Source organism: Anastrepha ludens, chromosome 3 (genome assembly GCF_028408465.1).
Source record: "Anastrepha ludens isolate Willacy chromosome 3, idAnaLude1.1, whole genome shotgun sequence".
NCBI classification, from domain to species: Eukaryota; Metazoa; Arthropoda; class Insecta; order Diptera; family Tephritidae; genus Anastrepha; species Anastrepha ludens.
The window spans coordinates 17,991,096-18,063,184 of NC_071499.1; positions in this window are offsets into that span (position 1 = coordinate 17,991,096).

A 72,089-nucleotide genomic window follows, 5' to 3' on the forward strand; every position below is an offset into this window, starting at 1 on the left:
CATGTTTAACATGCAGATGAACATGCGAAATGCATCAAGGCAGGAGGCACTGCACTCGCTAGCCTGTGACTTTCTGCCGCTGCCGCTGCCTTTGCTACTCCTTTAGTCTGCTGGTGGACCAAAGCAAATCAATAGGAATTTGTGAGTTGTTAAAAATGCAAAACTTGATTTCACGCGTAGACAAATACTCATACAAAAGCGCATTCGACAAACAAACACAAAAAGAAGAAAAAAATGCACACGAAAAGAAAAAAAATACACACAAAAAGACAAAAAAAATACACAAAAAAGGAAAAAAATACTCAAAAAATTAAAAAAAAGAAAATCAAAAAACAAAACTTTGCGGTTTGCAGTAAAAGCGCCGAGTTAGCAACAACTGACAGTGGCGGTGGCGGTGGCGGCTGCTGCAACTTCAAAAGCTGCACTGGCCGTGGCAAAATTTTTGCATTTTAACTCTTTAACGTTCAGCTTTGTCGTGATTGCCATCGTTGCAGTCGCTGTCGCGGGTGCAGATGCCGGTAGATGCTGTGCAAAACCAGTTCTTGTCTAAACATCAATAAACGCGTTTTTTTTTGCAATATTTGTATTTTTAGTGTACGCACACACACACACACACGTATGTAAATTTAACTTTTTAATAGCTTTTTTAATTATTCTTCTGTAAATGGAATAAAAATAAATAAGAAATGTACAAAAAAGACATTTTTTCTTGTGCTTTAGCGCATTTGCATTTTTGAACAAAAGTATTCACACTGCTATTGGGTGCCATGCTAGCCTTTGCCTCGATTTGAAAGTTTGGAAAATTCAGAGGAGCTTGAAGCTTGAATGTGGTCTCCCACATCCTTTCCATTCAAATTCATCTGCTTCCTTATAACCCTAGTAAAGTAAGGATTAATGTTTTTTATATAATATTTTTTCTGCCAGTAACATTTGCTTTGTAATATTTTCTCTGGCATTCAACCAGCTCTGACGTGCTTAGTCTCATGCGTGAATAACACCAAGTCTCTTACTGATTACCGCAGATCTCTAAATAAGATGACCGAGTATTGTAGTATCCCCCACGTATATGGCCGTTTTGGTTGTGGGATATTGAGAATTACCCTCAACTATGATTCATCCTCAACCTTTCAAGAAAGGCATATCAGTTTGTACTTTTAAAATAAATGCTAAGAATTACCCAAAACTGCCAGCTGGAGAGCGCCGAATCAGCTTTTCTTGAGCAACTGCTGGGCATTCCTAAGGCAAAATACGAAAATGCGTACCTACTTTTGGGCTTAAAGAGAAATGATTACAGGAACTCTTATCGGTGACTGTCTAATTGAAGTATATTCCACGAAATTATTAGTTAGTCCACGAATCTATATTTCTTCTTGTAGAAGAAGAGCAAAATGTACAATACTTTATTTATACCTGTTCGCCACGACAATTATTTAGTAGAAGTAGACTGCAATTGGTACAATAGGAGATATGAAATGGATGAAGTTTGAACGGGGCCAGGGAACTTAGGAAATCTGGCGAAAATATTGAAGATAGACACAGGTGCATTTTGGATTGATTCCAAGCAATTTTATAACGTCATAAGGGAACGAATACTCCATTTTGTATATCATAACAACGAGTCTTTTCTGGCCTAGGCGTAGCGGAAAGTTAGCGGTTCCAAGTCAAGTATTTATATCGGACAGCGGCGTCAATTCTTCTAAAAATTGGTGTATTAGTAGGCTTGAGTATTTTTCCCTCTCAGTTGGAAGCGTCCATTCATCACCCTGGAACCGCATTTGCATTACTTCAGAGGTGCATTCCATCTTCTGTGCTGGTTTGTGCTTGTGTTCCTGCGTTCAGGTCCCGCTTTTTCATCCGAAAAAAATTAATAACAATTTTTGTAATAAATTTGAGTTTTGGCATAGTGTTTTTTGACTCTTGCCGGTTCATTTTAACATTTTTACACAACAAAACTTCTTTTATATATTTTTTTAGCATCGGTTAACACTTTTATAAATTTCTTTTTTTAATTTTGTAGTGCAACATATAATATATGATACTTTAGAATTTGTTTATAATTTTCAGAGTTATTCAATGTTGAAAATTTTGGTATAGAGTTTTTTACTTAACAATTTTTTTTTATTTTTTCAGCATTAAGTAATCTTCAGTCCCTTACTTGTTTATACATTTTTTCTTTAATTTTAATTTTATTTTATCTTTTTCAGGGCAAAATGTACTCTTAACAAAAAATTTATAATTTTTATAATTTTAAGATTTATTTAATTTTTTTATCATTTTCAGATTTATTCAACGTCGAAAATTATGGTAAGTGTTTTTTGACTCTTGCCGGTTCATTTTAACATCTTTACATAACAAAACTTCTTTTATATGTTTTTTAGCATCGGTTCCATTTAACACTTTTATAAATTTCTTTTTTTTTTTAATTTTGTAGGGCAAAATGTGCTTCATATTTTTTTTTTCAGATTTATTCAATGTTGAAAATTATGGTACAGAGTTTCTTGAAGTAAAATATCTTCGGTCTTCGTGAACATTCTGCTCCTATTTTTAAGATAAAATATACTTTACACAATTCCTTAAAAATTTATTTACCATTAAGTATGCTTAAAAAAAAATGTGGAAAAACTATTGTATATTTTTTTGTTGCAAATTTTGGAAAAAAACATTTTTTTTGTTTTTGTATTTTTTGAAAAACACCCCCTCTCAGACTTTTTTTATTTTGTGTTAATATAGCTTAGACTAAGCAGTGATCACTGCAAGTTTCACAATGGGATTCCCATAACTTCTCGAGTTCTATTCAAATACGTATAGCCAATCACTGCAAATTATTGTTCGTTTTCTGTTTATTTCAAGCCTAAAAATTAACTAACTTTTAGAAGAATTTATGGATGGAATTTATAGATGGCTCTTGGACGAGCTGAATTGGAGTTTTTCTTTTCAACCTTAAAAAGACACACGATGGTGACATGAGGGTAGAGGCCAGTTTATTTGGGGTGCGATTGAAGTCGATTTCGGTATTTACTGGTTACATTTTGTATTTCCTCTTTTATTGAAGGGATGTATAAGTCCCGATGAATTTGGGCATTTGTCACGTACCACGGAGCGTTAACTAGGGTGCGTAGAATCTTGGACTGGAAACGCTGCAGGATTTCCAAGTTTGAATTTGACGCAGTACCCCACAGTTGGATTCCCTAAGTCCAGACTGGTTTTATCACAGATTTGTAGAGTATTAAGTTTGTTGTCCATTGAGAGGGTGGATTTGCGGTTTAGAGCTTTCCTTTCTGCAAAGGTATGCGTTTTCCACGTAAGCTGTTTATCCAAATGAATTCACCAGAAACAAAATTGAGTGAAATATAAAATAAGCAAATATAAAAATTATAAAAAAATGCGATTGAAATAAAAAATGAAATAAATTTAAAAAATTAATAAAAAAATTTCAAAATAAAAGTAAGTGATTATGAAATAAATTAAAACAAACAATTAATAAATAATTAATTAAATTTCCGGATCGCAATTTTGCAAACCAGTTCTGGCACTGGCGTATTGTCAACAAATCTTCTCCATACACATCGGGTAATTTCCTTCTGGCTTCAACAACATTTTTATAGTAAAAAAGTAAAATATGACGAAAATGCTGCTTATTGCTCTCCATATTTAAAAGGGCACCGACCAAAAATTACTGCGTAAAGTCACTTGAACTTATTCACACACAAGCCTTGCTATATCAGCGTCAAAACATATAATGAGAATGCGACTTAAGTGTGAAGTTAGTTGTAAAAAAATACAATTAAATCCTCTGTCGGGAAAAAACGAAATTACTTTCCGAACAATCCAATAGTAAATTAAAAAAAAATATATTAAATTAGAATGAAACATTTAAAAATAAAAAATTGTACATAAAAATAAAATTTAATAAATTATAAATGAAACAAAAAACTAAACATAATGCAAGATATAAAATAGTAAAAAAGAAAACATAAAAAGGAATAAAATACAATAAAATAAATTAAATTAAATTAGGAGAATTAAATGAGACAAATAAAAATAAAGGTTAAAAAAGTATAAGAAAAAGTAATAGTACAAAAAGTATACGTATAAGTAACAAAGTTAAGTGAAATAAATTTAATTTGACAGAAAAAACAAAATTCTAAGTAAAAAATAACATAAAATTATTTAAAGTAATTTAAAATTAAATAGAATAAAAAATATGAAAATAGTAAATAATAAAAGAGTACATTTCACATATAAAAATAAAGATAAAGAGGTAAGAAACAAGCAATTCTGAAAATGTTAAATGATAAAGAAATATATTAAAACTAAAAAAATGAATAAAATATTTAAAGAGAGCCAAAAAGAAAATATTAAATAATAAAAAACTAAATTAAAATACAAAGTAGAAAATAAAAAATATGTTGATGTACATATAAGACAAAATAAAAAATAAACCATTATACAAAATCGTCCCCTTAGTATAACAATAGCCTATGTGCTCATAGGCTATTATTTTTTTATTGAATTTTTGGGTTCTCCATCGTCGATTTTATATGTGGTCAAAATTTTGTCAAATTCTAGTTCCACAAAGTGGGTCAAAACGTCAGTCAAAAAATAATAAATATTTACAGACATAACGAGATTTGAGTGAGAACTACTTTCGACAAAAAGTTTGAAATTCATTTTCTCAAAACATCAAAAAATGTATAGGCTATTTTAATACTAAGGGGACGAAATATAAAAATTATGAAGAAAAAAAATATTAAAAAATAGATTTAATTATGTCAAAAAATTAAAATGTATTGAAGTCATATAAAATAAGAATTAAGAAAAGCTTAAAAAAATATTTATAGGATTAGTGAAGCAAACTAAACAACAATAAATTAATAAACTAAAACAAATAAAACATGAAAGCCATAAGTACTGAAAATAATACATTAAAAAGTAAGGTACGATATATACCTATGAAATGAGACTTTTTTCAATTTCAAACGTTTATTAACAAAAATTGTATCTTCAAAATACATAATAGCCATCGCTAGCGACACATTTTTCCCATCTCTCTGGCAATTTGTGGATGCCGCGCCAAAAAAATTGGCCGCCTTTGGCCGCAAACCAATCATCGAGCCATTTTTTGGCTTCTTGTGAGAATTGAAGCGCTGCTCGGAAAGTGCGTGGCCCATCGATGCAAACAAATGATAATCAGAAGGCGCCAAGTCTGGTGAGTAAGCCGCATGCACCAGCGGTTCTCAATCGTACTTCTCCATCAATTCCCGGGTCGCTTTTGTTCGATGTGGCGGTGCATTGTCATCAAGAAAAATTACTTTGTGACGCCGATCGGCATATTCTGGGCGTTTTCGGTGTACAGCGCTGTTCAAATCGGCCAATTGTCTTTGGTAGCGTGCATCGTCAACTGTTCCATCTGGTTTTAATAGCTCGTACCAAAGCATACCTCGCTGATCCCAGAAAATACACAGCATCGCCTTGCGGCGACAAGACGAAGGAAACGTGGGAAATCATCAGTGGTTTCGTGGAAAAAATTCTCCGGATAAAAAAGCGGTACCTGGGTGCAGGCACACAAGCATAGACCTTGTAATGAGGAAGATGCAAGACACCCAGCCTTGATGATGCAACCGCAATGATGCATCCGCAAAAAAACAAAAAAAAAAACTAGGGTCTGTCAGACTCACGCACGGTAGAAGTGAAACTTCTAAGTTGGTTGTACCATGCATGGGAGCCCCGGTTTAGATCTCTCCCCCCTCTCTCGTATTAAACTCAGGTTTTCATATTTTTTTTTCTACATCACTCCGCATAAATTTGTACTATTTATTTTTGTCCTTATTAGCTTCAAATTTGACACTTGGGTGCAGTGTTGCACTTGACGCTGACATTTCTTTGCACTTCCAATAGTATTTTTTGCCTACTTTTGGCGCGTTAATCAATTTGCTTTGATCACCGAAACGGTTGAAATGTCATTTTACAACATTCTACTTCAACTATCGTCACTCGTTTGGCAAACGCACTCATTGTATCGCTTCGTCTCCTCCATACCTACCATCTATTTACTTCACAGCAGTTTCTTATTGCTTTCCCGCTTACACTGCGCTTTCCCGCAATCGGCGCTTTATCTGATACTCACACACAGCACTCATTTGCACGGGCTATGGCTATCTATAATACCCGTTGTCGGTTGTCGATTGTCGGTTGCCTGCATGTCGCCAGTCTACTTCAATGCTTACTTGTGTGCTATATACATTTCGGCGTGTCTCGGTGGCTCCCTCACATCGTTCAGCGCTTGCGATGCGAGAGAGCGAATAGGCGAGAGTGGGAAGGAGCAGCTGCTCCTTGGCCCCGCCCATTTGACGGATTTCGGTAACGCTCCGAACTTACCGTTTCACTCGCCTATTTTCAATCTGCCTTGGGGCCCCCGACGCGCCTAAAGAAGTTTCACTTCAAAAAAAACAAATTATACAAAATTTAAAGTAATAAAAATAAAATATTTAAAAATAAAAATAAAATAAATAAAAAAGTATTTTATATAAAGTAAAATAAAAAACAAAAACATGAGCATCAGAATAAAATAAATTATCACTTGATATAGAATTACTCAGCTTTCTCTCGTCCAACCGATTTCTATTAGCCTATCTAGCATCAAGTTCTAGGACACTTGTTCGATATTATTGTGCTCACATTGTGCTCAGCCTTGGGCTTTATTCTGCTGGCTTTGCACATTTCATTCAATCGCCTTCCATCAATTTTATAGCTTCTGTTACCACCACCAGCAATGTGAAGAATTATAAGCTTCACCCAGGGATCTGAATATCTGGAGGGGTACCTAACATTTGGATGAATTAAAACATAATATATGAATAAGTACGTCTTATAACTTTTTAGATTTTCATATTCATTTAATTCTATTTTGTCCAACCACAAAAGCAAAATTAATAATGTTAAGGCATACGTATAATATGCATGTCAACATTTCTATTCTCCTCGCTTATTTCCATTAATTTGCATGACTTGCATTTTTACCCAACTTATTTTCTTTTTATTTTGTAAATATTCTAAACGTCACGGCATTAATGCCCTTTGCTTTCATTAAACATGTACAATCATACATATATTTAGTAAGAAAAAGCAAGCAAAACAAAAGACTTAAGCAACGAACTCGTGTAGGCACAACTAATTATTACTGAGCGCATGCGCGTCACTTTGTAAGCTTACAAAACGATTTATGACGAGTTTTGCCGGCAATACTTAATTAATGAATCACATCGCAACTATTTCCGTTGTGAGGGGGCGAGAAGATGAAAAGGAAGATATCTTTATTGCTAAAAAATAAAATAGATTTTGTATTCAGCGCCACTCTTCATGTGACTTATATTTCATGTTTTTAACTGTAAAAATCATTGAGTTCCACGCGCTTACGGTTTTATGTCGAATATTGCGGTTTTCAACGACGTATGCGTCACGGTGATTTATTTTTGAAACAGTTTTTGGGAAATAATTGGGGCCACACGAGCAATTTTTAAATAAAAAAAGAAAATAAAACGAAAGAAAAATATAAATAAGTTTAATAAAGTTAAGTAGAGTACACTAAGAAAAATAAAATAAAATAAAATAAAATAATAAGCAATTCAAAAAAAAGTGAATAATAAAACAGTACATTTAAAATAAAAAGTAGTACAAATTAAAAAAGGTAAAAAAAAAAAAAAATTAAGACGAAAAAATAAAATTTAATCAAAAAATAAAAATAAAACAAAATAACCGATTATAAAAAATTTCAAATGACAAAAAATAGTTTTCTGATAAAAAATCTATTACAATATTATAACACAAAAAAAAGTATTTAATTAAAACAATATAAAGTGAAAAAATATGAATAAAATAAGCCGCAATATCAAATATGAAATAACAAAAAATAAAATATTATAAACGACATTAAATAAAATAAATAAAATTGAATAATAAAAAAATTAAATAAAATAAAATACTAATATAGAATAAAATGATGTAAACTAAAAAAAAATATTAGGTGCGCAATTATCGTTCGGAACAGGTAATAATCGGACGGCGCAATATCTGGAGAATATGGCGGGTGGGATAGCATTTCCCATTTCAGTGTTTCCAGGTAGGTTTTAACGGGTTTGGCAACGTGAGGCCGAGCGTTGTCATGCTGTAGAATCACTTTTTCATTGCCTCTCCGCGTACTGCAGCCCCTCTCGCGCAGTGCGCGGCTCAATCGCATCAATTGAAGTCGATACCGATCTTCAGTGATGGTTTCGCTTGGTTTTAACAGTTCATAATAGAAACCACCAACTTGGTCCCTCCAAATACATAGCATAACCTTCGCAGCGTGAATATTCGGCCGCGGCGACGACGTAGAAGCATGACCGGGCAGCCCCCATGACTTTCTTTTCTTTTGATTGCTGTAATGAATCCATTTTTCATCACCCGTCTCGATGCGATGAGAAAACCCTTCCTTTTTTGCCGCTGGAGCAGTTGTTCACGGGCGAAAAAACGACAACGGCGTTCAACATCCCTTGGTTTTAACTCATAAGGAACCCAAGTCCCCTGTTTCTGAATCATTCCCAAATCTGCAATCGCTTGGAAATGGATTGGCGGGTAACTCCTAATACTGAGGCAAGTTCTTCTTGCGTTTGACACGGAACCTCATTGAGCAATGCCTCCAATTCAGCGTCTTGGAAGGTTTTTATCCTTCACGCGGACGGTCGTCAACGTTAAAACCACAGTCTTTGAAGCGACGGAACCAGTCTCTGCACGTTGTTTGACTTAAAGCAGCATCTCCATAAGCTTTTTGTAGCTCTCGATGCGCTTCAGCCGCCGTTTTTTTCGAATGAAAGAGCAAAATCAACACTTCCCGCAAATGACGATTATTCGGCACAAAATCAGACATTTTTCACGGTGGGGGGTCATTTTTCCCAAAATCACTTTCCCAAAAAAATTTTTTCCCAAATTTTTTTTTCCCAAAAAATAATTTTCCCAATATTTTTTTTCCCAAAAATATTTTTTCCCGCTTTATTGTTTTTTCCCGAATGCATGTTTTCCCAAAATAACTTTTTTCCAATAGATAGCTTTCCCGAACAAATACTACTGAAATTAATTTTTATTATTCTACTATTTCACATTTTTCGACGATTCCGACAATATGAGTGTATATAATAATCAAAAATCTTATACTTAAGTAATCGAAAAAGATTCGAAAAAGTTTTTCAATATACATTTTTCAATTCGGATAAAAAGACAAGGTAACGAATGTATCCAACTTCACTCATATAAACAAGTTTTTTCACGTCATTCTTTTCGTGTCAAAATTTCATGAGCCAAAATTTGCTGCCTAAAGTCAAAATTTCTAATTATGGCGGAATTAATTGAATGCAAAAAATCATTTCTTTTCAAATAATAAAAAATGTACTCGCCCATTCATTGCAAATGTATATGCGATATTTTACAGACGAACGATATTTTGGGAAAAATATTTTATGGGAAAATTTATTGGGAAATTTTTAGTTTGGGAAAAATGGCATTGGGAAAATTATTTTTTGGGAAAAAAAAATTTGGGAAAAAATTTTTTTGGGAAAGTGATTTTGGGAAAATTGTACCCCAATCATTTTCACAAAACCAAAAGTATATCCAAGATATCAAAACAAAATCACTAATGTGTCGAAGCAGTTTGTTTACCATTTGTCTAAGCTTGGTTAATGACGTTTAGGTTATGTTAGAATCGACTAGCACACACTGCTGGCGGCATCTATTGACAAACAGCGGGAACTTAGTTGCGTACTTAATCGTCTTCGAGTGATGTTGGTCACCGACTTTGAAAACACTCTTTTGAGAAAAACGCGTTTAAATATTGCCTTGTGCTTTCAAGCACTCTGAAACAACAATTTTAAACCTTCCAATACGATGATTAATTTTGCGCCACCTCGTATATTCGGGTGTTTTTAGAGTGCTTGAGAACTTAAAGTGATAATAAAAACAGAAATTTTGTTGGCATAATTTTTTTATTATAATCTGGGAGATGATTTCAAGGCATTTATTTCTTGAATATGAATTCGGCACATTTTTGCCGCGACTACGAGTTATTTCTTCCATTCGATCAGTCATAATAAATCTAAATGAGCCCAATTAGCAAAAAAGCGACACAAACGATGGTCATTTGGCTTATAGGTACGTGAGCCAAGACCTTTAAGTAACATGTTCCACGTAGTCGAAGATCAAAGTGTTTCGAGGCCGAAATTATCTTACGCCGCGGCTGCAAAAGTATTTAAAAAATCAAAAAAGTTTGTTGTGATGTGGAATCAGCGGTATAAGGTGTACAAAAATGCTGATGACTTTTCCGAGCGCGGCTTGAAGCGAGTGATGAAAAAAGGATAAAGTGATCGCCCAACTTTTTAAGCCGGACCCTTCTTTGTGACTACGTCAAGCACAATCAGTTATTCCTAAAAAGGGAATAGATGTGATAGATGTGAGATGGAACATCGACCGAAGGAAGCGAACATATCCTGCCGTCTCACATCATCAAAACCACTGCTCTCAGAAAAACACATTGAGAAACGCAAGGCTTGGGCTACCGTAAACATGGAACGTGATAGGAGTAAGGTTGTTTTCTCGGATGAAGCAACTTTCTGGGCTTGGATTCCATTTAAGCGAGCTTGGTCCACGAGCCATACTAAAATCGTACAGCGCACTGTTAAACACCCGGTGTTGCTTCTCCGAGCGAGGTTTCGGATTTTTGGAACTCTTCACCGAAAATTTGAACGCCGAAAAAATGACCGAAATTTACAATCGAAGACTTTTTAAGTCGGTGAAAAAGATATATCCAAGGAGAAACTATGATTGGGTCTTCTTCTTCTTAATTGGCGCTATACCCGCTTACGCGATTTTGGCCGAGTTTAATAAAGCGCGCCAGTCGTTTCTTTCTCGTGCCAATTGGACACACCAAGTGAAGCCAAGTCCTTCTCCACCTGATCTTTCCAACGCAGAGGAGGCCGCCCTCTTCCTCTGCTACCACCAGCTGGTACCGCATCGAATACTTTCAGAGCCGGAGCTTTTGTATCCATTCGGACAACATGACCCAGCCAACGTAGTCGCTGCGCTATGTCTAAGTCGTCATGAAGCTCATACAGCTCATCGTTCCATCGCCTGCGATATTCGCCGCTGCCAAAAATCTTGCGCAGAATCTTTCTTTCCCATACGTTAGGACGAGCATGATGAGAACCTTGTAGAGTGTTAGTTTTTTTCGTCGAGAGAGGACTTTACTGCTCAGTTGCCTACTTAGTCCAAAGTAGCACTTGTTGGCAAGGGAGATTCTGCGTTGGATTTCAGGGCTGACATTGTTATCGGTGTTAACACTGGTTCCTAAATACACGAAGTCTTTTACAACCTCAAAATTATAACTTTCAACAATGACGTGGGTGCCGATGCCGACTGTTTGTTTGAAGACAGGAGGTAATTCGTTTTGTCCTCCTACACCACCAAACCCATTCACTTTGCCTCTTTATCCAGTTTGGAGAAGGCAGAACTAACAGCGCGGTTGTTAAGGCCGATAATGTCAATATCATCGGCATACGCCAACAATTGTACGCTCTTATAAAATATTGTGCCTGAGCGATTCAGTTCTGCGGCTCGTACGATCCTCTCCAACATCAGGTTAAAGAAGTCACACGACAGCGAGTTACCCTGTCTGAAACCTCGTTTAGAATCAAATGGCTCGAAGAGGTCCTTCCCAAACTTTCCAACCCTTTTGACGATGCTGCTGGTGTTGAGCAACGTCATCTTGCAAAGGGGGTCTTTTCCAAGATTTGGCGTATTGTGAATATTTGGTCGATGGTAGACTTTTCAGGTCTGAAGCCACACTGATAAGGTCCAATCAGTTGGTTGACGGTGGGCTTCAGCTTTTCACGCAATACGCTCGCTAGAACCTTATAGGCGATATTTAGAAGACTAATCCCGCGGTAATTGGCACATATTGCAGGATCGCCCTTCTTATGGATTGGGCATAGCACACTTAAATTCCAATCGGCAGGCATGCTTTCATCCGACCATATTTTTCATAGGAGCTGATGCATGCACCTTACCAGCTCCTCGCCGCCATGTTTGAATAGCTCAGCCGGCAGTTCGTCGGCGCCCGCGGCTTTGTTGTTCTTTAGCCGCGTTATCGCTATTCTCACCTCGTCATGATCGGCTAGCGGAACGACAATTCCGTCGTCAACGATTGGGGTATCGAGATCTTCACATAAGAGGATAATAACCCAAAACACTAAAGTCGACTCTGTAAGGCTTAGAAAATTGAAGAAAATTCAAGAAAATTGCGCCATAGTAATGGACTGGCCTTCCCAGGTAACAACCACACTGAAAATGTGTGCGGAATTATGAAAACATATCTTGCCGGAAGGCTAGTCCATGATTTAAAGCAACTCGTGCATCCAGTTCGCAAAATCCAGTCCGGTTTGTCGACGGCTGTTTGGAAAACAGCTAGTTCAAAGGATTCCGAGAAGATGCCAGGCTATACTCGACAACGATGAAGACTACACGGCGTATTGAGTAATTGGAGCTCGTAGTTTTGTTCATACTTTCATCTAAAAAATATTTAAATATGTATATATCTTATATATCTCATGAATAATCGCGGTTCCTTTTTTTTGACACAGACTGCTTAACAAACCTTAAGAACCAGAAGCCGTATAAGCCGCTGGTTTCTTTTACAGGGAAACTTTCTTGAAAAATTCTCATTTTATCGAAGGGTTTGCGCCACATATTTCTGGTATATAGCAAAGTGTGAGAGTGTATTTGAATACTCTTCATTTAAGTTTATTAATCACTTATAGTTTTTCTATATTCCGATTAATTAATTTTTTTTTTTTCATTTTAGTTTGCTTACATCTATAAATAAACATCCACTTCCAATTGATCAAATCAGCCGCCACTTAAGCTGCGCTGCTATTCAAACAAACTACGCTTAAAACAAACAGCTAATTGTCGACAGCTGCTGACATTTAGTGAATATCTGAAACCTACACAAATAAGTGAGTACTCATTTTGATTAAATTAAAATTTTGCATACTGGCCGGTTCGTGTATTTAGAACAGTAGCGCACGACAGAAGTTCTACGGCCTGCAATGTCAATCAGTTAAAGCATAAATGCGGGCATGGATGTATATAAATGTGTATACTTACATACATATACATGCATACATATCTACACATATCTCCATCTATTCTGTACAACCATCGCATGCCGCATTCTCTGCTCAGTCAGCTGACATTAACAGTCAACGAAACTGTTAAGTTGGCAGTCAAATGATGCACGAATGACAGGCAACTAATTGTCAGATTCTCTTTTATTACAGTTGTTGTTGCTGTTATTGATAAAAATTAACGCTAATGATAGTCGCTGTTTTAGTGACTGACGTTGATAAATGCGTCGAATACCTGTTGCGCGCTCGATTAGCAGCATCGCCGACACCCTGACGCGCCAGCAGTCAAACTTCTTTCATTGCTCGCAATTTGTTTATAAATCGCAACGTTAATGTTAATAATTAAATTACGCCCGTGTTTGGCATCGCATGCGAAAATTAACCGCAGATCCATGATTTGTAAAATGATATGAAAACTGCGAAAAATAAAAGAAAAATCAGCTGCATTGTATTTCAGCCACTTCGATTTCAACTTTGACATTGACACCAATCACGCCACTGCCGTTCATTGTGATAGTGAATGTATTCGTGTATGTGTATGTGTATGTGTGTATATTTATGCAAATAAATGCATTGTAGCACTGGTTGTGCACTCTCATTGCCAACAGCTAAGCTGAGTGACAGCGATGCGTAAAAGCCGGCGATAGGGACCAGTGACTGGACGCAATTTAGCTTTGATTCAAAGGCTGCTAATTTTACAAATTCAGATTAATAGAAATTTATAGCTTGGCTATCACATTAAAATTTAAAAAACTAAAAATTAAATTAAAAAAAAAAAATTAAAAATTAAAAATAAATAAAATTTAAATTAAAAACTAAATTTAAATTAAAAATAATTTTTAAATTTTAAAATTAAAAACTAAATTTAAATTAAAAACAATTTTTGCATTAAAAATTTCAAAAATTAAAAATAAAACTTTAAAAAATCTAAAATCAAAACACCAGCAACAATAAACATAACATTTCAATTAAAAATTTCAAAAATTGAAAAGAAAATTTTAGTTAAAAATTTTTAGCGTTACAAATAATACTTAAATTCAACCTAAATTACAAATTTATATCCAAATAATAATTTAAAATTAAATATTAACTTAATTTATATTATATTAAGTTTAAAAAATTATTAAAAAAATTAAATAAAATTTAAATCTCTAAAAATGAAAATCAGATTTAAATAAAAAATATGAAAGCTTAGAAAGAAAACTCTAACTAAGTTACAAAAAAAAAAATTAAAATTATATTTAAATAAAAAATTTAAAAACAATACAATAATACAATAATAATACAAAATACAATTTTAATTAAAAATGTAAAAAATTAAAAATTAAATTCCTTAATTTTAAATAAAATATTAAATAACAATTATAAATTTTGAAAATTCAATTTAAAAACTTAAAAATAAATCTTAAATTTAAAAATTTTAAATACTAAAAATTTAAAAAACTAAAACTAAAATTACAAAAAAACAAAATTAAATCAAAACTTAAATTAAAAATAAAATAAAATTTGAATAAAAAATTTCAAAAACTAAGAAATATTTAAATTAAATTTAAAAAATTATTACAAAAACTAAATCAAATTTAAATTAAAATCTTTAAAAATTCAAATTATGTTTAAATAAAAAATTTAAAAACCTAAAAATAATATTCTAACTAAAATTGTAAAATTATATTCAAATAAAAAATTTAAAAAAAACGTAAAATAAAGTTTTAATTGAAAATTTAAGAACTAAAAATTAAATTAAGTAATTTTAAATAAAAAATTAAATTATTGTAGAATTACAAATTTTGAAAATTTAAAAATCTAATTTAAACTATACATTCTTAAAATAAATTTATTATATATTAAAATTTTTAAAAACTTCAAATAAAACTTAAATTAAATCTAAATTAAAAACGTAAATCTAAATCTAAATTTAAAATTAAATATAAACTAAATTTATATTTATGTTAAATATAAATAAAATTTTAACTAAAAATTTAAAAACTTAAAAATAAAATTCCAATTAGAAAATTTAAATTAAAGATTTTAAAAATTAAAATTAAAACCTAAGGTACATCTAAATTAAAATTTTAAATCTAAATTTGAAATTAAATATACACTATATTTAAATAAAAAATGCAAATGTCACTAAAAATTAACAAAATAAAAAATAAATTTAAGTTAAAAATTTTTAAAATTAAAGACTAAATTTAAAGTAAAAATAAAATTAAATTAAAAACAACATTTAAATTAAAAATTTAGTTATACTTAAAAATTTTGCAAATTAAAAAAAAAAATTTTAATTTAATTTGAATAAAAATTTCATAAACTAAACACAAAATTTAAATTAAAAATTAGATTTAAATTAAAAATTTAAAAACTTAAAAATAAAATTCAAATCAAGAATTTTAAAAATTAAATTTAAATTACAAATTATAAATTAAATTACAAATTATAAATTAAATTTAAATTAAAAACTAAATTTAAATGAAATTTAAATTTATTTCTAATTTAAACTTAAACTAACAATTTAAGAATTTAAAAGTAAAAGTTGGATTAAAAGTTAAAAAAAAAAATAAATTTAAGTTAATAATTTAAAAATTAATAATTTGGTTTAAATTAAAAAAATTAAAAATTGAATTTAAATTAAAAAAACTTAAAAATAAAATTTAAATCAAAAAGGAATAAAAGAAGAAATTTAAATTAAAATATTTAAAATTTTAAGCCGACAGAATCGTTCGGTTTATGAAAATATGAAAATATTTAGGAGGTATGGCTTCTAACTGTAAGGTACTAATGATATTTTTTATGTGTAAATACTAATTTTTTAACGCTCATTCTTCCACAAAAGTTTTTTATATTATTATTTTAATTTATGTTCCTAATATAATGGAAACAAATGTATAAAATAAACTAGAAAGACAAAACTCCGACGCCTTTAACACCGAAGGAAACTCCCAAAATCCTAAGGATTGCTTCAAATTCCGTCCTTTCAACAGAAACAATTTAAGAAATGGCAATTGCTGCGACCAACAAATCCACTGTTCGAAGGGCTTTTCTGAATGTGCCACCTTTGAATAAATTATGTAAAGAAAGCAATGCTAAAAAGCGATGCTAAAAGCCGCACCTTGTACGTATTAATGCATGTCTTTTTTTAATTAAATAAAAAAAATATTTTTTGTATGCACTGAAACTGCCAAAGCCCAGTGGCTACGCTCACAGCTACTAGTAAATTATCCATGCCAAAGCGAAACTAGCAAAAAGTATAAGTATGAGTATAATAAAATAACTAAGCACAAAAACGACAGAGGAAAGCTTGCCACGGTAGATTGGTAAGAATTTCACTGAAGCTGAGCAAATAAACTCACCGAAGATTAATGCGAATATAATAGGCAACATTGGTGTTGCTCTATTAAAGAGTGTGTGTGTATGTATACTAATTCATATGGGTATGTTTGCGAATGCAGTATAACCTGCAGTGAAAATCCAAACTCACCAGCAAACACTTTAGTTCATGAACGGGTATTTAATGGAAGAAGTTCTACTAGTTGCAGAGTGACTAGAATCGTACCGGTTTACAAGAAAAGTAAAATAATTGTAAAACTACTCTTAAGGTGTATTCATATACGAGTACATTAGTCATGTTACAGTTTCGTCATGGCTCGAACCGACACCTTTTGACTGCATTCAGTCAGTGTGCCCTGTGTAGTGTACTAAAAATATTTTTTGTCGTGGTGCTTTCCGAGGGTGACGTAATGCTTTTTACTTACCAATTTTGTTCCAAATACCATTTTATTAAAATTTAATTCAAAAACTTTTTATTGGATAAATCATTAGATCGTCACGGGATATTTTTGAGCGAATTCAATACATTTTTTATAGTAATGATGTGTGTGAAGACATCTTAAAGAAATATTTTTTAAGCTAAAATTTGTTTATTTATTAGGCGCCAGATGGTGTCGAAAAACAATAATTTCGCAGCACTCCTTTGAGTTCGCATGTGATTCAGTAACATCAAATTTTTTGCATTCGTAGAGGAGGTTTGCCGTAGAAATACGGCTGTCACAATGGGACCGTTGCAGCAACATATTTGACTGACATGACCGGAACGATCCGGATTTATACCCGAGCAAGGACTGTCACTTCAGTAAAACGTACCGTGATGACACAGTGAAATTATTGCCGAATGTAATGAAAATTATTGAAATGTATTATAAAATTAATGCTTATTGAAGCGAAAAAGAGTCTTAACCCAATTTATGTATGGTAGTCGTAGACGGTGGGTGCGACCATAACTGCTAGATCGGGACGCATATTAATTTTTTAAGACAACTTAGTCAAGCCTAGACTTTTCTCTACTCTTTCAAGCTTTTACCGGAAAGATAAGGTTGCATCTGAATTGACTAAATTAATTTAAATTCCATTTATTTTCTGCACTACACTAGGTTAGGACTTACGACGACGCTGACGGTGGCTGATTTACGTTCGAAATTAGATGCAACAAGTTACTGATGAATTTCACCAAATTTGTGATATTTAGACCTATATCGACAGGCGTAGCGAAAAAACAAGAGCCCAGATGTCTTAGTCTTTGTCTGACGAGAGCAGGGCAGCTGAGAAGAAGGTGTTGAGATGATTCCACCTCGTCCTCAAGACAGCTTCTGCAGAACGGACTTGAGGCGACCCCAAGTCTCACCGCATGAACACCTAACGGACAATGTCCGGTAAGGATACCCACCAAATTCGAGAGCTGGGGCTTTGTTAGCCTTAGGAGTTCCCTCGAGCGTCCCCGATCTACCCGTGGCCAGAAGGATCTCGCGACCTAGCACGTTCGCGCACTAGCCCAGCGCTCGTTGGGTTGACTCGAAGCCCATCTTTCCAGTAGCAGACGACAGGTTCTTAAGGGATCCCCAATTCTCTCATTTCGCGAAGTTCCAAAGTTCCGTGTCTAGCCAGCTCATCAGCCCAGCAGTTTCCCTCTATGCCGCTGTGACCGGGTACCCAAATGGGCGTGATGTCAAAGTATTTGGATGCAATCGACAGAGAAGCCCGACATTCCCCGAACAATTTCGAACGCACAAACAACGAGCCCAAGGCCCTGATTGCCGCTTGGCTATCGGAGTAAATATTTACTTCCTTAACGATAATTATCGAGGCAAGCAACCAATCCACTGCTTCCTTAATTGCGGATACCTCAGCTTAGAAAACACTAAAGTGGTCCGGAAGCCTGAATTTAAGTTTGATGGGAAGCTCCTTACAGAATACTGCCCCTCCAACCCTTCCGTCCAACTACGAGCCATCCGTGAACATGTTTGCCATGCCTTGCCGCCAAATGTTACATCCCGCCCACTCATCCCGTCAAGGAATATGAGTAGAAAAAGGTCCGCTCGGACCTAGCGTGGATGAACAGTGATCCAGCACTAAACTATCAAATATCAAATTAGATCTAATAAAAAATACTATCCATGAAAATTTGAGCAGTACAAAATTAAATAGGAAATAAATTTAGTTTGGAAAATTACTTTTATTCAATTCAAAGTAAAAAATGCGTGAAAATAATATAAAATTAAGAATAAATTTACATTTGCTCGTTATGACCACCTTTTGTTTTTAGTATGGCCTTGAGACGGTCCAGAAACGAATCGCAAGCTACCTAAATGTGACTTTGGCCCACTCGCGGGCAACGACTTTTTACAGCGCCTCGAGGCTGGTGAATCTTTTATTTTAGCTCTCCAAAATGGCCCAAAGAGAATAATCCATTGGATTCGCGTCTGGTGAATTTGAGAGGCATTGTGTAGACGTTATGAAGTTCAGAACGAAATTTTTAGCCATTTTTGGTTCACTTGAGATTTGTGAGACGGTGCCGAGTCCTGTTGAAACGTCCATGGTTTGCCACCAAAATGTTTGCCTTCCCACGGCTTCAAAGCAATCTCCAGAATACTTTCTGGATAATATTTCGTATTTACCTTGACACCAGGCTCGATGAAAACGATTGGAGAGCGCCCAACTGCGGTTACAGCAGCGCAAACCATTACCTGTGGCAAGTGCTGCCTCCTGGTGGCCAATCGATGACTCAAACTCACTTATAAACGGTAGGTCAAATAAACCCTATCGTTTTGGGAGTTTATGAATTGCTCAATTTGAAAAATTTTGTCGTCAGAAAACACAATGTTCGGAAATTTACCACTTTCGGCCAAGCGAAGCAACTCCTTCGCTCTCTCAAGTCTGACTTGTTGCTGCCTTGGTGTGAGATCATGCGCCTTTTGGATCTTGTAAGGTTGAGATCATTTTTCAGTATGCGGCGGAATCTACGGTCAGATATTTTCAGTTCTTTTGCCATGTGATTGGCACTTCGCCGGGGATTTCGCTCAAGTTGCTTCTTCACATTTTGAACCATTTCATGTGACGTTACAGTCTTTTGGTGATCACCTCCATGACGTTTCGCGACGCTACCAGTATCGTTGTGACGAGTAATGGTGCGACAAAAAAAACTTTATTTATTTTAAGGTGATCGAGCTCACGAACAATCGCTGGTTGTGATTTTCCGGCCAAATATAATGTAATCACACTTTTAGATTTGAAATCCATTATTGATTTTTTTTTTGGCGTTTACTTTCGGCAAAATGCTTCGGTGCGCTTGTAAATAATACTATGGACTGTAATTTAGCCAATTAACAGATAGCTGATGCCCGTGTAATAGCTGCGCGAGCGGTCTGAAGTTGGCCGCACTTGGCGTACGACGTGCAGTAAGTTTCGTTTTCCGAAGTACATTTACGGGTTCTGAAGTGCAATTGACGATTCTAAAATACCCTTTACAGCTTCTGAAGTAGAATTGTTTATTCTGTAATACATTTTATGGCTTCTGAAATATATTTTATAATATGTGAAATATATTTGACACTCTTTGAAACAGATTTTAAGGTTTCTAAAATACATTTTACAGTTTATGAAATATATTTGAGGCCTTCTGAAGTACGATTGACTTTTGAAATTCTTTTTACGGTTTCTGATATACATTCGGCGCTTGGAAAAGAACTTATTGTACTTACTATTGTAGGTGGGACATATTTATTTATAAATGTACTTATATAGGTATGATCAAGAGCCACTAAACTTAACTAGTGCAATGCTGATGCCTAGACTGACATGTTTTCTTGACTCCCTGAAATAAATAAATTAATTAATCAATATTCCTTTAAATGTACGTAAAAAAGAAATTGAAGATAAACTACTTCAACTGCAAAGCACATCCGCAGTAAAATAGTTCAGAGCTAGAAGATTGGACTGTAGGGTAAGTGCATATTTATATCTATTATACATGCATATGTATGTCTACGAGTTGTACTTGCTTTCACGCCCTGCGCAATAGAGCAATTCCCTGCTGGCGCCCAACAATGAAAGTGCGCGCTGGCAAACTCCAGGTTTTCTTGGTGCCCCATTGCATTTGAATTTTCGTTTTCTACTTTGTGGAAGTATACATAATTTTCATGCTTATTAGTTGACCGAACATGCCGCAACGAATCGTGAGAAAACTCTTTTGCCAGCTAAATTTGTATGTACCTACCTACAGTGTGCCTTTTAGTACACATTAAGTCTGTAGTTTTTGTGTATGTAAGTGTATAACCACAGTGTGTTAAATAACTATAACTCCCTGTTATTGACCAATTTTGACAATTTATGTGTTTGTCATTTTAAATATTTGAATAATTTTTTATGAAAATATATTTCTCCCTTATACAAAAATCATATAAATCCAAGTTTTAGATCTTCCTCTGCTCGCACCGTGACGATTCTTTGGGCCAGCATCGAAAAAATCCAATTCACTAGCACCTGGTCTACGCCATGCCTACTAGCAGAGCTACACATACCTACTATCAAAAGTGGCATTATCAAACGGCCGTTTTATATCCAAAAAGGTGCCCATAGCGAAGTCCCCCTCCTTCGATGGCTACCTCTACCTTAGCAACAAGGTTTTGCAGTACCGACTCGCAGAATTTTCCACTTTCAAAGGCATGCTGAAATGATGAAATAGGGTGAACCTTCAGCGACTTGTGACGTATACGCAATTCCACTAGTCTTCGAGACTTTTCAGCATTAAAGAAATCATGCTAATGGATGTAAAGCTTTTAAGGCTTGTATAGTCATCTCTTTCAACTTTAGGAATGAAGGTGACCATCACCATCTTCCAAGCGCGTAGTATAAAGGCCAGTGCTAGGCATACAGGGAAGATTTTCTTCAAGGCTGCAGTCGCGGGCTCTATACCTTTCTTCAGCATGAAAGGATATATGACATCTGGTCCGGACGACTTGTAGCCGCTAAAAGATTCGGTGGCAAATCGAATGGCGGCTTCATTTACCACAGAAGTGGTAACGTACCAGTCATGTCGAGAAGGTCCAGCAGTTCTGAAACAGCCTCTTTCAGTTAGGACTGCTGCCGGCCAATTTGTATCTGTTTACCTGGAAAGTGAAATTCCAGCAGCAAGCTGAGGGTCTCACACAGTCAAAGTGACCCCAGCTTTGCTGTTGGATCCCTTTTTAGAATCCTAACTAACCAACTTTGCCGTGTCACCCAGAGATTCAATAACGCTGCAGAATCCCTTAAAATAATTTTTTTTCGAATCCCGAATTAGTTTCTTTTAGTTCTTCACATCATGAAGGATAGTGCTCCCAATCCTCAGCAAGATTCCACTAAGGAACGGGAGTCTGGTGAAGGAGAGGTCAGATAGGCCAGGCTGACTCAAAGCATTCAGTAAAGGCAGTGTTGGGTTTTTCAACAGCTTCCTCAATGGCCAGTTCTTTCCGAAATATTGGTGGCGTCACCTTAAAGCCCCGCAATGCCACCTTCAACTTCTGCTCGTTTGTTTTTCTAGGGTTTCTAGTAGTAACATTAGATATCAAAAATACGTTCAACAGTGACAGTTGGATAGACATACTACACGCCCTTCGCGCGATGCAGATGCATGCATATCATATCCAGTTATATGTTTGATAGAGTGTTACGTTACGACAGCGACGCCGGAATCGTTGACTACAAGGTCACAGCTGGTGTGCCACAAGGATCCGTATTAGGACCTCCCCTGTGGAACATTATGAACGACGGCATTTTGCGGCTAAAGGTATACAAGACAGCATCATTCGTTGGTTTCGTGGACGATATATCAATCAATGTAACCGCGAAAACGCTCGCGGAAATTGCAAATATCACGCAACAAACTATAGGAGCGGCTCAGAGATGGATAGGCGCGAACGGTTTAAAGCTAGCTACGCATAAAACAGAAGCCGTACTCATCAGCAGCCGAAAGAGAGTTCAAAAGGTCAAGATTAGAGTTGGGTTGGTATGTAAAATACTTAAGGGTCTTGGTAGACCACCGAATTAGCTTCCGAGACCACTTGGAATACGCTAGCACCAAAACTGCGACTGCGACGGTAGCCCTGGCTAGAATAATGGTGAACATTGGAGAACCAAGACAGCAGACAAGACAGGTTCTGGCAGGAGTAGTGAGGTCTATCCTTTTATTTGGCGCGACAGTTTGGCGTGATGCATTTAATCACGTTTCATACGTACGAAGTAGTAATTCCACGTACCGCTTGTGTGCTCTTACAATCTGCTCTGCCTTCAGGACAGTCTCAGAAGATGCGGCGCTCATCATAATTGGTCTATGCCCACTCGTCCTTATATCGCAGGAGATGTACGAAATGAGAAGTATGAGAAACAACCAAGCCCAATGCGATCAGTTGGCACTGAGAAAATCCATAAACCACCACTGCGTTGACCAGAGGCACACGCAATGGCACAATGCAAACAAAGGCAGGTGGACCCACCGTCTCATCCCCAACGTTGAAGCTTGGTTGCAGAGAAAGCACAGAGAAGTAGACTACTATCTTTGCCAAATCCAATGGAATTTGTGCCTTCTCACCACACTGAAACTCAATATACCTGTGCTCCGAGCCCGAATCTTCGGCATGGACTCTCCAGTTCTTGACTGAACACCCAAGTTTTGATTTTGATAAGGTGGGATCAATAACTAGCTTTCTTCTAGCAGTTACAAACGTAGATTATCTGCCCTTTTTTTGTAGATTATCTGTCCTTTTATTGAAGTTTTTATGAAAATTTGGTGAATTTTTTTTCTAATTTTTTCAATATCTTTGTCGTTTCCGTTTCGTTTCCATTCAATCGTTGTTGTTGTATCTGAGGCTTTGTGTAGTTCTTTGAGCATAAAATTACCAGTGTAGTAGGTTGCTAGCCTGGCTATCTGGGATTCTTTATGAGGTTTACTCTCCATTCTTGTTGGTCCGCGGAAAGTATTTTATTTCCCTTCTGCCCGTCACTTGCTGGTGAGACTATATAATAAAGAGTCAGAACAGCAAGCGACGAGCGTTCCCCGATCCGCCACCTGGGGGTGCGCCCGTTGGGGATTGGATTGATATGGCTTTTTCTAGTAGAATAAAAAATTATCAAAATTAAAAAAGCGGAAAAAAATTGTCCGAAGTTGCCTAATCTCCTTGGGCTATAATTATTTAACACACTGTATGTAAGTATATATGCACTTGTGTGGGTGCTTCAGAGCACTTGAATTTTTGGGTTGGGTATAACAAATACTTCAATTTGAGCGAGTGGGGGAGAGTTGTTAAGTGGGGCTTTACTTTGCACACCGCATGTGGGTGTTCGTTCGTGCTGCGCCGTAGCGCAACTAAATAAGTAAGTGGACGCTGCGTCGTCGTCCATTACAATGAAGAAAGAAAGAAAAAATCGCGCGTTGGCGTTGGTAATAAAGGCGAACTGCCGCCGCCACTCAACATGTGATCAATGATCATTACAATGGCCCGAGCATACATAAAATAGGCTATGAAAAATCGAAGAATCACATTAAAGTGGAGAATAGAAAAAGTGGGTGCGTTCACAATTTAAACGCGCAACGTTGGACGCATACCATTCTTCGAATACAAAGTATGGCATTTTGTATGGCTTTCACAGGCATCTATGCGGGTTTCTTCATGCATGCATGTGTGTGTGTGTGTGTGCGGGTATATATGCGAAGTAGAAAAACTTATCTTCGCTTGCATACTTTTTTTCTCCACACACACAATTTTACTGCCTTTTCTTGTTCTTTCTATTCCAAGTACTGCTGCTGCTGCTGCTTTTGCTGCCGCCGCTGTTGTTGTGCGCATCAAAGTTCGATTTTTATAACTTCAGGTTGAATGCACTGCATGCACAGCTTAGCGTCTCTTCAGCGTCTCTCCAGCTGCATTATCTATTTTGTAGCCATTACCGCTTTGGCTTTTGTTGGCTTTCGGTTAAGTTGCTGCCGCTTTGTTGCTGCTCCACACACAGAAAGCTATTCATTGCTGGTGCTGCATGGTCTTGCTGCAGGCTGCAAGCTCCTCACTGCTGACTGCTGACTGTGCTTGTTGCTTGCAAGTTGCAGTATTTGGTGCTGTTCGCTGGCGCAAACCAGTCAAGCGGCTTTTTTCTCATGACACCAATACTGGCGCACAAGCACACACAGACGCACACAAATGTATATTTAACATTCTATCCGTTTTTTTTTCATTTTGTATTTAAGTTTTTTTGTTATTCATTTTTATTTATTGCCTCTATGGTATGCCGTTTGTGTGCACTTAACAGCTTTGTCTTTATATTTCATGCATATAAAATATGGTGGAAACCAGCAAACGCGCGCGCACCCATACTAACTGACGTTTATATTTTTATTATAAGACCACCAAAAAAAAACAAAAAAAAAAAACGAAAAAAAATTATTTCATTTATATATTCACATACATACATATAAAGTCACATACATACATACATGCATACACAGAGGGCCTTTTTTGGCCTCACCTCCGGCTGCTGCTGCTGCTGCTTTTGCCCATGCCTGTTTATTTGTTCGTGTATTTGTGACTTCCTTAGCTTTTGTGAGCGGCCACAACTTATCTGCAGAATTTTAAGTAAACTGCAAGTGACTTGCATGTCTGCATTTGCAACGCGCCCTCTCTTAGCCCCTTTTGCCACTTTTATGCAGTTTTTGCCATTTTTGTGTTATTTTACTTTTTTCATTTTTGAATTTTCATCGCCGCTTATTACAGTGGAATTCACTTTTATGGCGCTTGAAACAGTGCTAAGGCATAAAAAATGCATTAAAGTATTATGGTGTTGTATTGGTAGTAGATATGTATAAGTATTGTAGATTTGTATGTGTGTGAGTATGACGATTTTAAAAGTTTGCGGATTATTTAGTTACTTTCTTAAACAGATTTTCAACTATTTTGAATTTTTACTAATTATTCTCCAGCTCATCATGAAAAGCAATTGTCACGCGAGTCTTTCAAAAAACTCATTTTTTCAGGCCTAAGCCGAAGAGGTCTAAAGTTTGTCCTTGTAATCCCCTTGACACCCCACTAAATAAATAAAATAAATAATTGGTGCGTACACTTTTAGGTGTTTGGGCTGATTCCCTCCTCCTATTTATGGGAGCGTCTTGATTTTGTTCCACAAATGGAGGGACCTACACATTTAAGCCGACCTAAACAGCAAACGGTTTTTTATGAGGAGCTCTTTTTCATAACAGAAATACAGAGATTTGCCATTGCCTGCCGAAGGGTGACCGCTATTAGAAAAACTGTTTATGTTTTTTGATGTTCATGCACGGAGATTCGGATTTACGCATTCCCTAATGGTAGTCAAGTACCAAATTGACTAGAATTACAGTGAGGCATGCCGAAGAATCAGTTAGGCCCGAATTAGGCTGGCCTTACTGAGGCACGCCTCACTATTACCTTACCAGGTGCACGTTAGGCAAGTCAAAGATTGGCATGCCAGAACAATACCAAATTTGGTTGTGGTCACAAAAATCTGTGGCAGTGTCTCACTTAGGCATAAATTGGAATCCCTAACTGATTTGTAGAAGGGCATCCGAAGTATTACCGAAGTTCGGTTTTTCAAACCTGCGCCCAATGAGGCAGAAGTGTGGCGATGCCTTTCGGGACTTGGGCCTAGTTCGGCTGCCTTATGAGGCGCAAATTTGGAACGCGGTCTGCCTTATTTGCGCCTAATCACCGCCTTACCAAAATTTCTAGTCGGGAACCCCTTCGACTACGGTGCCCCTATCGAATGGAGCATTTTCAAAAATACAAAAAAAAGGACAACGATTACAAAAAAACTGAACTTTTTTTTTTTAGTAAGACAAAACACACTTTGTGGAGAAGCAGATGCGATTGCTAAAGCCTACCTTTAATATATATTTTATAATAAAAAATGTTGACTTTGTTACCAGTACTTAAAAATGTTACAAAAGCTAAAATGTAGACTACTTTTAAACAAGTAAAGTGAGCCGTATCGCATTTGAATCCGAAAGGGGACTAACAATCGCCAAAGCTGAAGCTGAAACTGTATCCGAAAAACTTCTTTTCCTTCTTGATGGGCGAGTAACTCCACAAAGTAATGATTCGAGTCGATGTTGAGTCCTCGGGTCGTACGTACATCTAAAACACTAGAAACGTGCCTTCCATCCATCGTAATATGATCGATCTGGTTTCGCGTTTTTCGATCGGGAGTCTGCCACATAGTTTGGTGTATGTTTCTATGCTGGTATCTGGTGCTGCAGACTACCATGCTTCGAGCCCCGGCGAAATCGATCAGCTTCTGTCCGTTGGCGGATGTTTCGTTGTTCAGGCTGAATTCTCCAATAGTGGGACCAAAAATTCTTTCCTCGCCCATTGAAGTCGCCAAGCACGATTTTTATGTCGTGGCGGGGGCAGCACTCATAGGAACGTCCCAGCCGCTCATAGAAGGAATCTTTTATCCCATCGCCCTTCTGTTTCAACGCGGTTGAAAAACTTCGCTTTGATGTGAATTACTGCGAGACGCTCGTCCACCGGTGTGAACGACAGTACTTATCGGGGAAGTCTCTCTCCCACAATAAATGCAACTCCGAATTTGTGCTTCTTTATATGGCGACTGTAGTAGACGTCGCAAGGTCTAATGGCAGTGATATCAACCTTTTCTCTTACGAGAATATAAACCAGCTGGCCAATGGCACCTTTCCCATTAAGGGACCGGATATTCCAGGTGCATGCCCTCATATCATAATCCGTAGTTCGTTTTTGAGGCTTTGTTTTGTTTTACATTGGGGAGGATTTTTACGTGGCTGGTCATAGGCCCAGCGCACCACCAGATAGCCTGGATTGCTTCGCCTTCTTACATTAGATCACTCTCGAACGGAAGTTCGGAAGCTACTCAGAGGATACTTGGGCGAAGACAGAAAGTTGTGAACTGCTTGGACCGTATGGGGAATAGTTATCCTAGCCAGTCCCAAGTAAATAGCAATGAAGTACTTTCCCCACTTGCGTGGACTTTTATATTATATATGGAACCATCCTTCTCCATAGATTTCTCTATATAAAAAATTTCAAGCATTCGTTATATGAAGGAAAACACCTCATACCATCACCATAAAAAAATGTCAAAAATCTGCGTAATTTTGGGGCCACTTCAAACATTCACTTCGCTATAACGAAAATCAAAGGATTACAAAACTGCAGACTCGAAATTTTTGCAAAAATTCTGATTAAAAATTTTGATATTTTGATAAAAATTTGTCTAATTTTTATGAATTTTATACCAAGTCTTGAATGGGTTTTGTTTTAGTATAAACTAATGCTTTATGAAAAAAAAATTTGGAATTAAAAAATAAATAATCAAAACTAGTCAATATGTGATGCACTCTGTAGGTCTTTAGTTTCTTCATAATTTTTGGTACCAGATTTGAAAATCAGAGTAATCGATGCAACTTTGCAGCGGTCTTTAAATTCGTCTGTAGTGAGGGAAAGATTGAGAATATATTTTAAGGGCACAAAGGGTGAAACTCTACATCTCTTAAGTAGTAAGTAGTCTTTAAATTCGTCTGTAGTGAGGGAAAGATTGAGAATATATTTTAAGGGCACAAAGAGTGAAACTCTACATCTCTTAAGTAGTAAAAGTCATTCTAAATGGTCCTTTAAGTTTATACGGTCATCCCATCCATCCAGGATTGATATTGAACGTCATTTCAAAAAGGAAAATAAGTTATTAGGTCCCTAACTTAACAGTTTCCTGCAGTGTATTTCAAGCTGAAATATTGGCTATCAGAGAAGGCCTGCTAGCCCTAAATGAAAGTGTCCTCACAACAAGAGATATAAACATATATTCAGATAGCAAATTGGCCCTGGAAGCTTTCAACTCGCCCAATATTAACTCGAAGACAGTAAAAGAATGTATCAACATTTTGACAAAACTATCACAGTACTTTGTAATAAACCTGCTCTGGGTGCCGGGTCATAGAGACATAGAAGCCAATTGCAAAGTAGATGAACTAGCGAAATTGGGTACCACGTTATCGATCCAACCAGACAAAGCAAACATACCTATACCTTCAGCAATTTATAAGATGCTTATAGATAAACACACAATCAGTGCTGCCAACAAGCTATGGTCTCAGTCCCTGACCTGTGCAATGACGTGGCCGGAATGGAACATGGGCCGCACAAACCGATTGTTGAAACTAAACAGGAAAAACATGAGAAATCTTCTCGGGGTCCTTAGCTCCCTTAATAACTTGGCAGAAGTGCCAATATAAAATAACAAGTCTTGTTAGATATTTCAAAGCCACAGGTTGATTCAATGAGGACAATGTAGAGTGAGGAGAGGGGGCAGCCCTGGTGGTATCACAATGGGCATACAGCAGGCCTCGGTGCGTCAACCGGCAACCACTACACCTACCTACCTAACTTAACAGTTTCTTGCACCATCGTCATCGAAAAGCTTATTTCTTATTAGATATATATTTTTTTTAATCATTTGTTCACCACATTTCCGCCTAAAATCTTCAATTTCAGTGTCACAAGGTTAACAACTCAATGCGAATCCTTCACCCAACTTAAATTCCCTTTATTATCGTTAATATTTCGAAATTTAAGCTGCTATAACTACGCCTCCTTTTCAGTTTACTGTCGGTTTGTTGGCGCCTCTGTAGTCGCCAGCACTATACAGCAAGATTTGCGCCACTGAAATGTATACACACAGCAACTGGGCAATGCATGAAATCAAGTTCGTTGCTTAAGTCTTTTGTTGGTAGAACTGTTGGTAGACTACAGCACAATTTTTGCACCATATTTAGTCCTTTCGTGGAAATGAAGGGCCAAAACACATAAGAATGAGATAATAAGTAATGAAAAAATTGGAATTGTGCACAACAGTAGAAGGAAAAATATCAAATTTTTAATTAAATGGTAACGCCATCTTCGCCATAATGGCGCATGAAGTAAAAATCCTATGCGTAGCAACGAGCTGTAACGCTGAGCGTACACTCAAGGCAAACAGACAGTCGTCAGCACTAAGCTAAACTGACTAATGAAACAACGGCAAAAGAGTTAGCAATGGCATATGTCCGTTTGTAGCTTATAAGTGTGTATGTACGTGTGTGTGTGTATGTGTGTAGTAATGGAGGTTGGGTAGAGAAGTGCGCCAACTAAAACTCGTTCAACATTGTGAATTATTGAGTTTTAAAGGCGTTTAATTAATTCCAATTCTAACAGCAGCCATAGTAATAAGAGAGCGGCCGTATGGCAGTGGCAGTGGCAGCAGCGGTAGCAGCCATATACAGCAAGCCAGTCGGCCCGTCAGCCAGTCAGCCCGCCAGCCAGCCTGCCAGTAAGTAAGCAGTAAGATTGGTAGCAGTCGCAACGAGTTAACACCATAGTAGACACTACAGCAACAACAACAGCAATGGAAACTCTGTATAAAAAAAATTAAGCAGCATCAGCCGTAATGTTGGTAGTCGACTTGGCAGTTGGAGTAGCCGGAACACCAGCAGTCAAGCAGGGGAAAATAGCAACAGCAGCACTGCCACTGACTGTTCTGTGCTTATTATGCTTCTTGTTTTCTCCACACCTTTTTTTATACCAACGATTTAATTTTTATCTTTTATTTCTTATGGTTGTTTTATGGCTACATTTTCAATTCCATTTCGGTTTTTGTGGTTTAACTGGAAGAGCATCGGATTGTTTATTTACTTTTTAACGATGCTCGATTTTCAGTTTGCTTATGTATTTCTGAGGGGGCACACATTTGCTTATACGTATATACGTGTGTACACATACATAAACACAAATATCTGCATATGTATGTATGCATGTAAATATGTAGTTTATGGTTTATTGGCGGCTGAAGGTCCACAGGTTACACCGCGCTTATTGCTTCATCAGCTTGATTGAATTTTGCGAGAAGGTTTGTATATGGGTGTATACTAAACAGGGTAGTCCGTCTAGTATTTGAAATTTTAACTATCAATTTTTTTGCTTGGACAACTAAAATACATCCTTGAGGTGTCAGTAATTGAGCTTAAATGTAGTTAACCATTCGCAAAGGCAGTCGAATTTCTCGCGAACGCGAATTGGGAAATAGTTATGTGATAGCATTCGAACGACTTTGAAAATCAGCTGAACCGTTAATGGCGATTGGCCGCCTAGAAGCTACGATCTGGTTCTATTAGATTATTTTGCACCAGGCGTAATTAAGGTTAAATATTACTCCAACTATGCGGAAGCAATTTAAGAGTTGTAAAGGTATTACATCTCTTCATTTCTGCGAAAAACTGGTTAAGACTGGGGCAAAAGTGTACCAAGAGGTTGTACATACACAGTACATAAAAAATTTTCACACGGATTTTTTCAAATGCTAGCCTAATTGAGCTATGATGCTCCTTCAACAAACGAGTGATATGAAGAGCATCTGAAAAACAAAAGAATAGTTAATAGCCATTACGCCTTGAATCGCAGGCTTGATCGTATTTCTAATGGTTTACAAATTAAAAAAAAAAGAAAAAACTACAATAGCTCAGGCCCACTTTAATATTTTTGAGAATTTTTTACCCCACTGTAAGATAGTTATCGAGGAAGTCATTTGAATGAAATTCATGAATGAATCACTTAATTGCGGGACCACCCTGTATGACTGTATGAAAAATTATTTTACAAAAGGCAGTATTAGCAACAGATGTAAGCAACCTAAATTAGTAAGACAAATTATTAGTTCAAAACGAGTGATATTTATGACTCATAAAAAGTGGTTAAAGTTAATTAATTTGTTGCTTTTTCTTTTGTTTTTGAGTTTGCATAGTTAACTCAAAAGCAGAAGAAACAGAAATGACCACCAACTCCATAGTATATTAAATATTTACTAGGAGCTGTGCCTATGCCTAAAGGTGAAAACAGTAAGTACTCATGCAGTTACATATATTTTTAGTTTCAAGCGTAGGCTTTAACTCGAGTTAAAAACTTCATAGACTTTACCAAACTCTTTTCATCATCACATTTTTTATTATTTACTTCAGTTTGTACGAAAACCCATTTGGCTTTTTTTTTTAATTTTTTTCTTTATTTTCATATTTACTTTGCATAGCTTATTTGAGGTTTCTCAATCCGGAAATCGTTTGTGCACAAATTTTAACACAACTTAAGATTTCTACCAATACGTAATAAGTATACCACATTTTCACGGTATGTCATATGACGATCTTGCATTACCTGTTCATGCGCAACATCGATTATTTTCTGGTCCAACAATCGTTTTAGAGACCTTCACCTATGCAAATTCGTGCCTTAGCGAATTCGAAGTACCAGCGAAAGGAGGTCACTAAGATATTTCTTACAAATCATAATTCATATCCAAAGGTCGAAGCAGGTTGATCGATACACTGTTATTGGTCAAAAGCCATAGAAAACCATCACCCACCCATGTTAATGATTTAATTGCATTTTTTATCCAAGATGAATGTTTCAAGGACCTGACATAAAAGCACTCGTATGACAATGTTTTGAGTACGATTACCCTTAAAAATTTCAAACCTTAGAGTAAAAATTCCAGATTTGAAGTTATTCATATTGGTAATGCCATATCTCGAAACTTAAGATGCAATCCTCGAACGTAGTATTTGTAAGTTACTTCTGTAGATTTGATTTTATGCTGCCCCGAAATGGCAAACAGCCTTTAGAAGAGCGCTCTCTCACAGCTGATCGGTACTCGGAGGTTTGCTATTGCTGGTAGAGGGTATCCTGCTAGCCATTTTCTTTTAATTTAAATGAAATACTTTTAAGTTAGTGTATCGGGAATTCAATTTACGTTTTAGTTATTTCTTATTTATTGGATATGGGAATATGTAATATACTGGGGATTTGAAGGTGTATATGTGAGGTCTCGATCGCAGTAGTTGACGTTCGTTTGAAGCCTACAGATCCTTTTTTATCTGACCTCAAAAATGTCTACGTTCAATTGTAGGAGAGGAATGCCGAGAGACGTTTGGTGACGTGTGAGATGATTCTTGAACAGCAGAGAAGAAAAGGTTTTCTGCATCGCATCGTCGCTGGCGATGAAAAATGGGTCTATTGTGATAACCCTAAGCGTCGAAAATGTTGGAGTCTGCCAGGTAAACCAGGTCCATCGACATCGAAAAAAAATGTTCATGCTTCAAAGGTTATGTTGTGCATCTGGTGGGATCGGAAGGGAGTAATTTACTATGAACTTCTTAAACCATCTGACACCATCACTGGCGATCGTTACCGACTGGAGCTAATGCGTTTGAAACAAGCTCTCAAAGAAAAGTGGCCGGAGTAGATCAAGTCAAAAGAACTCGAATTTTTCGTCAGAGGAATCCGTATGCTGCCTGAAAGATGGACTAAAGTTGTAGCTTCCAATGGCACATACTTCACAAAAATACTTTTTTTTATTTAACTGTTTAAACAAACTTATTTCCATACCGAATATTTATTTATTTTTTTTTTTTTTGCTGATATACTTAGTGCCAAAGACGCTTCTTTCATAATTTTGATAAATATCTTATTAAAGTGCAATATAAATAATAAGACCTCACGTTTTGTTACACAATCCGCGAAAAAACTAAGACTTAACCACATTTCCTTCGTTTTGTTCAATTTTAAAAGTTATTGATTAAAATATAAGTAATTCCACAAAAACTGTCATATTAATCAAAGCTACAGGCTAAGATTGAAAAAAATTTTACACATTTTTATCAAAATTTAAAACTTTTTAATAATTTATTTCTAAAAAAAGATGATGTTTTTTATAAGAAGCTTTTTAATGGCAGAAGTTTGTCATTGCCCGCCGAGGAGCAACTGCTATCAACATAGAGCAAAGTTTTTCCATCAATTTATGTTTCAGTTTGAACATGAATCTCCGAATGCCCGCGATTTGGCAGCACGAGACGGTAGCTTCACTGCGTATTTGAAGGAAACTATTTTCCCTGAATCACTTCCTCGAAGTATTCTAAAAAGCAGTGTGAACTGGAAATTGGCAATTGGCGAGCGACGTAAGAGCCGACACAATGAAGTGGCAGGGCTAAGGCGTAGCATCGACAACTAATCGCCTGTCCTCCCACGTCCTCCTTAGCGGCAGAACCGTGAGAAGCGAAATTCGACAAATATCAGGGTTATCATGATTTCAGAGATATATTTGAGGATAACGTGGTACCCTAATGCCCATTGGGTGTTAGGCCACAGGAATATAGCAGGGAACTGCAAAATAGATGAACTTGCTCGAAACGGTGCAACGCTGGATCTCCAGCCGGATAAGACGCTGATACCCATGCCCATAGCCACTTGTAAATTACTTATAGATAGGGAAACCATCAAAAAGGTAAATACAAGTTGGCAAAACCTCACAACATGTGAACTAAGCAGACAGACATGGCCGAATTGAAACAGCGGTCGATCGAAAATCTTGTTAAGATTTAACAGAGAAACTATAAGAAAAATTATAGGGGTATTAACTGGTCATGGTCTGATAGGCAGCAACGCTAGAAGGTTAGGACTCCCGTACTTCGATTTCTGTAGAAGCTGTCAAATACAGAAGAAGAGGAAACAGTCAGACACCTTTTATGTAAGTGTGAAGGCTTAGCGACAAGGAGGCTCCGCACTCTTGATACGACATTTTTAACTGATATAGCGGACATACCGCATCTAAAACTAACGTAGCTTTGCTCGTTTATTAAAGCTACTGGATGGTTTGAAAAGGAACCCATAGGGTAAGGATAAGTTCCAGTGATATCACAATGGACCTATGAAAGGTCTAAGTGTGTCATTGCGACAGCCACCCTACCTACCTACCTATGCTTAACGGACAAATTTTTAACCAAATTAATCAAAGCCAGATACTTCAAAAGCCAGTTAATTTTCTTCTCTGTTTTAGAAAAAGCATTCAGCACCTGCTTGAGAGATGGTCGAAAGTACTCGCTCTTTTTCGTTAAATACTCAAATGTGGAAGTAGTTTTGCCTCTCGAGAAAACATCTTGAACATATTGGCATAACAAACCAGTTACCTATAAACATTTTTTTCCACTTCTTATTATTTTTATTACCCACGCAAAAGAATATCAGAAGCAAAAAAAAATGTATTTTCCTCCGCCTACTGAGCTTTTATTCGCGTAGCATTTAACAAGCCATTTCTCACACCACAATTTTTTTCCGTTCATTTTATTTCAGAACTTTTCCACACCTCTTAATGTGTTTGTTAATTTAATTATAACAAATTTTTAATCACCACAACCAAAAATACGAAGCATGATGATGTTTCATATTTTTTGCTTCTTTCACTCAAATAAGACGCTTGCAGACGTGAGACAACTCACACGAGGTGCTTTTTTAGCCCCTATTTTTTTTTTTTTTTTTTTTTTGCGTTTTGTTTTCGTGTAATCCCAATTATTGAATTTTTATGGCAACATTTTTACACGCAAACGACAACGACACAGAAATCTGTGTTACTGCTGCTAATGAACACTAATTAGCATTTTACTAATATTATTTCCGGTAAGATTTATAAATAATTCTCTTCTGGATCAAACTCAACCGCTTAAATGATTTTATTTAAAAAAAAAGTATGCATGAATGATTATAGTATTTTCTTAGATAGGCAGACGACAATTGTGAACAACAAGATGAGCCAGACTTTTTTCAACCTAAATTTATGCTGTAATTTTCTACTACTTCGCAGTAAAATATCATCAATGATGTAAAGGTACTTGTCTTCATTGACCTTTTGATCCATTCGCTTATTTCAAGGTTCATTGCCTTATTTTTTATTCAAGTTGATGGCACAGTTGAATGGCACCTTATTTTTAGCGGAATTTGCTTTAAAACGAACGCTTAATTTTCCTTTGAAGCTATAATGGGCTTCGCAATCCTTCACTAACCACTTAAGTTTAGGTGCGCCATAAGACATAAAGTACTTCTGTCTTCAAACACATAGTTGGAACACTTATAATTTTGAAGTACAGGGTTACCAGATTGCATTGATCATGTTTACAATTTCAGGATTACCAAAACAGATCCTGTCTTGTTGATTTTATAAAATTTATATTAAAAAATTATATATTCGTGTAATTTCTTTCTCGTGCTAGCCTGCGCAGGTTGGATACACCCCCTCGTCTTTCCAACGTAGAGGAGACCTTTCTCTTTCTCTGCTACCACCAGCTGGTACCGCATCGTATACTTTCAGAGCCGGAGCATTTGTAGCCTTCCGGATGACATGACTCAGCCAACGAAGCCGCTGGATCTTTATCGCTGCATTATGCCTATGCCGCTGTAAACCTATTACAAATCATAGTTCTTTCGTCTGCGAAACTAACCTTCGCCAACGTGCAAAGATCCGCAAAATGTCCTCAGAAGCTTTATCTTACTCTAAAGGGCGTCTCATCGGGTGTTGTAATCGTCCCTAGCACTTGCTGGTAAGTGAGATTCTCTGTTGGATTTCAAGACTGGCAATATTATAGGTGTTTATGCTGGTTCCCAAAGAAACGAAATCCTCTACTTTTCAAAATTTTCGACTGCCAACAGCGACAGGGTTGCTAAGTCACGAATGCACTAACGGAAAAAGCAGCACTAACAGTGTCGATATCTTCGGCATACGGCAGGAATTGTAGGCTGTTATAAAAGAATTGTGCCTAAGCGACTAAGTTCTGCGGCTAAAGGAGGTGGACGATAGGGAGTCACCCTGTCTGAAGCCGCGTTTGGTAGAGTTATTTTCCAATTCTGACTAGCTGATGGTATTGCTCAACGTCGTCATTCACAACCGTATTAGTTTTGCGGCGATACGCAATTCAGGCATAGCGGAATATAAGCAACTCCTTTCCTGCTGTCTAATGCGGCTTTAAAATTGACGAATATATGGTGTGTGTCGATTCTCCTTTCATTGGTATTTTCCAAGACTTGGCGCTCTAAAAAGTAAGGTAGCAATTTAATACGGATGTATCAATTGGTTGCCGTGATTATAGGACTTGGCGCACCTCGAGTCTACACAAGAGATCTCGATATCCCGGGATTGCTGCCTTTTTAATCCTTTGGGGACGAGAGTCTGTTACGGCCATTTTACCGTTCTGGACACGCGTGGGCATATAGCCGCCCAGATTAATTCGTAGCTGCAAGGCTCGCGACGTCTGTCGTTCTGAGTGGGGGGCCCTTAGCGATGAAGTTTTATCTTCCTTATAATGTAAACTTAAGATGTGAGACAACGGTAGAGTTATATCGAATTTCAGCTCTTCGATTCGGTCTCTCAGTGTCACTGTCATGGAACCAGCAGGCTTTTAATATATTTCATCCTACGCACAATGGCTAGATCGCTTAGAGATGATCCGTTAGATAGTGACAGTTCTGACGAATATTACTTTAAATCTGATAAGACGGAAGATTACATTACTTTGTCAAGTGGAAGTGAAATCCGGAATAAGGAATCCACTCCGGCATCTCAACATTAGCAATGATAGCAGTTTGTTAAAATTATTTTTTGATTTTATGAAAAATTTTTCTTGTGTTAAATAAAGATAACGCAAGTATTTACATCCCTAGTGTACACCAACGAGACAACCACTTTGAAGGAGCTCGCAGCCAACATTAAAGACTCTGTCTATTGGCACAACAGGCTGCTGCATCCAGATTCCGTTTCTGTGGGCGTAGTCTCCACCATAGATAGTATCCACACCTCCCACTACGTTCAAAAGCGGTTGTGAAATTAAGCATCGGAGAGTGTGCAATCATCTGGCTGGCCTTACCACCTAATTAATTACATATTATAATAGTATTAAATATTTAATCTATCTGTCTACAGCTGCTGTCGCTGTTGTTGCGGCAAATGCAACTGTTGCAAAACTTTAAATGCGTTTTTCTCAAAACTATGTTTTTTGAACTGGGGATCACTGTAACTTTAAAACCGCTTGGTAGATTTTCATAAAATGTATACTGCTTTTGAAAAACATAAGAAACTCGTGCCTGATCGAAGGATTTCGATTTCAAAAATTTCAATTTTTTTTTAACTTTTAATTGTGGGTTTTTTTTTCTCGAAAATCTGAAAAATATTTCCTGAGGCCACCAAATTGTTTATTTTGAAAACAAAATAGCTTCGATCAGGCACAAGATTATCTATCAATGAAACTAATTCCTCTTATCCGATTGATTTTAGATGAATCTCCAAGGACTTGTGATGATCACCGCAAGGGACTTCTAGACTTCAGGCTCCACACAAACAGCTATAACTTTTACAATTATTATTATTTTTTTTTTGAAATTATGCTAAAGTCAAGTCGAAACGTGATGATTAATGCTATGTTTTAATTTTTGTATAATAAAGCAATTGACTAGTAAAACAAAAGCTATTGAAAATCATCATTTTCTCGGGCCTCTGACTACCCCTAACCCTTTATGCGGTTTAGGACCGAATACAGTATCGAATGCAACGGCGAATCCAGCGCCTCTGTTCTGGCAGATAAAAAAAACATTGAGCATTTTTTACGTGTACATTTCATTCTTATCAAACTTTGTCTAACTAGCACTTCATGAAAAACTTGGGATGGCTGTACCAAATTTCCGTTCCGCGCGATCGTAGTAAGACTCTCCTTAGTTGGTCTCGCTAAAAGCCTTTTGTTTGCTGCCATCCTCTATGTTGCTAATTAATGTTGCGGTATTGCACATTGCACTGGCCAACATAAACAAATTTGCGCACTTACGATATTTTCGCAATGCAATGCTAGTTGAGCAACTTTCACCACTATACACTTCCTCAAACCAAATGTTGCACAAACACATACGTACATTTGTATAAGTAGGTACGCAAATACATTTGTGTAAATATGCACAAAAACACAAATTTATAAATAAAGGCAATAACAAATGCGGCAACTAATTGACAACTGCTAAATGCAACAAACGCCGCCAATGCTTACATTTGCAAATGGGATTGCATATTTCTACGTGCAACACGCTAATTACATACGCACGTTTTTATGTGGCCATACTTCGATGCGTGTAAAATTAAAATATACAAGGCGCGCAAGCATACCGATGTGAATTTTAAGAAGCAAATTTAAATTTTGCTAGCTGGTTGCTAACTCAAATTTGTTTAACTCGCCATAATGGCAAATGCGGCAAATTGTTTGTCCCTTACTACAGCTGTACTAAACAAATTTGTAGTACAACAAAGCGATAAGTAAAAAAAACTTAAACAAAAAAATGAAAAAAATAACTTAAAAATGATTTCAATAAACTGCTAATGAGGCTATTAAACGCCTGCGATAAACTAATATACAATACAAATAAAATTGTGCACATGAGCAGATACAAAGGCGTGTGTGCTTAGCTTTATTTAGCTTCTTATATGAATTTCATATGCAAACAGATATGCATACATACATACATACACTTGCTCTTATTTACACACATAAGTGGCACCTGCATTCTTTATAAGGGGCCTTTCAAAAGGTGCGCCTAAATGTTGTTTTAAAATCAAAAATATACAAATTTGAGTTTTTTCAGGCTTTACTATTTTTATTCAAATTACGGCTATCAAAAATTATATCTGAAAAATATATTCTGAGACTTAACTATATATCTGTTATCTGGAGAGAAGCAAGGGTTGTATTTATACCGAAAGCGGGTAAGAACAACCCGATACTCTCAAAGGAATATAGGCCCATTAGTTTGACCTCATTTCTTCTAGAAACGCTTGAGAAAAAAACACACACATCAGAGAAAAAAGGATGTCAGACTTTATGTGTAAGGCACAGCACGCATATACTAAAGGCAGGCCCACAGAGACTGCGTTATACGCACTTGTGTTAGTTAAAGAGCAAGCTCTAGAGTACAAGGAATATGCTTTAGGAGTATTTCTAGACATTAGTGGTGCATTCAACAATGTGTCGAGAGAAGCCATTTTAAGGGGCTTAAATACAACGAATATAGAACCCGCTGTTTATTCATGGATAAAGAACCTGTTAGGTTGTAGAATAATAAGGGCGGAATGGAACGAAGCCAAACTCACTAAAGTGCGTCACAAGGTGGTGGTCTATCGCCATTTCTCTGGCTGCTCGCAGTTAATGAGTTACTAAAGAAATTTGAAGGTACGGCAACGAAACTAGCAGTATATGCAGATGACATAGTCATAGTAGTGACAGGCAAATACATAGACACCGTGAGGGGCATAATGAATTATACACTCGCAGCAGTGCACGAATGGACAACACAGGCAGGCCTAAGGATAAATGCTGATAAAACGAATATGAAACTTTTTACTAGAAGGCACAGATCCCCTATTGGCAACCCCCGAAGCTAAACGACGTGGAACAAACTCTTAAAAACCACACAAAGTACCTTGGAGTAAGCTAAGAAAACCGACATATAAAAAGCATATGAAAAGTATTCAACATCTTGGTGCACTCTGCACAACAGGTGCATTGAGAACTACTCCACGGCAGTGATTGAAAGAATACTTAACTTATCACCGATTGATATTGCGGGGGAATGCCTAGCAGCTAAATCCGCAGTAAGACTCAGCGCGATAGGCGAATTTACCTGTAAAACATTCGGACATAGCTCAATAGTCTTTAGTTATAGGGTCCAAACGGACGGATATGACTCCGAAATGCAATTGGGTGAAGAAATTCCAAACAACAATAGAAGAAGAGGGATGGAAAAAAGGAATGAAACCTAGCCCAAATACTCTTAATATATTTACCGATGGCTCGAAAATGTTAAACGGAGTAGGGGCAGAAATCTATTGCGCAGAGCTAGGCATCAGACAGCCTGACCACTGCAGTATCTTTCAAGTAGAAGTCAATGTTGTAGGTAAGGCTGCGGATATAGCATTCGCAAAGACATCAAACAACATCTCAACGTACGTTGAGAGCCGAGGCGGCGATAAAAGCAATAAACTCATATGAAATTTCATCTAAAAATGTTGTAAAAACCAGGGAAGCCATAGACAGATTAAACGCCAACGGACGGTTATATATCTATTGGCTACCCGGACATAAGGGCATTGCAGGAAACGAAATTGTAGATGAGATTGCCAAAAGCGCTGTTTACAGACAATTCGAACAAGAAAACGAAACATGCTGAAACCTTTAAATACTGCATACCATGACATCGCTGCGGGCATGAAAAACCGGATAGACAGGAGGTGGAATAATCTAGCCACTTGCAAAACCGCGAAAATCATTTGTACACAGATGGCAGATAAATAAGTCCGATTTGCACTAGCCCTGTCTAGAAAGGAAAGCAGAACTAACGTAGGTATGCTGACAGGCCACAATTTGCTAGCGGCGCACGCTTACAAGATAGGAATTACAAACACCGATTTTGCAATGAACTGTAAGAGAGGGAAACGCTAGAACACCTTCTATGTGTTTGCCCTGCGTTAGTTAGAACCAGATTAAGATGCTTAAGAGCTCTACAATATGCGAAGTTAGAATGCATCTCGGGGATAGAGCTCCAGAGCTTACTTAGATTCGCAAAAGACGTATACGTATTACAAGATGTCTACTACAAAGAAACGTAAGGGTCTAGCTCCATCTGGTAACACTATGGACCAATAGGTCTATGTGATAGCTTTCAGCCAGCCAGGTCAAACTAACCTAACCTAATATTATATATTCAAAGGTTGGATTATAAACGACGATTAAACGACAACTATAAGCCTATTTCCAATAGAATTCTATTTGTAAAACAAATGCAACATATACTGTAAAATATAAGAAAAGGTGTTCAATTTAGAGGTATCCGATTTTAAATTGAAATAAAAGCACAAAAATTCAAATTTCTTGTACAATCCATTCATGACATTTATTTTTTAAAGATAATCCCTTTCAAATATTGTCCGCAACTACGCCGTAAATCATCACCACCATCATCATTGTTGGCTGGACAACCCTAGTCGAGTCTTCGCCTGCTGTGACATATGCCTCCAATTGTCTCGGTTTCGTGCCTGTGTCCTCCATGCCCGAAATTCCTGCCGAAAGCCTTTGTCTTTTTCTACACCGTCAATCCATCTAAGCGACGGGTAGCCCCTTCTTCTCTGTCTAAGGCATTTACCGAAGAGTATTTGTTGGGGTGGGTAATCCGTGTTAACCCGCAATATGTGACCTGCCCATTTGAATCTATTGATCATGATTGTAGTTATCACATATGGGTGCGCATATAGTTTTTTGAGTTCATTATTGTAGCGTTTCCGCCACTTGCCTTTATCGCATATCGCGCCAAAAAATTTTCGCAAAACTCTCCTCTCGAAAATCAGCAGCTTCTGTTTATCTGCATCTCTAAGTGTCCATGTTTTACCACCGTATACACAGTGCTCCTAAAGCAAGCGCAGGGTTTTTGAAAATGGATCCAAGATTTTCCAACGTAGAGTATTCGTATATGACCTCTAGATTTCAAATTTTCAAACCCCGAAATCGTACCTGATCCTATTTTAAAGATAGAGTAAGTTTACCTGTGGTAAATCTAGTTGAAAGATTTACATTACTTATTTTCAGTTTAAATGTGCATAGGTTCATGTCTACGCCAGATAAAGATCTAGTAGGCCTTGCCAGGCTAGACGTTTATTTGTACATTTCACAATATCTAAAAAGTCACTTGTAGTCTAGCAGCCATCATCTCAACAACACAAATACCTGTAATTTAAAATAAACTCACAATCCTAATATAAATCACCTTTGACGCAAACATTTTGGTCCTATGCAACACTAAAAAACTGAAATAATTTTTGTTAAATTACGAATAAAAAAGGCTTTGCAGATATTTTCAAGTAGTGTTTGACTTGTTTAGAATGGTGCAATGGACAATACGAAAGCTTGTTCTCACGATGAAAATAGACGTAAAGTCTGCGGACCTTGCGGTACAAAAATTTCTTTTGGCAAAAAAAAGCCGAATAAATTTCTTATAAACGAAAAGTATGAAACATTGATAAAGAAATTTATAAACAAAGATTATGATTTAAATAACGAAAAATACCCCCTTAGCATATGCAGAACTTGCTACCTCACACTTTTTGATGCAAGTAACAACATTTTTACAAGACCTTTTCCAGACATGCCAGATTACAATAGTTTGGTTTTACCTAAAAGTACTCGCACATCTATGGACAGTTGTAATTGTTATGTATGTTTAACAGGCAGATATAAAGGTCATGAGAAAGTAGTAAAGGGTAAGGGTTGTAAACGAAATTTCGAAACTAAGATTGATACAACTAATGGTCTTTATGGATCCTCAAATATTGACAAACTTGCAAAGAAAGACAGCCAAAAAAAGGAAAAAACTAATATACAAATATGTAAAAAATGCTTACAAGAAATTGGTAAAGGCAAAAAACATTCATGTGATAATATTCAAGGCAATGCTTTAAAAATAATAGAAAAACTTCCTGATGTCAAGCAAGAAATCGTTGCGTCAACTATTATTAGAACCAAAATTGATTCTGAAGACGATATAAATCGACACATTAAGAATAAGAAAATTGAGTTGAGTACGAAGGGTTCTAAAATGAGAGTTGTTGTTAATCCTAATGAAAAAAAGGACATTACGTTCAGTGAAGAGCGTTTGGATAATTTGCGAGTAAACCTTGGCTTATCCAGTAATAAAATGAAAAGCATTGCTAACTTTTTAAGGTCAAATGTTGGAAGAAAGTCAGTACCCGTTGACTATAAGAAGCACATGTCAGAAAAATCGAAACTTTTACAAGATATATATAAAAAAGATAAATACTTTTTTGATTGTGATGATGCAAAAAAAGAAGAAAGACCAGTAGTTTACGCAAATGCGGAAGAACTTTTTGATGCAGTAATTATGGAAAGAAAACTTGAAGGGAATGTTTGTGTTAAAGCAATGGCTGACGGGGGCCGCGGATTTTTTAAAATTTCTTTATTAATATTTCAAGAAAATTCTGATGGTGACGATTTTAATTATGATGATTTAACAATTCATGATAAAAATCAGAGAAGTCTTTATTCTGAGGGAGGTAGCGCAAGTAAGAAAGCAAAATTGATGAGCGTGAAACGAGTTATACTACTATGCATTGTACCTAAAGGAAACGTATGAAAACGTAAAACTTTTGTTTGACATCACTAAAATAAATAACATTCCCTTCAAGTTCGTTTCGGATTTTAAATTGATGCTTATCATAAATGGCCAACAGACGGCATCTGCAATGTTTCCTTGTCCTTATTGTTTTGTTTCACTTAACGACTTGAAAGAAAACAAGACATCTGGACAGGAAGATGTGCTTTACAATCAATGTAGTTCCAATGCAGATAATTTTGAAAGCAATGTTATCAAACTGAAATCATACGGAGATTTAAGAAACGATTATGAACAGTTCAATCTTGCTGGTGGAAATAAGAAAAACAGCAAAGAGTTTCATAGCACTATTAACCTCCCTCTATTTACCGAAAGTGATGACATCACTGTGTTAGAAAAATGCGTAATTCCTGAATTACACGTGCTAATGAGCTTCGTAAACCATCTGTTTTGGAAAGGTTTAGTACCCCTTTTGGGAAAAGATAAAGCTTTGATATGGCCAAAAAAATTAAAACTTATTTCCAAAAACTACCACGGAGATTGTTTCGAAGGCAATGCATGTAGGAAACTTTTAAAAGAAGCTCACAAACTAAATGATCCTGAGATTTATGAAACTGTGGGATATTTAAAAATCATACCTTTTACCAATGCTTTTGTAATAATGAATAAAGTTGTCGATTGTAGTTTTACATCTGGAAAAGTAGGACCAGAACTAAACGTTCATTTGGATAAGTTAAACAAAGCTTTGATTGCTTTACATGAAATTGAAGACATCTCAGTAACCTTAAAAATTCATGTCTTAAAAACCCACATTATGGAATGTCTTCAATTCATAAAACACAATGATGGTCTAGGATATTGGTCCGAGCAAAGTGGAGAGTCACTCCACCGTGAATTCTCGCAAACTTGGGAGAGATATAAAATAAATACAATCGAAGATGAGTTATACCTAGAGAAGCTTTTTACAGCAGTTGTAGAATTTTCATCACTTAATGCATAATCAAAATTTTGATTCCAAGGAGTATCGTTATCGCTCAAGTTTTTATTTAATAATAACATTAAAAAAAATCAAAAAAAAACCAAAAAAAAAATATAAAAAAACAAAAAATCAACCAAAAAAAATTTAAAAAACAAAATGGGACCAGGTTACCACTACGTCCCCGTCGTTGGTCCTGGGTTACGCTGAAAGTGGTTTACATTTAAGTACATACATAAGTAATACATACATTTATCTTTAAAATAGGATCAGGTACGATTTCGGGGTTTGAAAATTTGAAATCTAGAGGTCATATACGAAAACTCTACGTTGGAAAATCTTGGATCCATTTTCAAAAACCCTGCCCTTGCTTTAGGAGCACTGTGTATAGCAAGATGGAAATTATAATTGAGCGATACAGTGAAATCTTTGTCTTTCTGTCTAGGAGGCGACTCTTTAGGTGCTGACACAGCATAGAATAGCAGCGGTTGGCCATAAGGATTCTGTGGCCGATTTCTGCAGAAATTTTGTTCTCATGATTAATGATTAATCTAAGGTATTTAAATTCCTTCACTACTTCGAAACCATAGTCACCGATTAATTGTATTTGACTCATTTCTGGCAGAGTCCGATGTAGTTGAAACTAGTGGTTTAGTTTTGACTTCGTTTATTTCTAAACCCATACACTTTGCTGCTCTCTCAATACTTGCGAAGGCTTCTTTCAAACTCGGCAGAGAGGATGCCATTATGCCGAATTTGGTCATCCGTAAACACCAGCTTTGAATGTCTGGCTCTTCGGAGGAGGACTTCGGTCGATATCTCGTGAACAACTTTGGTAATGTTGGTTTCCGATGCCTCAATCGACGCTGGTTTATCCACAAAGCACAAAGCATTTAGACTTTACATACCCCCACAAATAAAAGTCCAAAGGTGTGATATTACACGATCTTGGTGGGCAGTCCACTGGTCCGAGATGAAAGATAAATTGCCCACAGAAAAGACGGCAACGGGCTGTATGGCAAGTAGCAGCGTCTTGTTGAAACCAAATGTTGTGAAGATCACCAGCTTCAGTTTCGAGCATCAACAAGTCGTTTATCATGGCGCAATAGCGTTCACCATTCACTATTACATTGGCGCCAGCCTCGTCTTTGAAGAAATAGGGGCCCATGATTCATCCAGCCTATAGGTCGCACCAAACGGTTGTTTTCAAAGGGTATATTGGCTGTTCTTAAATGGTTTCGGGTTGTTGTTCAGCCCAAGCTTATTGACGTAGCCAAAACAAAATTTGTATCCCAAAATGCGGACCTTTGGCGAGTTTTTCAAGAGCCCAACGACTGAAATTATGACACTTTTGAAGGTCGGGCGGCTTCAAGTCTTAGACTAGCTATATTTTATTCGCTCTCAAACCAAGACCTTTGGGTAACATTGCCCAAATAGTGTCATAAGATAGGTCACGTTATTGAAATCGTCGCCGAATCGATTCTTCCGGGTCTTCGGCAAAACTTTCATTTACAGCCGCAATATTACCTTCACTTCAGGCTGTACGTAGTCTAATCGGTCTAACCTTATTGGGAGAGTACCTCCAATCTGATCACTTTTTGTATAAATCAATCAGCTTAGTTTTATGGCTGGTAGGCCAACTGTCACTAATCTTCCTGTTTTTTTTTTTCTTTTCGGATTTTTGTACTTCGGCATTCAATAATAGGCTTCAATCCGATGTGTTTATACGGCTTTTTCCAAGGCTTCCAATAAAATCTGCCACTCAGCCTTAATCTCCAAACTAATAAGTTCTGGGTTTCACTCTACTTACATTTTCGTTTTTCCTTAAGTCGTACCTTTTCAGTCGTGAATGTGTAGTTGTTGTCAATAATGTATCTTTTTATTGCCTCTTCCGGTGGACCGCAGGGCGCTTTGTTCTTCGTACTTTTTGTTAAAGACACATCTGAATGTTTCCATTTCTCTGCGTTTCTTTTATATGCAGTACAGTTTGTTCGTGAAATCATTTTGTGGCTCTTTTAAAGCTCAGGTTCGCTGCAGTCTCCACGCCGGACAGTTCCGCCCGAGAATTGAAAAAGTATCTAGTTTGGAAACCTGCTCTGCTTTCAGCTAAGGCTGGACAATTGCAAAGGAAGTGCTCAACTGTTTCCTCCTCTTCCTCATCCGCACAACCTTTACAATATTCATGGAAGAAAACTTTTAGTCTCAAGAAATACTTGCCAAATAGCCAATGGCCGGTAACACAAGACACGACCTTCGCAATATCCTCTCATGAAAGTCCAAGCAGTTCCTTTGGTTTTTTTGCGGTCACAGTAGCCTCGATGTTACGCATGAACCGTCATCTCTCCATGACCTATTGGCCTCTAGGATAATGTTGGTTTTTATTATTAATTTGCTCGTGACCATAGGTAACCCAATGATACTTTTGTCACTGAGCAGTTGTAGAACAGTACCTTTCCTGCCTAGCTCACCGACTTTACAATTTCACTAAATATCTCTGTGCCCCGAAACCCAAATAAAGCTGACCTTGCATACGGCACTAACATCATTTAGGGCTGCCCGGCATTTCTGTGCAACTTTTGATCTTAGTATTACTGCCTCCATTGATTTGATGGCCGCCTGGCTATCGGAGAAGATATTTATTGTAGTTGTTTTTACAGCTTCCGTATTTAGATGCGTAGCCACTACTTTTATGGCTAGAACTTCTGTCTGATAGACATTGCAGTAGTCTGTAGTCGAAGGGATAGTTCAAGTCCTATGTCCATTACATTCGAAAATACTCCATAGCCAACCTTATCGTCTAGTTTGGAACCATCTGTATAGAAATTTAATTGTCCCTGCTCCACGGCTTTGGTGTCTGCCACTCTCTTCTTGACGGTATGGTCGCCTTAAAGAGTCTGTCGCAGATGAGTCTAGGAAAAGCTTAGTCCATTTCTTGTTTGTGATTATTCAGAGTATGCAAAATAGGGGCGTGGCGATAGCGCAATGCTTTTAAGTCTAAGCGCCGCGGCGGTGGCCACGTGTCTCCTTACAAGATTTAGTGCAGGCGAGTTGATTAGCACTTCCAGCGCTTTGTTTGACCCTTTACTTATAGACAAATATTAATATTAATCGATACAATTCGAATCCAATTTGAATGGCTTTGTTAAATTTTTTGTTATAATCAATACTGAGACATCAAATATGTATGGCGGTATCGATGTTTGCCGTTAACTTATGTTTGCGCATTTGCATATGAATGCAGAGACCAGAAATTTGTATTTTTCATTTACTTATTATTTTTTTACTTTCTGAAATTCCTCGCTTGTGTGTGTATTAGAAAAGCTGCTTAAAATTAATGGCCTTATGCAAATGGCTTTAAAATAATCGTAGATTTAAAAGACTTGCTACAAAATAAAAGTCAAAATAAAGCGCAATTAGTATGCGTGCCACTCGTACAACAACTGTTCGAACTGCAAATGTTGTTAGCACACAAATTCGATTAGTTCGAACAAATGTTTGTATTTGTATTCGCTTAATAATATATTTTAATATGTTTTCTTTACAAAGGCAAGTGTTGGTAGTGGCTAAGTTTTCTAAAAACGATTGTTCGGCGTGCAAAAACAAACATTCATAAAACTAATAGCAAGAAAAATGAATTAAATAACTAAATAACTTGCAAAATGATAAATGGCTGTGCTGCAAAAAATGTACAAAACACAATTTGCAAATATTCATTAGAGTTATTCGTCAATAAAAAACTGATAAATGATGTTAAATCAAGTGTTTAGGTAGTGGCTAATATTGTTATTGTACGAAATGCTAACACAATTTCGCTTATACATACATATATATATATATATATATATAAAGGGTGATCAGGTTGGAGGTTCTTTTTCCAATAGGGGTTTTTTGACAGATCACGCGTGACTACTGTCGAACTAAATACATACGTTTTTTCAGTATTCATTGGCATTTCATTATGGAAAAACTTTCGCTTCAACAAAGTTTACGAATCGTACATTTGTAATACGAAAATCGACGCTCTGTGAAAAGCGTTCATCGCGAGCTCAAGCCAACTTGTGGTGTACATAGCCGTCCTACCGAACGCATTGTTCGGCAACCATCGGCAAAATTGAGAATAATTCTTCATTATTGGATGATACTTGAGCGATTAGACTACGTACAGCCCGAAGTGAAGATAATATTTGCGGCTGTAAGTGAATGTTTGACCCAAGACCCGAAAGAATCAATTCGGCGCCAATCTCAACAACTTGGCCTATCTTATGATAACACTTAAGCGATTTTACTCAAATATCTTGGTTTGAAAGCGTATAAAATACATCTAGGCCAAGATATGAAGCCGGCCGATCTTCCAAAGCGTCGGCTTTTGAGAAACTCGCCGAAGATCCGCCTTTTGAGATCCGAATTTTATTCAGCGATGAGGTCCATTTTTGGCTGAATTACTACGTGAGTAAGCATAATTGCCGTATCTGAGGTGAAGAGCAACTCAAAGCCATTCAAGAGCAGCCATTACATCCATTGAAAACAATCGTTTGGTGCTTGCTATGGGCCGGAGGTATCATCGACACATATTTCATCAAAGACAAGGTTGGGGCCAATGTAACATTGAATGGCGAACGCTATCGCAACGCTAAACGACTTTTTGATATCGGAAATTGAAGCCCGAGATCTTCACAATAAGGCGGCGGTCCCAACAAGACGGCGGTCCTTATCATACAGCTCCTGAAACCAGGTATTTACTGCCTCGTCATCGTTTTGGTAACCAGTTGATTGGCCACAAAGATCGTGTGATTTCACACCTTTGGACTCTTATTTGTGCGAGTATGTAAAGTCTAAATGTTTTGCAGATAAACCAGCTTCGATTGAGGATTTGGGAACCAACATTCAGCCAACTAAATTTATTCACGAAATACCGACCGATCGCTAGCGAGTTACCAGTCAATCAAAATTGGTATTTACGGATGGCCGAATTACGACGCAGTGGCGGCCAACTTTTGAAAGGGATTATCTTTAAAAAATAAATTTTTGAATGGTTCTACACAAAAAAAAATCAATTTGAGTTTTCATTGTTTTATTTAAATTTAAAATTCGATACCTCTGAATTGATCACTCTCTATATATGCATGTTTGCATATATATATAAACATACATATATATTTCGCGCTTACATCTACTGCTTTGGGTTCGGCTGAGCTGCTCCTATTATTTATGGCGTGCGTCTTGATGTTGTTCCACAAATGAAGGCATCTACAAATTTATGTCGCTCCGCACTATACTCGTGATTTTGTTTTTTCTCCTTTAACTCCTATTGGAGCATAGGTCGTCAACTACGCCTCTTGGCCAGCGGACATGGTTTTGAACCATGTATCCCAGCTCGTTCAACATAAACCAAGTGAGTACATTTCAGTTTCAGTTGAGCATTTCCAGGAGGTACATAGTTTACCCACTCCTAGTCTAGCTTGTTGAAAACGGTTTCAATGCATTTCCTATCCACTACCCCTTCCTTTTTCGAATTTCAGTTGCCACGTCAAGCTGCTTATTTTTTTTAGCAAGTCCGAGTTGGATAGTTGTATTCAATTTTACGCTAAAAATGGTTTCAATGATGCGAAAATCTTAGAAATGTTAAGAAACTGCTTCTCTAAACCAAACAACCACTTACGAGTTGCGTGACCGCTTCAGGAGAGATCGGAAGCCCATTGAGAATAACGAACATAGTGGCAGGGCGGCGATATCGAAAACTGATGAAAACATCAATAAAGTGGAGGAAAAGTTAAGCAATGACCGCAAATTAACCATCAAAGAGCTGGCATAGGGCTTGAACATTGCTTATGGATCTGTTCAGGACATTGCAGTTGCGCCGTTTTGCTGAAAAGTAGGTCTCTATGAACCTAAATTTCATACAAAAACGGGATCGCGTTGATATCTCTAAAGACATATTTTGCAAGGCTGAATCTGAGCCAATATTCACCAAACGCATCATTACTGGAGACGAAGTCCATGAGTGCGGAACGTAATCGAGACGTTGGGTGAGTGTATTTATGGACCACAACGGTATTGTACACGAGACATTTTTTCAGAAAACAGTTAATAAGGAGTTTTATTTGGCCATTATGAGACGTATACGTAAAGCATTTCGTCAAAAAATGAAAAAATCTATGGGAAAACAGCTCGTGGATGTTGCATCATGATAACGCACTGTCCCACAATGCCATCATTATCCGTGAATTTTTGGCCAAAAATCAAACGGATACCATCGAATTCACCTTGATATGGCTCCCTGCAATTTTTTCTCTTTGATCGAGTCAAAAAATCACTAGAGGCACTTTAACAGCCGAAACGAAGTAATGGAAAAATCGAAGGCGGCTCTGATGGTTATACCGAAAATAGTGTTCCAGAAATGTTTCGAAAGCTTGACCAAATGCTGGCATAAATTCGTTGCAGTTGATGGGGAATATTTTGAAGTGAAGTGATAATATCACTTTGGATGAATAAACTTGTATTTAAAATTTTCTGAATAGTATATTCCGGGAACTTTTTGATCAAGTTAGCATGAAATCAATGCCTGTATCAGATACAATTAGCTTGGTATTGCCGAAAAATATTATGTAATAATTTAATTATATAAAAGTTTATTATGTACAGGGACGTGCGCAAATATACTTTTAAGTCGTTTTCGCCCTTGCTTTTCTCTACAAATTCATAACCCTTATTTATCAAACTGAAGCAAAGTTTTTACTTTTATTTTGTTTTATGCCTTTTTACTTGATTTTTTTTTTTCTTTGCTATTTTGTTATAAAAGTATATGCAGCTCATTATCTACGAAAAATCATATAAATCCAATCTAAAAATGTATAAGAAAATTAAAAAAGTTCCACAAATATCCAATTTTTTCGAATTTTACAATCTCGGAGTTTCGAGATGTCGTTATTACAATTCCGGGATCCCAAGATTGAGATATTCATTATTTTGCAACAACTTAACTTGAAAAATTTAATCAATATTGCTTGAGAGGTATCCTATTATTGAGAGCATTATTGTCTATATATGTATATGTACATATCCGATAAAGTAACTTAAGGTATGTCGAAAAAAAGATCTATGCAAAAAACGTGAAAAATAAACAAATGCATTTTGTGGTTGAAAGAAGTTCATAGGTATATTTTTAATCGCGTACAATTTAAGCAGAATAAGCACTTATGCTAAGGTAAAAAATCAAGAAAATGAGTGCAACTTTTTACAACACAGGCATGCATAAGGCATCTTTTTTATTTAAATTAAAAATAAAACAAAAACAAAAGTGCTCATATTTGCTTAAAAGTTGAAGTCAAGGGTGGTTTCTTTTGCCATAAAAAGAGATTTTTGTACGTCAATTTCATACGATTCGTAAAAAATTACAAATCTCGAAACTTTCCGGGAATTAGAAAATACATCTCTAAACCATATTATAGAATTTCCTATTTTCCCCAAAAATGTTGGATAAATTATTTGAATACAATCCCGGAATTTGCGGGTGTAAAACCTGAAAGAATCTACGTTAAGAGCCGTATTTTGAATACAAATCTGGAAGTCTGAAAGAACTTAAATTTTCACATGTTTTATTTTAAAATAACATCTAGGCGCGTCTATTGAGATACCTTTAATTGCGAATTTATCTTATCAATGCCATTTTGATTTCATTTTTCAACTCTCAAATCGTCGCTGAATGACTGGCTCAACATTTATTCCTAACTGATATCCCCAAAAAATAGTCCAATAAAGTCAAATTGCGGCTGTGATGTATGTTGCCATTTGTGTTATTTATCCAATTTTTGAAGGCTTGCAAATTTTTTCCGAATTTTTCAAATTTTTTTTTCACAAGAAAAACGCCTAATTTTGCAAATGTCTAACTAGAAAGTAAATTGCTGACGTGTCACGTTTCTTATTTGAAGTAATTGAGGCAAGAAGATATATAAAAATAAAAACAAATTGGCGCATGCACTTCTGTTATGTGTTTGGGCGAGCTCCTCCTCCTATTTGTGGTGTGCGTTGTTCCACAAATGTCCCTCCATTAGTTACATCCAAGGCAGTTTTAAGTCGGCTCAGAACAGGAAATGATATCTATGAGGATCTTTTTCTTGTGAGCAATACACTCTGAAGTTTGCCATTGCCTGCCGAGGGCCGACCGCCAATAGAAAAAACTTTTCCTATCATTTTGGTGTTTCATGCACGAAGATTCGCTACTACGCACTCCGGAATGGTTGTTGTTGTTGTTGGAGTGGTTGAGTACATATTTCCACTGAAATAATCCTAATTAGTGACCAGGCACCATTTTACTACCACCGTCCTAGCATAATGATGTTTTTTTTCTTTTTCTGTTGTTCTAAGTCAAATCCATTTAGTGAGGTCCAAGTATAGCAGCAAATTCTTTATCTCGATGTCTGAGATCTCATTAATTTGCTGCAGGAAAGGCTTACCAAAGGAGCGGAGTCGTGCCCTAGCTAGCCCTGGCATTCACATAAGTAGTGGAAAAGACTTTTCTTCGCTCCTTCCGCTTGACAGTTCCTGCAGATAGGATTGATGGGTAGATTCAGTCTACCTGCATGATCCCCTACTTTCCAATGACCTGTAAGGGTTGCAGTGATGCGTGAGATGTTTGGCCGAGAGCATCCTAAAAGATCATTCGTCCTTTGGATTTTATATGACGGCCATGTGTTTTTTGTTGTAATACATGTAATTAGTTGCTTCCATCTTGTTTCGGCTAAAGCATGATAGTGTGAAGCAATGGATGCTTTTAGTGTGTTGAGTGGGGTGGAAACTGCCACCGCCTCTGCTATTTCTAGTGTCGAACCTTTTCTTGCTAGCTCATCCGCTATCTCATTACCTCGTATGTTCCTGTGACCGGGAACCCATATCAGAGTGATTTCAGGCCAATGACTAAGTATTTCCAGCTCCTCTCTACACGGTAAGACTAGTTTAGATGAAATGGACTTGGAGTCCAAGGCCTTTATAGCTGCTTGACCGTCTGAGAAGATAGCTGCTCTTGCACCAACTTTTAGAGCTTTAGTGATTTACATGCTTCTCTGATCGCTAACAGTTCTGCCTGGAACACGCTGGCATAGTCAGGAAGACGAATTGACTGGGATAGGTTGAGCGGCTCCGAATGGAAGCCAGCTCCCACACCACAGTTCATCTTACAACCGTTAGTGTAGATTTCGATATCGTATCTTCCAATCACCTTCCCTTTGCTCCATTCGGCTCTCGGTGGAAAACGTACCGTAAAACCTTTCTTGAATGGTAGTCACGCTCCAATCCTTTCAGCTAGGATGGGCGCCGTACTACTTCAAATAACTAAAGCCAGATGGACCACCCTGCACTTGCCACTCTCGTCGTTGGCGGCGCTTTTCCACAACGAGTCAACGAAGAAAAATTGCAGAGATTTGGTTAAATGAATGGATGACCACAATAAAGAAAACCTGTTGATTTAGTGAAACGAAAAAAAAAAACTACCCACTCGAATGCATTTTTTATTTAAATATGTCTGCATATATGTTTATGTGGTCACATTTATATTTATATATTCGCATGAAAGCGTTTGCTGGCTGGTAAACGTCTGGCTTTCGACTTTATTGCCATTTCTGCTGCCATGAAGAGATCTGCACTTGGTTTGTTCAGGTTAACTGGTTGGCTCTTTTTTGACTTTTGTAATGGGGCGACTTTAACTGTTGGCTTTTTTTGTTTATACGCCGCTTTCTCGTCTTCTTGTTTCAGTTTTTATTTTTTTGTTTTGTTTGTATTTTTGTCTCCAAATTTGATTTTTTTTTTTAACTTTTTCTGTGACGTTGACTACAACTCGTTCAGCATAACTCATGTCCACATGGAGTGAACTGTCGTTGTCGCAGTCGCTGCTGCTGTTTTTGTTACTTGTTTTTGTATTGTAGCCCGGCTACACTGTCGCAAAGCCAGGTTCAAGTCACTTAACCAAACCTGCGCCACAGCCGCAGACTACACAACCACGACGACGCGTCAAACGAACCAACTCAAATAAGCAACGAATACCATAGCGGGTGCATTGAGAAGCCCACAAGAGCCAAAGATTTGACTTTAGACTTTTGCTTGTTTAAATTTTCATTTTTTTCATCTTATATTATCTGTACGTGGATGCCGATTTTTTATGCTTTTTTCCTGATCAGAAGAATTTCATATCTGCATTCTCGTTGCCATGTACACGACGCTACGTGTATTTGCCATGCCTTTGTATGGACGGATGGCTATGTGTGTGTGCCTGCGCTTGTTTCAAGATCAACAGTCCGCTTCAGCAGCAATGCTGTGCCATAGCTTTTGCCATAGTTGTTCTTCGTTTCTTCTTCTTCTTCGCTGTTCCTCGCTGTCATGTCGTTTGGTATGCATCTCTCATACCGCCTGGATGATTCAGTGCTCCTTCGTTGTTGTGGCACGCTATGCGGCAGCAATCAATTTGAATAACAGTCCTGCTTGTTGAATGCTGCACGAATATCTTTTGCTTATTGTTGTTGTTATTCTTGTTACTGTTGCTTGTAGAATTCTACATTTCGCGTGTCTTAATCTGATTGCTTCTCATTAAAGAGACCAACAAGAAAGCATTCGCAAAAAGAGAGGGAAAAAACGATATCGGCAAATGCGTAAGATTGTGAAATGTTTGGCTTGTGGAGGCTAGCTGGATTTTTATTTATTTTTTTATATTTAAATTTTTTTTTCTTATTTTTGTGTCTTGGTTAAAGTCCGAGTGCGCATGCCACTTGGGGGGTAAGCCTGCGAGCAAATTTGCATTGGTTTATTTTAATTCCCTTGCGCTACAGGCCATAGAAGAGGTGTAATTAGTTCTTTAACGAATGGAGAAAGGATAAGAAAAATAAACTCTATGGCAAAAATAATATTTGAATATATGAGTATTTTCTCAGATTTGCACGTGTTGCAGGTTAAGTCAAGTCAAGTTTGTTGCATACGCTGAATTTTGAATTGGCTCTCAAAATCTAAGCGTAGGGTCGGAAAGGAAATATTTCATATGTTGAAGCATCTACGTACAATATTAACCCGTGGCTCTATATTTACTGCAAAATATTCGAGCTCCTCTTCTTATTTGTGGTGTGCGTTTTGAAACTGTTTCACAAATTTTATGCCGCCTCCGAATGCCAGATGGTTTTTTATGAGTACATTGCAGAAATACACGCAGAATTTTACCAATGCCTGCCGAGGGGCGGTCGCTATTAGAAAAAAATTTTCCTGCCGCAAAAAAGGGCGTCACAAAAAATATCTGCCGTTTGTAGTCGGCTTAAGGTAGTAAGTAGTCTGGTTAAATACTCATTTTTTATAGATATTTTTTAGGAATTTTTTCTTTGTAAGAAAATAAAATGTGATCATTTTGATTTTATAGTATGTTAATATATTATTGACATGAAATAGTATACAAAAATACATTTTTTTTACATATTTTTTTGTAGTGAAGTTTGGTGCCACCCAAGTAAGCGTCTTAAAAAAAGATAGACTTGCTTTTGTATACTATTTGATGTCAATAATAATATACTATAAAATCAAAACGATCGCATTTTATTTTCTTAAAAAATAACTTCCTAAAAAATATATATAAAAAACTAGTATTTGACCAGACTACTACCTTAAAACTGTAGGTCCCTCCATTTGTGGAACAACATCAGGACGCTCGCCAAAAATAGGTGGAGGAGTTCGGCCAAACACACAAAAAGGGTGTAAGGGAAATTAAAAAAGGGCCATGAATACTCCCCCGTGGGAGTGAAGGATTTTGTGTGTGAAGGGGAAGGATTGAGCATTTTCAATTTATACAAACGATTTTCTTTTGGAATGATAAGATCTCAACCGTGACATGAAAATTTAATGAAAACCTATGTTTCCGCACTAGGATATTGTGCGCAACATTGTGAAAGGCTTTTGAAAAGTCTGTGTCGACTTGACAATTACTCTTCATTTCAGAAATGCAGTATTGTGAAAATAGTAACTGTACGCCCACAGATAAAACCAGGCTGACGCAAATCCAAATAAATCTCTCACCATAATTCCTTTGGGTTCGATCACTAGATTATCAAATAAAAGTCAGAAATTAATGGCAATACACTTGCTTACTTTATTCAATGACTTTATTACTTTTCGTTTACTCGCTTACATACAGTTAGAATTTTCAAAAAATCGAATTTGTTTTTATTTTATTTTCTTAATGCACATATATTTAAGAACGCACACAGAAAATTGAATATCGTTCAGGGGAATATTTTCGAAGTTATACGCAAATTTGAAAAGGCGTTTCAGAGAATTTGTACCCTATGTAAAGTGCTTTTCAAACTTTAAATGCGTTTTTCTCACAACCGTGTTTTCGAAGTCGGTGGACACGATATCTCAAAGCGGCAGAACCGATCGTCTTGAAATTTTAACACAATCTTCTCAGATATATTCTCTAGGTATTAATCGACTCATTTTTTCTATTTTTTAAGCAATTTTTCGCGGAAATTTTTGTAGAAAATTCTATTTTTTTTTCTTATAGCCGCCATTTGGATTTCAGATAATCCAAACCGGAGATATTTCGTCCCCCGCCAGACGCTTTTTTTTTTTAAGGACGCTTGGGAGATCATCTGCAGGAGCCGTGCACTTCAATATTTTCACTAACTTTACATGCTATAATTAACTTTAAAGTAGACATTTTTTGAATAATTCAAAATTGTATTTGTTTAATAAAGTCGTTCTTTATAAAATATTCTCAAAAAAACGTGATTTTTCAGCCTTACAAGTGTATATAACCCCTTATGACTAAATACCCTATACGCCTGCACCTCTGCTTAATAACTATCTTAATTTCTAGAACTGGCAGTTCGTATCTTGGGGCGAGCGCTGCTGTTCTAGTAGCTTACTAAGCCCCGTCTGTGCGATGTAGTCACCTGTCGTCTTCGTCTAACTCATCTATCGGTAGACTCAGAAAGCATGACCTGTCTCACCATATGCTGTCGCCACACGCTAATTCATGTTTTTGTTTTGGCATGTCGTTCGCTATTCTTCGCAGTCGGTTAGCGAAACTTCACCATTGCAACAATATATTTCTTCAGCTCTACGAGTTTTCTATTCATTCAGCTCTTTTTCGCTTCATTTTTCATTTCTATGGCTCTTTCACATTCTACATCAAACCAATCCGACTTTTTCCTTTTCGCTGTTTTTCCAAATGTTAGTAAGGCAACAGATGTGATTGAGTCTTTCAGAACCCTCCACACTTCCTCTCTGTCGTCAGATATCTTCTTTTTGTTTATTATAATATTTTGTCTATGTCCTCTTGGAACACTAATTTAATATTGGTATCCTATAAATTATCAGTATTTTTTTTTAGCCGCGTTTGAGAGTTACGAAAGAGAGGGACGAAAGTTAGTAGTCGCTTGGTCGCTTGGTTGGATACAAAGACCAGCCTGTGCAATAACGGCTCTCAATGCACTGACACACGTTATTCCAATAGACCTACATATAAAGAAGACGGCAACCATGAGTGCATTTAGGAAAAACTTATGGTCACGCTAGTCTATTATCGCGACAAACTCAGTTAACCTCGGTGAGGACTGACTACATCGTCCCGATGGTAACGTTCAATAGGAATTTTGCCACACTCTTTCCATCTAAAAAAGAATGGAATAAGGGATTTTCTCTAAACAACTTCGATACCACAGTCTATACAGATGGCAGTAAAATGGATTGTGGTGTTGGAGCTGGTATATATTCTCATAGACTTGGAATTGAAAAATCTGTGCGTCTCCCTAATACCAGCAGCGTCTTCCAAGCGGAAGTACTAGCAATTGGGGAAGCCTGTAGGTTACTAATCGCAGATTTCTCTTTTAAGGGCAATATCGCTATTCTTTCGGATAGCCAAGCTGCAGTCCAGGCGCTGGACGCGACTATAACAACCTCTAAAGTGGTGGAGCAAAGTAGGAATAGCCTCACCAACTTGAGTGAAAACCATAGAGTAACCTTAATTTGGGTCCCGGGACACCGGAACATTGAAGATAACGAAAAAGCTGATGAACTGGCAAGAGGGGGATCTGCCATGAATAGCGCTCTTGCAGTACCAGTATTCACTCCACTAGGTGCGGTCAAGAACGCAATTTCCCTAAAATACCTTCGAATTGCAGATTGTAGATGGAGAGACCAGACGAAATGCAAAATCAGCAGAACGTTATGGCCCACCTACAACCTCAAGCAATCGTCGACATTAATAAACATGAAACGACGGGACACCTGTAGACTTACGGCAGTCATAACTGGCTTCTGGTCTATCGGAGGACAAGCCACCAAAATGGGCATCCCTCACAACACATACTGTCACAGTTGTAAACAACCGGAGAAAACAGAAACAATCTTCCATTTCCTCTGTGAATGCCCTGCCCTATGGAGGGACAGAATGTTAACCCTGGGCAAACCGCTGTTCGAGAGTCTCGAGCAACTGTCTGGCTTAGACGTCAACAACCTAATAAGGTTCCTAAACCGCACAGACTGGATATAGTCCTGCTGCAAATAACTGTTAAACAATTTGGTAACGAGGATGTGGCAACAAAATGGTGCGGAAGCGCTAGTTGGATTCTGGCTGAATCACCACTCTAACCAACCAACTAGTAGTCGCAGTCGCAGTTTGGTCTTCTAAGGACTCGCACGTCAGTTATTTTACTTCTTCTTCTGGTGTTGATGAGGATGAGATCAATTTGGTTTGCGTTATTGATTCCTGCTATCTGCCATATTGTTTTATAAATGGCCTTATGGCGAAAAGCTTGCTCGCGATGAAAGTAGAGATTGTGCTTGCGAAATTACATAGCCGTTTGCCATTCTCGGATGTTTCCTCTGTAGTGAATATTTGTCAACTACGCGTGACGCAAAACTTTCTGCACCTATCTTAGCGTTAAAGTCCCCTAATAGGAAAATAGTGTCGTACTTGCTTGATTTAGTAATAATGTCTTCCAAAGTAGAACAAAAAGTGTCTTTGTCATCTTCGTTTGCGTGCTCTGTCGGCGTGTACGCCGATACAAGCGTTACGTTGTTGAATGCTACTTTTATTCTTAGTTTGCATAACCTATTATTAATTGGTTCAAATTCCCGAAATTTGTTTTTGATTCGTATATTCATTCAAAATCCAACTTTGTTTTCTTTCCCGCTGTAGTATAATATATATTTTCTCTTTCTTATTTCACCAAAATCCTTCCACCGTATTTCTTGTAGGCCACTACATCCATTTTACATTTCATTAGCGCCATGGCAATTTCTTTCATTTTTGTTCTTTTCAAGTTGTAGCATTGTTCTTATATTGTTGTTCTAAAGGTTGTCAACATTTTTTTTGTCGTGACAGACTAGCAAGTACAGCACTCAAACACACTTAAATCCATTGTACTACACTCGGGTTCCCATTTTATTTTCTCTAAATCTACTCGACCTCCGAAGGAATCTGAGTAGATCTTGTGGTGCCAAGGAGCTAAGGTGGTCGCCTCTTAACACATCAGTGCCAAAGACCTCATGCCTGATTAGAGCGAAAGCGAGGCAGACGCACAGAAAGTGGTCCGCCGTCTCCTCCTCCTCTCCACATGCTGGACAGAATTCACTGTCTGAGATGCCCACCTTTTCAATGTACTTCGCCCATAGAAAGTGGCCCGTCATCAGTCGAACCAACTGCCTACAGTCCTTTCTTCTTAATGACAAGAGGGTCTGCGACAGTCGGTTGGACATTACAGGTAACATCAGTTGTGTCCATCTTCAGCCTCTCTCAGCCTGCCAAGCTCACTTGTGGGTTAGAGTAACCCGTTTTCTAAACGTGGCTTTGCTGCAAAGCATGAAAAAAGGCTAGAGGAGCACATAAGCCCGGGAGCTTCAGCACTTAGAGAAGCCCTATATACAAGAATACTACGAAGAACCAAGCCTCGAGACTTAGACCATGAAATATTAAACTATTTTTTGTTACGCTTCAATAAAAAAAAAAATTCTAATATTCCAAGATCCAAGTTTCGAATCTCTTTTCCGTTTTCGATTCGCAAGATCGTCAATATTTTTGGGTTCGTTCGGCGGTTTTTGTTTAGCTTTCATGACATAATTATTTCGCTGAGTGGGTTGTCAGCTTTACGTAAGCTACCAATATCCCTTTCGAGATTTGGTGTCAGATAGGGTTATCCCGGCCATGTCCATTCATCATTGCCTCTTTGGTGGGTGCACCGACGTGTAGGTGAGGTTGACATTAGGATAGGAGAGACTATATATTCGCATATCTACCCCATTGGTGATAAATAAGTAAAACTAAAAAAATTATGTTCCAAATCCATTTCAGAGCTATGTCTTTCTTGACCCTTTTGTTCAGAACAACCAGTAGAATATTTTAGTCGCCGAAAGAAAGTCGATTATATTTTCTAAAATCAATTTGACCTGCCCTAACCTACATACACACAAATGCAGCTTATTAGTAGGGATCTACAGCCACTATCTCATTCGATTGTTGTGTTTCTTTTATTGCTCGTTTTGTGCCGTTTCGCAACTACTTTTTTTATTGTTCTTCCTTTGGTTGACATTTCACGTGAGGAGACTTTGGAATTGTAGATATTATCTTTTAAATTTATGGCTTGCAGTAAACTAATTTTTTAAATTTATTTTATATCTAAAATCGTCTTATTTTTGTGCGGTTCGCAAATGAGAGTTTACAGAATTCTCAGACAATTCTGCAGATCCTTAATGATGTACATCAAGTCACATAAATCATTGCTTAAATGAAGTGAAATTTATGTGTGTGAGCCAAAAGCATGTACATACATATGTATACTTGCACCTTCTTATGTACAGTCTTTCTAATGGAAGTGTGGCCGGTATAACTGAAACTTAAAGTTCGGTTATCAAAAAATTTAAATGCTGCTGAATAGGCGTATCTTTTTGCAATACGCGCTGAGCAATTCGTTAGTTTTGTGGGAAATTTAGAAAGCGTAAGTTGCTTCTGCTTAATGGGTGTCGCGTATGAAAAACGATTTGAAGCAGTACAGTCAAATCTACACACCCTAAAGGTCCAAAAATGTCACGTGGATCAGCAGTAAAATGTTTAAAAAGGTCCGAAGACGTTCCAGAATAAATGGGTGCAATAGTATACCGAAGTTAAACACATTGACAACTTCCCCAGACGAAGCCGAAAAAAATTTCGCTCCAAAGCATGATCAGAAGATCACTGATTTTTTTGTATCGAAAGCTGAGCTTATCAGTACTTGAAGCTGAAGAAAATTTAGTTGAAGCTGAATAAGTAAAATTTTTTTTTGCATTTTATTAAAGTATAATATCTTAAAAATAATATGTGAAAATTTGAAGTGAATCCGACAAATACTTTTCGAGTTATTCAACAATTAGCAAAGGGCACTCGGGCGCTATGAAGCCTTCGAGAGCAAGTAGCAAAACTTTAAATGCGTCAACCCTTAAGAAAAAGTGGGATTGATGTATCCAAAGACACGATTCAAGGGTGTTTACATGTAGAAGACCTCAAATTCTGCAGCACATTGAGAAGCCCGCTGCTCTCATTATCAAACATTGAAGAAATACCTGCATGGGCTAAGGCGAATTGTAAACAAAATTGGACAAATGTAATATTCGCGGAGGGATCTTCTCTTTGGCCAAATAGTTGCATACGTCGCTTCTGGTCATCGATAACTGCAACGAAGTGTTAAGCATCCAGTTAAGGTTCATGCTTGGGTCTGCTTCTCCGAAAAAGATTTGGCCGTTTATTTGCGTTTACCGCCAATTTGAATGTAGTTTTGATACCAAAAAACACGGTATCAAAAGCTAACGGTAATAGCTGCGAAGATCAGGAACTAGCCAAACTTGGAGAGCCAATCTTACAGGAAGACAACGCTCCCAAGTACAGAGGCCGAAGGTGCACAGAGTGGAAACAGCGAAATGGGATTGACACGTTGGATTGGTCTTCATAATCGCATGATGCCAACCCGGATCGGAAATGTTTGGGCAATAGTTAAGCAAAAACTCTAAGGAAAACAAATGTGCATGGTCAAACATTTATAAATGTAAATTCTGCTGATTTGAAGCCGGATACTTTAACAACTTGGTAGAAACCATACATTTTAGTGAATCTATGGCGGCCGCCGTAGCCGAAGGTGTTGGTGCGTGACTAGCATTCGGAAGGCGTAGGTTCAAATCTCCGTGAAGCAAATGAAGTAAAAGTTTTTTCTAATGGCAGGCAATGGCCAACCTCCGAGCGTATTTCTGCCAAGCTTTCTGAAAAAACTCTCCACAAAAAATATCTGCCGTTCGGAGTCGGTTTGAAACTGTAGGTCCAACCATTTGTGGAACAGCATCAAGACGCACGCCAAAAGTAGGAGGAGGAGCTCGGCCAAACTCCCGAAAAGGGTGTAGGCGCCAATTATATATATATGATATTATTAGTTCCTAATTTGACTCCAGGAATTGAATTCCTCGCTTTCAGTGCGTATCATTGTCACCGACGTCATCTTTGGACGATCACAACCTCTTTTCCCTTGTGGATTACAATCCAAAGCCATTTTTGCTATTTTAGAGTTGTCTTAACCTAACGTAAGGAAAATCCAACTCCATTTTGTAGTTTTGATTTTCAGGTTCTCGTTTAAGATGATAACTGGCCAGAAAATCGGGCATATTTTTCGGAAGCACTTTTCGGATCTCTTTCCAAGTTTCTAAACCATACTGAAACCAGGTTTGATGGTTGTATTACAGGTTCTGAGTTTAGTCTTCCCGGATAAAACATTGGATCTAATCTCGAATCTCTTTTGGTCTAAAATCTTTTTCAATTTGAAGAAAGCAGCTGCGCTTTAAACAAGGACGCATCAACATCTGCGTCTGCGCCTCCGTCCTTCACTATCAACAATTGACTCAGAGTTGTCATTCATTCATGTTGTCTCCATGCGCATAAGATTTGTGTTTGCTCTGTTCCCTTTTAAGTTCACCAACCGCACTTTTTCCACTAGGCCTTCTGGTTTCTTCTTAGTCTTCTTCATTCAGTGACTGAGACAAGAAACAAATATCATATGCATAGTTCAGATCGCTCAACCTTTGGAAGGGATTCCATTGAATCCCATCCGGGGCCTCGCGATCAGTCCACAAAAAGAAGGAACAGTGCAGACTATTCGGTGATGATTCTGTGGGTGTTGATGAATGACCTGAAGTTATTTTGGTGTCCTATTTTTCTGTCCTTAGCAAGATTTCCAAAATTGGAAAAATACGTTCGAGATTGATAAAGGATAGAATTATCTGAATGCTGTTTAACAGAGTGACTGTTTTCGAGCTTTTGCATATACTTAGGTTCCCTTTCTTAAACGTTGTAATTATAACTCCTCCTTTTGACTCTTTAGGTATTTTCTCTTTTGCCCATACTTTCAACAGAGCCACAGACCTCAAGTCTCAAGAAACTGGTCCGCCGTGTCATCCTCCTCTCAACAACCTAAGCAAAGTGTACTGGGCTTGCTATTACTGTCTCCCGCAACTTCGAAAAACTCTTTCTATCCCTCAAAGGTGGAATGTTCGGATTGGTGTTTGGAAAGCTTTGCAAGCGCTATATACGCCTTTAAGGTCATTTTGGTATACTGTAATTTCGGCGTCTGCTGCGACACTTTTTACCTGGTTGACTGTGTCCCTCTTCACCTTTTTGATAATTTATTGCTTTTAATAAATATTATTTGCCCACACAATGCAGTTTGTTTGAATCGAATTGGTCAAATAGTTTCTAAGTTATGGCGGCCACGCTTCTATTAGACAGACTGTATTTCTCATTTTGCTAAAGAGGCGTAGATGTCAGGTGCATAGCCAGCAGTAAAATTATAAAATAAACTAATAATATTTAATAATGGTTTTACAAGTAGGTGTAAATTTTAGCATCGAGATACGATAATCATATTTGTAAAAAATATTTGTATGCTAATTGCAATTGTCGGTTTAGCTGTTTAGAATTTCTGTAATTATTTACTAGTTCATGAGAAGGGATTGGGAAATGTTATCAACAGTCATGTATTTGAATATTTCGATCAGGAAGTAGACACGGTGAATTTATTAAAGGTTGTAGCAGTAGGCCAGCTGATTTGCATATGGGCCCATGTATGGGACTTCAGTTTTGGTTCAGTTTTAAGTATTATAAAATAGTTCAAACTATTTTAATATGTATATATCAAATACATATATAATACATAATTAGTAATAATAAATCAAAAATTCTGAAATCTGAATGCAATCAAAAAGGGCTAGATAATATATACAAACAATTCTTTGGAAATTTTGCATCTTTTTGTTAAGCAAAAAATTGTTTGAAATTAAAAAAAAATGATTTCAACTTTTTTAAAAGGGGTACTAGAGACATTATACACAAATAATTTTTTAGAAGTTTTGTATATTTTTGTTAAGCACAAAATGGCTTGAAATTAAAAAAATTAAAAAAATTTTTTTGGAAATTTTGTACACTTTCGATAAACAAAAAATTCTTTAAAATTAAAATTTGTTTCATTATTTTTGTTTAAGTTTTTTTAAAAGGGTACTGGTTTAACTTTTTTTAAAGGGTACTAAAGGGTACAATTTTTAAAAAATTTTGAATATTTTTGTTAAACAACAAAATCTGTAAAATTAAAAAGCAAAAAAAAACAAATATTTTCACTTTTTTAAAAAGGTACTAGAGATATTATATACAAACAATTTTTTGGAAATTTTGTATATTTTTGTTAAACAAAAAATTCGATGCAATTAAAAAATTAAAATTTTTTTTTTACTTCTGGGAAATTTTTTATTTTTTTGTTAAACAAAAAATTCTTTAAAGTTAAAACCGTGAACAATTTTTTTTAACTGTTTTAAAAAGGGTACTAGAGATATTAGATACAAATTCTTGGAAATTTTGTATATTTTTGTGAAACAAAAAAATCTTTAAAATCAAAAATTAAGAAAAAAAATTTTTACTTTTTTAAAAAGGTATAGAGATATTATACACAAAAAATTGTTTGGAAATTTTGTGTATTTTTGTTAAACAAAAAATTCTTTAACATTAAAAAAAAAAAATAAAAAAATAAATAATTGGCGCGTACACTTCTGTTAGGTGTTTGGCCGAGCTCCTCCTTCTATTTGTGGTGTGCGTCTTGATGTTGTTCCACAAATGGAGGGACCTACAGTTTCAAGCCGATTCCGAACGGCAGATATTTTTATGAGGAGCTTTTTCATGGCAGAAATACACTCGGAGGTTTGCCATTGCCTGCCGAGGGGCGACCGCTATTAGAAAAAATGTTTTTATTAATTTTGCTTTCACCGAGATTCGAACCAACGACTTCTCTGTGAATTCCGAATGGTAATCACGCACCAACCCATTCGGCTATGGCGGCATTATTAAAAAATTAAAAAAAAAATTTTAACCAGTTTTAAAAGGGTACAACAAATTTTTGGAAATTTTTCATATTTTTATTAAAAAAACATTCTGTAAAATTAAAGGATCTTTTTTTTAGTTTTCTTTAAACTTTCTTCCAAATTGCGACTTTGGCCCCTCCCCCTTCTTTATGACCTGCAGTTTTGATTCACTATTTTTTCCAAAAAAATTATTATAATATAAAATAATTCAATTATTTAGCAATAATAAAACGCGGCCGCCGTGGTCGAATGGGTTGGTGCGTGACTATTATTCGGAATTCACAGAGAGAACGTTGGTTCGAATCTCGGTGAAACACCAAAATTAAGAAAAACTTTTTTCTAATAGCGGTCGCCCCTCGGCAGGCAATGGCAAACCTCCGAGTGTATTTCTGCCATGAAAAAGCTCCTCCAAAATTATTTGCCGTTCGGAGTCGGCTTGAAACTGTAGGAACAAATTGTGGAACAAAATCAAGACGCACACCACAAATAGGAGGAGGAGCTCTGCCAAAGACCCAAAAAGGGTGTACGCGCCAATTATATATATATAATAATAATAAAAGGCAAAAAAATATCAATGCTTTTACGACATTTTGCAGTAACCTCACTTTGTGCAAGTGGGTGAAAAAGTAGAAATGGCAAAACGTAGGCACTTTTTGGCAAAAGAAAAATATTTTCATGGAGTCATATACTCATCTTTCTCCACGGATAATAATTTTCCCGCTTTTCATCTATTTTCTATACTACAACTAGTTTTTATATGTATATGGTTCCTTTAAAAAAAACATAAGCAACAAATATAAAATTTTTTGAGTATTTTTCTTTTAGTAAGTCTTATTGATATTTAAATAAAACAATTTTTTCTACGAACTATTAATGAATGCAGTAAAGAGTTTGCGCGCATTATGTATCTCGTGTCAACTTAGGAACAAAATCGCTTCAATTTGTGTGATAAATATGTACGAAGCAGAATGAATTTTTTTATTTTGTATTTATCTTTCAATATATTTTGACTTACTTTCTAGAAATATACAGAGTTCTCTTACTTTTCCGCATTTTATTGTTCGATTTTTATTTTTTGATACGGAGTCAAGTTGGCACTTTTTTGCCGCAAATTAATACGTGCTAAGAAGTGGCTACTGCAAGGAGAATATTTCAAGAAAACCAAATTTTTGTAATTAAATGGCATGCACAACAAGTGGTTCTCTGATTAATTTTGCGTAAAAAATTTGACCTAAGCTTCAAAAGGTGCAGTTGGTGCATGAATTGAAGCTATACGAGCATCGGTTTTGTTGAAAAATCATTTACTCCCTGAAGCGCATTTCCGTTTGAACGGGTACTGGAAGGTAAACAACCAGAACTTCCGAGCTAAGCATTGAAAATTGCACAAATTATATTGAGCGGCATTAGCAATCCTTTCATGCTACTATTTGGTGCACATTTTTGTCTAGTGGTGCCATTGGGCCATTTTCCTGCGAAAGTTCAGCTATAATTACGCTTACCGTCAACGGATTGTGATATGGAGATACTACATACAGATATTAAAAATATGTTCTGTAATCCATCCAACCAATCGATTTATGGCGAACGAATTTCTCGGGAAGGATAATTTCACTATATTTTGCAGTAATTTGGTTGCTAAAGTTGCCTAATTTAACGTCGCTGAATTATTTTCTATGGGAGCAACTGTTATCTCAAAGGTAGGGTTTGTGTAAATAAGTCATGGGTCAGAACCATGGACGATGTCAACAGCAGATGAGAAAGTTTTACATAAGATCTTTGACATCCTCGGCGTTAGTGAGGAGAGCCATTTACGGTGGAACAGCAAGCGGTATGAGGTATATAGTGACCTGGATACAGTTAAGCGTGTAAAAATACAGCGGCTACGCTATCTTGGCCATGTCACTCGTCTGAGAGAAGACGCTCCAGGAAGATGAAATGGTACCCGAAAAAGAAGGTACTCCAAAATTTATTAGGGTATTCCAGACATATTTTTTTATTTCACATGAAGTTCACCTGTTTTTTAAGAGTATCACATTAACCGGGATTCAAGAGGGCTTGTGGGGACGTTCTCATACTGGGCGCCCTCGAGTGTCGGCACCCACGCGTTATTATTTCGAGCCTTGTAATCCAAAGGGGAATCTCCCTCGCCTACAAGTGCTACTCTCTACTGGGTAGGCAATTAAGTTAAAGTCCTATCTCGACTAATAAAAATAAAAGTAACACCCGTACTCAAGTATGGCGCAGAAGCTCGGACGATGACAATATTCGATGAGGCGCCCCTTGGAGTGTTTGAGAGAAAGATTCTGCGGAAGATTTTCGGGCCTTTGCACGTTGAGGACGACGAGGCTCGAAGGCTATAGAAAGTGTCGTTCGAATGGATAGAAACTCTTCAGCTCTGAAAGTATTCGTTGCGGTAGCTGGCCGTAGCAGAGGAAAATAAAGGTATCCTCTGCGTTGGAAAGATAAGATGGAGAAGTTCTTGACTTCACTTGTGTCTCCAACTGGCGCCGGCTAGCACGAGAAAGAAACGACTGCCGCGCTTTGTTAAATTCGGCCAATATTGCTTAAGCGGTTATCGCGCCACTCAGGAAGAAATACACTGAATAGACTAACGTCAATGTTTTAATTCATTTATTAACTTTTTTCTGTCCGCAATTTCTGCTACCTGTTAGCCAACACTCTCATTTGACTATCGCAATTTTTACTCGTATTGCCCTTAAAAAGCCGATAGCCAAGCGTGTTACCTGAGCGACATTCGCTCTCGTTCATATATAGTTTTTATTTGCAAAATAACAGAATCACATTACCAAATGTATCATAAATTTAGAAGTGGTATTCATTGCAAAATTTCCCTTCCATACTGCAAAAAATTCTATACCAATAAATAAAAATAAAAAACCCACTGTTTAAGTGCAAACGTTTACGCAAAGTAAATAAATATTCAGTGTTATGTATGTGTATATGTGTATGTGGATATGTACGTACGTAATCAAACATATGTGCATGTGTATGTAAATGAGTTGTACGTAACAGTTGCAAGGTGCAATCCGCCACTCGAGACACCGGCTCACAACTCAGCTGCGATTCTCGCTCCAACTATGAATGTGGCAGCGGCTGGCTGTGTCGCACTGGTGGCTATACAATTTTCCCACGTGTGAATTTGGTTTCCTATTCATCAGCAATATATCAAATAACTGCAAACAATAACAAAAATAAGCACCAGTATTTTCTGTTGCCGCTAGTAGCTTTTGTGGCCAATTTAAAGTATATGAAGTACAGTAGATACTCGATTCTTGCACGTAATAAAAACCGGGCTTAGTGCAGGTTTCGAAGTTGTCGTCGCCCCGCCTTCAGCTTTCTTTTCAGGCGCGGGAACAAGAAGAAGTCCGGAGGGGACAGGTCTGGGCTATAGGGAGGGTGGGGAAGCACCGGACCCCTATCTTGGCCAATGCAGAGGTGCAGAGGAAGGCGGTGTGCGCCGGCGCATTGTCGTGATGTAGAGTCCAATTGTTGACGAGGTCGAGCCGAACCTGGGCAACGCGGTTTTTCAGCCGAAGGAGCACTTCTTTGTAAAAGCCGCGTCTACAGTGCTTCCTGGAGGTACAAACTCCTTGTGGTCGATGCCTCGAGAGTCGAGAAAGATGAACAACATGGTTTTGACCTTGCCCGCCACTGCAAAACCCTAACACTCTTTTAAAACACTTTCACGCGCGGAGCGATGTTGACTGCACCGCTGTTGCCAGCGAACTGGGACCGGTTTCTAGTGGAAGGGAAGGTCCAACAATCATTTTCCCCCACCAGCCGATTCGGTTTATCGCTTGGCAGACGGTCTGCGCGGGAAGGCTGATTACTTTTCAATCAGCCCCTGTAAAATTATTGCTGATATTGCCTCTTTCGATACAAATTTATTCGTATTTCGCATCACGGTCGTTAGTTTCTTCACCGACTGTTTCCTCATCTTCGTTACAGTTTTCTTCATTTAAAGCTGTGGGTTCCGAATAATGTTCAACAATCCATTGCTTGATTTCAGATTGGGAGAATTGCTGCAATGGTTCTACTTGCCGAAGCAAAGTTACAATGAATTAAATATTGGATGCATCATCAGCTATCTGTAAATATAACTTCCAAGGAGGAATTATATAGTGACTATCCCAGTCAGCTGCTTTTTCAAACCGTTTTTGAAACGATGACTGAATTGAAGTGACAGAAAGAACATCACTAGCTAGAAAGCATATTGTATTTCCCAGGTCATTGATCGATAGTTTCTCCTTAATCCCTTTTATAGTTTAATTTAGCAAGCCTCATCAAGTTTTGATTGACGAGCTGTACTAGAGCTGTATAATTTAAATGAAAGCACATTACCGATATTTGCCAGTCGTAGCTCTTTAACTCGCCTTCTTTGAAATGGTATGGAGATTTATCAATAAGAAGAAGTGCTTTTGACGTGATAACGTCTTATAATTCGATGTAGCCGGCTGCACGCACCAATAAAAATGCGCCATTATCTTTAAGGAAGTGTGTGTTGCTGATAGTGGGAGCAGGAATATGTGACTAAGCTATAAAAGAGCGAACCCAATGTCTGAATTAGTGCCGAACAATCGTCATTTGCGGGAAGTGTTGATTTTCCTCTTTCATTCGAAAAAACGGCAGCTAAAGCGCATCGAGAGCTACAAAAAGTTTATGGAGCTGCTGCTTTAGGTGAAACAACGTGTCGAGACTAGTTCCGTCGCTTCAAAGACGGTGATTTTAACGTTGACGACCGTCCGCGTGAAGGAAGGCAAAAAACCTTCGAAGACGCTGAATTGGAGGCATTGCTCAATGAGGATCCGTGTCAAACGCAAGAAGAGCTTGCTTCACTATTAGTAGAGTTTGGAGTTATCCGCCAATCCATTTCCAAGCGAATGCATGCTTTGGGAATGATTCAGAAACAGGCGACTTGGGTTCCTTATATATTAAGTTAAAACCAAGGGATGTTGAACGTCATTGTCGTTTTTTCGCCTATGAACAACTGCTCTAGCGGCAAAAAGGGAAGGGTTTTCTTTATCGCATCTTGACGGGTGATGGAAAATGGATTCATTACAGCAATCCAAAGAAAAGAAAGTCATGGGCACTACCCGGTCATGCTTCTACGTCGTCGCCTCGGCCGAATATTCACGCTGTGAAGGTTATGCTATGTATTTGGTGGGACCAAGTTATTTATTATGAACTATTAAAACCAAGCGAAACCATCACTGGTGGTCGGTATCGACTTCAATTGATGCGATTGAGTTGAATACTGCACGAAAAGCGACCGCAATACGTGGAGAGGCATGAACAAGTGATTCTACAGCATGACAACGTTCGGCCTCTCATAGCCAAACCCGTTAAAACCTACCTGGAAACACTGAAATGGGAAGCCTTACTTCACCCGCCATATTCTCCAGATATTGCGCCGTTCGATTATCACCTGTTCCGATCGATGGCACTTGGTCTAGCTGACCAGCAGTTCCATTCACATGAAGACATCCAAATATGGCCTGATCCGAGGATAGCCTCAAAAGATGAACAGTTTTACCGCGTCGGTATACCAGATCTACCAGGAAGATGGGAAAAAGTAGTAGCCAGGGATGGGCAATACTTTCAATGACTCACCTGTAAACATTTTTTCAGAATAGAATTGTATTTTCATCAAAAAAACAGCGAGAACTTAGTTGCGCACGAAATATAAAGCTTCAGAGTTGGATTTATATGGTTTTTTGTTAGAGAATGCGCTTTATAAAAAATGCAATTTTATAAAAAAGTCATTAAAAAAGAAAACAAAAATAGTTAAAAGTGGTCAAAGTATAAGGGTGTTATATGTTCTTCCCAAAGTGTATACATTCCGTCAAAAAAGTGCTGGGAATCGATTACTTAAAAGGGTCCTTTAAAGTGATTGCCTAATTCAAAACAAAAAACAAAGAACAGAAGGCAAATAAAGAATGCTATCAAGAGTTGCTAAACATTTCAAAATTACTAAAATAGACTTTAATTTGCATAATAAAAAGCACCCTGTGCTTATATAACCTTCCCATGTGGTTATGCAGCGGACTGGGAAAGCCCGCGCACTTTTTGCTGCATTCAGCGCATTCGACGTTTTCATTCGCGTGGGCCACAAACAAAAGGAATTACAAAAGAGTGAAT